Source organism: Mustela nivalis, assembly GCF_964662115.1.
Source record: "Mustela nivalis genome assembly, chromosome: 14".
NCBI classification, from domain to species: domain Eukaryota; kingdom Metazoa; phylum Chordata; class Mammalia; order Carnivora; family Mustelidae; genus Mustela; species Mustela nivalis.
This window is the reverse complement of record NC_139033.1, coordinates 78,654,153-78,717,091: the sequence shown is the minus strand read 5'-3', so window position 1 is coordinate 78,717,091 and position 62,939 is coordinate 78,654,153. Positions and strand designations below refer to the sequence as shown.

Genomic DNA, 62,939 nt, shown 5'->3' with positions numbered 1-62,939 from the left:
AGCCCCACGTCGGGCTCTCTGCTCAGCAGGGAGCCCGCTTCTCTCTCTCTCTCTGCCTGCCTCTCTGCCTACTTGTGATCTCTGTCTGTCAAATAAATAAATAAAATCTTTTTTAAAAAGGGGGGGGGCACTAGCAGGAAAGTGAAAAGACAACCCACAGAACAGGAGAATATATTTGTAAGTCATATATCTGACAAGGTTCTAATATCTAGAATACATAAAGAATTTTAACAACTCAACCATAAAAATAACTCAATTAAAAAAATAATCAGGGGGCGCCTGGGTGGCTCAGTGGTTTGGGCTGCTGCCTTCGGCTCGGGTCATGATCTCAGGGTCCTGGGATCGAGCCCCGCATTGGGCTCTCTGCTCCGCAGGAAGCCTGCTTCCTCCTCTCTCTCTGCCTGCCTCTCTGCCTACTTGTGATCTCTGTCTGTCAAATAAATAAATAAAATCTTTAAAAAAAAAAAATAATCAGGGGCGCCTGGGTGGCTCAGAGGGTTAAGCCACTGCCTTTGGCTCAGGTCATGATCTCAGGGTCCTGGGATCAAGCCCCACGTGGGGCTCTCTGCTCAACGGGGAGCCTGCTTCCTGCTCTCTCTGCCTGCCTCTCTGCCTGCTTGTCATCTCTCTCTGTCAAATAAATAAAATCTTTTTTTTTTTTTTAAAGATTTTTATTTATTTATTTATTTGACAGAGAGAGATCACAAGTAGACAGAGAGGCAGGCAGAGAGAGAAGGAGGGAAGCAGGCTCCCTGCTGAGCAGAGAGCCCGATGCGGGCCTCAATCCCAGGACCCTGAGATCATGACCCGAGCCGAAGGCAGGGGCTTAACCCACTGAGCCACCCAGGCGCCCTCAAATAAATAAAATCTTAAAAAAAAAAATAATCAATGGGGCGCCTGGGTGGCTCAGTGGGTTAAGCCACTGCCTTCGGCTCGGGTCATGATCTCAGGGTCCTGGGATCGAGTCCCACATTGGGCTATCTGCTCAGCGGGGAGCCTGCTTCCTCCTCTCTCTCTCTCTGCCTGCCTCTCTGCCTACTTGTGATCTCTCTCTGTCAAATAAATAAATAAATAAATAAAAATCTTTAAAAAAAAAAAATCAAAGAACAGAAACAGACATTTTCCCAAAGAAGATATACAAATGACCAATAAGCCCATGCAAAGATGTTCAACATAATTAGACATTAGGGAAATGCACATCGAAACCAAAATGAGATATCACTTTATACCCAAAAGGATAGCAATTTTCAAAGAAAAAAAAAACACCAAAAAAAAAAAAAAAGGAAAACAAGTGTTGGTGAGTATGTGGAGAAACTGGAAGAGTTTTGCATTGAGAATGGGAATGCAAAATGGTACAGATGCTATGGAAAGCCATATGGTGGTTCCTCAAAAAATTAAAAATAGAATTACCATAGGATCCAGCAACTTTACTTCTGGGTATAAACACAAAAGAATTCAAAGCAGGGACTCAAACAGATATTTGTACATTTATATTTATATCAGCCTTATTCACAATAGTCAAGAGGTAGAAGCCACCCAAGTATCTGTAAAGGGATGATTGGATAAGCAAAATGTGGTATACCCATCCAAGGGAATGTTATTCTGCCTTCAAAACGAAAGAATTCTGACACATTCTACAATATGAATGAGCCTGGAGAACATTACACTGAATGGAATAAGCCAGTCACAGAGGGACAAATACTATGTGATTCAACTGCTATGAAATAGTAGTCAAATTCATAGTGACAGAAAGTAGAACAGAGGTAACCCGGGGCTAGGGAAAGGGAAAGAATGAGAAGTTATTTTGTTTGTTTGTTTGTTGTTGTTGTTGTTTTAAAGACTTATTTATTTGGGAGAGACATGGAGAGAGAGAGAGAGAGGGTGTGCCCTCAAGCAGGGGGAGGGGCAGAGGGAGAGAGAATCAAGCAGACTCCCTGCTGAGTGTGGAGCCCGACCTGGGCTTGATCTCACCACCCATGAGATCATGACCTGAACCAAAACCAAGAATCTGGCGTTTAACTGACTGGGGGGCTTTTTATTTTTTATTTTTAAATTAATTTTTAAATTTCAATTCCAATATAGTTAATATAGAGTATTATATTGGTTTCACGTGTACAAGATAGTGATTCAACAATTCTATACAACACTCCGTGCTCGTCATGGTTAAGTGTGAGAAGTTAACATTTAATGGATACAGCGTTTCAGCTTGGGATGATGAAGAAATTCTGAAAATGGTTAGTGGTGATAAATGCACCACAATAAAAAAAATAACAAAAATGACAAAATACTTGAGTAGAAATCTAACAAAATATGTCGAAGACCTATGGTCTATGGAAAACCTATGGTTTTCCGAAAACCATAAAACACGGATGAAGAAATCAAGGAAGATATAAATAAATGGGGACCAGACTTCTTGTTTGTGGATTCAATATTGTTCAGTACTGATAAGATGCCAGTTCTGTCCAAACTGATCTACAGATTCAATGCAACCCCAATCAACATGCTAGCAGGAATTCTTTCTTTTAGAAAATCAACAAGGTGATTCCAAACTTTAGGTGGAAAGTCAAAGGAGCCAAAAGAATTTTGAAAAAGAAGAATAAAATTAAAAGACTCACTCTACCTGACTTGAAGACTTACTATAAAGCTGCAGTCATGGACCCAGTGTGGTATTGGTGAAAGGAGAAACACACGGACCAAAATGCACCAGAAGAGAGTTCAAAAATAGATCCCTACATATATGATCAACTGATCAACAAAATGCAAAGTCCATGAAAAAACATAGTCTTTCAACAAATAATTCTGGAATGTTGGCTGTCCATATGAAAGAATGAACTTTGATCCATACCTCGGACCATATACAAATATAACTCAACCTGGATCACAGACCTAAATGTACAACCTAAAACTATAACCTTTCTGGAATATAAAATAGGAGAAAAATATGCTGAGCTTGGGTTAGGCAGAGATTTCTTAGCTACAATGTCAAAGTCATGAACCATAAGAGAAAAAAATGATAAACTGAACTTTATAAAAATTAGGAATGTTTGCTCTGGGATTGTTAGGAAAATGAAAAGTCAAGCCATGGATGTGGAGAAAGTATTTGCAAATTACATATCTGATAAAGGTTTTCTTTCTTTTCAAGATTTTATTTATTTATTTGTCAGAGAGAGAGAGCATGGGCAGGTGGGGAGGAGCAACAGGCAGAGGGAGAAGCAGGCTCCCTGCTGAGCAAGGAACCCAACGTGGGGCTTGATCTCAGGACTCTGAGATCATGACCTGAGCCAAAGGCAGCCGCTCAACCATCTGAGCCACCCAGGCCTCCCTCTGATTAAGGTTTTCTAAATAACTCAATGACAAGAAAAGAAACAACTCAATAGAAAATGGGCAAGATATTTGGAGAGATACTTCACTAAAGAAGATAATTCATGTACAAATAAGCACACTAATAGAAAGTCAGCATTATTAGTCATTAGAGAAATGCAGATTAGAATTATGATGAGGTACCATCTATTAGGATGGTGTCCCATCCAAGTACTAACCAGGCCCGACCCTGCTTAGCTTCCGAGATCAGACGAGATCGGGCGCGTTCAGGGTGGTATGGACGTAGACTACGATGGTGAAACTTATTTGTGTATTTATGTATTTATTTTTGAAGGAGAGAGAGTGCGAGTGGGGGTGGGGTGGGGTGGGGAGGCGCAGAGGGAGCGGGATAAAGAGAATCCCAAGCAGACTCCACGCTGGGCACAACGACCCTGAGATCATGACCTGAGCAGAAATCAAGAGACCCGCCTCCCACCTGACTGGGCCACCGAGGCACCCCAGGATGGGGCAAGTTTAAAATTTAAAAACAAATCTGACACGGGGTTGTGAGTTCAAGCCCCACGTGTGATGTGGAGTTCACTTAAAAATAAAACCACAATGAATACGACAATACCCAGTGCTGATAGAGCTCTTGGAGCCAGAGCCACAGGAACTCTCGTGCATGGCTCCTGGGAACGCAAACTGGGCAATAGCTCCGCAGCTTCTTTTAAGTTAAACCGTCAACCAGACAACTCAGCAATCCCATCTCAAGGTACTTACCCAGGGGACTAGGAACTCATGTTCACATAGAAAGGTGGATATAGATGGCGGCTTTATTCATGATGATCCCAAACTGGAAACGACCACCCAAATGTGCCTCAACTGGGCATGCGTAAACAGACTGGTATACCCGTACAAGAGACGACTGCCAGGCAGGAAAAAAGGCATGAATTCCTGCTGCATATGCAACGACACGCTTGAGCCCGAAATGCTTTTTGCTAAGGGAAAGAAGCAAGACTCCAAAGACTACGGACTGTGTAATCCCATTGATATGACATTTTGGAAAAGGCAAAAATACAGCCACCCCAGGAGCTGGGGTTGGGGGGAGAGTGACTACAAAGGGTGTACTGGGGAATTTTCTGGGGGTGGGGGGTGTGATGGTCTGGTTGAAACTCTTGGCTGTGGTGGTAGTAACACAACTACATGCATTGTCAAGTTTGGCAGAGATGCACATTACAAAGGGTGAGCTCTACCATTGGTAAATCATACTTCAATTAAAAAAAAAAACTAGTAGGGGCGCCTGGGTGGCTCAGTGGGTTAAGCCGCTGCCTTCGGCTCGGGTCATGATCTCAGGGTCCTGGGATCGAGTCCCGCATTGGGCTCTCTGCTCAGCAGGGAGCCTGCTTCCTCCTCTCTCTCTCTGCCTGCCTCTCTGCCTACTTGTGATCTCTCTCTCTGTCAAATAAATAAATAAAATCTTAAAAAAAAAAAACTAGTAATAGAGCAAAATAGTATCACACTGGAAATCTCTTTAGTGGTTTGTTTGTTTGTTTGTTCTAAGATTTTATGTGATAGAGAGCACATTGCTGAGCAAGGAGCCCAATGTGGGGTTTGATCCCAGGGCTCTGGGATCATGACCTGAGACAAAGGCAGACAGTTAACCCACTGAGCCACCCAGGCTATCTTCCTGTCACCTTTTACTACCTTTTCTTCATCGATCTTGCTGCTAATCACAAATTCATCAGAGGCCAGTGCAGTTACAGGGTAGGACACCCATACCAAGCACTAAATCCCTACAGTGATCCTGGGTGAGCAAAAGCTCATGCTTTTCTCAAAGCCTAAAATGTGTCTTTGGAGGCAATGTAGATACACAGTTGGAAGTTATTCCAAGCCAAAAGACAGCAAAGGTCATCTTTTGTATGTGCCAGGGACAAGATCCTTCTTACACAACTCCTGGCCCCATTTGGCTCCTGGTTTGTGCCTCCACCCCCACCTGCGGTGCTCCAGAAAGCCGGCAGGGAAGTATGAGGTGTGTCTCTATTGCCAGCCACTAGATGGCAGTAGACACCCCACTCTCCCAGGCACTGCGGGACCTAGGGAGTGCGTGGCCAACAGGACCGGTTTTTCGCCTATCTGCTGTCATCTCTCTTGCCCCACACCAGTCCTCCTTCTCACATTCTAGGCTTTGCATAAAGTTTCTCTAGCCATAGCTGTCAATAGGCACATTGGTGATAGCCCTGGGGAAGCCCGGAGGTTTATACACACATCTGGTGGTTTGCAAGCTTGGAAAATGCTCTGGACAAGACAAGATTATGGCCAATGTATCCAATCGCTTAGGGCTTTTCAGAATTTGGAGTAGCAATTATGTCATATTTGCATGCCTTGCACGTAGATCCAACATAGGTACAGCTTCCTGTGTCCCCTAACAAGACCTTACAAATCTGCTGGACAGTGCAAAACCAGCTGCAGGTGCACTTACTGGAAAGCGAGGGATTTGGCTTCCACTGGAAACACCATTTCCCCATATCCTTACCACCAGAAGGGGGACTGCAATTCCCCTCCAGCCAGGGGCCAAGGATGACTGCATTCTGTCGCAGAGCAGGGTTTAATCTCCTCACTGCTGCCTCAGGAATAAGATACTATATTTAGATAAATCTATACTTGTTATGTTCACGCTTTGTAGAACAGTGACCTTTGGTAGAACCTGCTTCCCTGCGTGGCTTCGTAGTTTTCATTGATTCTAAAAAAAGCTGTGTGTCTTGAATGGACCTACTCATTCCTTCTAGGTAGCAAGTACATTTGAACTACACCATTACTAAGAGTTTGTTTTGTAACTTTCATACTTGTATGGGTCTTGCCACCATTTAAACTCTACTGCCATCTTGTGGAATTTAATCTGACAGATGTTTACCGAGAGCCTGCTGTGTGCTCCAGTCCTTTGGCAAACAGGGAATCTGCTCAGGTAGCTTTGATGGTGTCTCATTGCAAGACAAATCATGGTCTTCAGCATGGCTCCTAGGGCTCCATGACTTTCTTACAGTTCACGGTGCCTGGCATTGGGTAAGTAAGCCTTCACTGATGCTCGCTACTGATTATGATGATTTCTTTTTAAACTTTTAAAAAAATTATTTATTTATTTATTTGACAGACAGAGATCACAAGTAGGCAGAGAGGCAGGCAGAGAGAGGTAAGCAGGCTCCCCACTGAGCAGAGAGCCCAATGTGGGGCTCCATCCCAGGACCCTGAGATCATGACCTGAGCTGAAGGCAGAGGCAGAGGTGCCCCTGATTATGATGATTTCTCTGGCCTCCCTGCTTGCTGCCCTCACCCCTCTCTCCCACCCTCTGGTCACACCGGCCACGGGCTGGTGCTGAATTTACTACACACTGGCATGCTGACTCAGCATCTTTGTTCATGTGATTTCTTCTGCTCAGACTGCTTCCCTTCATCCACTCCAAATCCTAACTCATCCTTCAAGACTTAGCTCAGATGTTACCCCTCCCATCAGGCCTTCTGGTGTCCTTCCCCTCTGACACATTTTTCCTGTCCATTGTCCCCCAGCACCTTGTTCTTGTGTTTTTACAGCATTGATCCTTGATAATCTTACCTTCCTGTTTCTATACATCTTTACTTCAAGTACTTCTTGAGGATGGGGATCATGTCTTATTATGAGTAACTCCAGCACTTAGCTCAGAACTTAATTGGGTAGATGTAAAAATAAGAACAAGCATTTCCTATGAGTCCTTTTGTCTGGCCAACAAATGATGCTGAGAGCACTACGGATCATTTACTCCTCGCCCTATGAGTACATGATGTTATTACCTATTTTACAGATGATGAAACCGAGGCACAGAGAATACTAAAAGCCTAAGGTCTTTCACAGCAAGTAAGTAGCATTGCTGGGATATGTTCAATAAATGATTATCAGCATGCTGTTGAATTAAGATTTTTCCTATTCTAGGAAGATGTTTAAAAAAAAAAAAAAGCCATGGTCCCTGTCCTTGAAATACTTAATTGGCAACAACTTTTTTTTCCCCAAGCATTTTTTTTTTTTTAATTAATGAAAGGGATTGAAACACTCAAATGCAAAGGCACTGTGGGACTCAAAACGCTCCAGTTTCTAAGTTGCAGAATCAGCACATACTGGAAAAATTCAATGATATTTGAAAATGTAAGATGAACTCTTTTCCTTGAGTTCCTTTCCTTGCATTTATAAACGGAGAGAGGGGCCCAACTGTTTGAGGGATTCTGTAGCCTTGGCAGGATCTTCTAACTTGTACTGCACTATCTTCAATGCCAGTGCTTTGATTTCTTATGCAGGAAGTGAAGAAACCGCGGACCCTTAACAGCTGATACCTATGATCCTGTTGAGTGATGACAAAGTCTGCAGAAAAGACCATGGAGTTTGCAAATGTGCTGAGGTTTGACAATGGTGCCATCACATCCCAGGAGCACACCCAGTGGGGGGAGCCAGACCACTGCATGTCGCCGTCCCCCCCCCCCCACCACCACCACGGTGGCTGGTTTTGGCTTCTTAGTGAGCTTTGATTCCTGCTTTTATCTGTTGGAGAGGCTGGGGCTGTCCCACCAGGTGGTGGGTTTTCTCTAGTGAATGGAGCTCTCTCTTTTTCTGAAAGTCTTCTAAATGCAAAGCTGGAAACAGACTGTGAACCAAAGATTTCACATTTTCCATCTCAGTAGCCTGCTCCATATTCAGTTTTTTCCTTCTTGGGGCACCGTACCTCTTGAGGCATTTTTGTTAATGACAAGTTTAAAACCATACATTAGCAAATTTTCCATCAAGGAAGAAGCTGGAATTTCACTGCCATGGGCTGTGAAGATGGCTGCAGTTTGACGCCGTTATCTTCATTTGGTAGGTCCCGGAAGAAGGACCCGACTGTTGATAACACGGGTTTGACCACAAATTAACAGTGCGCTTTTCTGGATGGCAAAGTAAGTGTTAACAAAGGAAGGCCGTGTCTATCAGGGGGCACCACTCTACTCTGAAGACCTGACTGATAGTGTTGTAGATTTCCACACAGTTTCACTGGCCGCAGTGCCATGCTCGGCCCTAGGGTCCCGGGGTCAGCGGCATCCGTGGGCGGTTTGGCCAAGGACCCCTCCGGAGCATCCCCAGTGCTGGGACACAGCCTCCAGCCTGGGTCAGCAAGCCCTGGTCAGTGGGGATGGCGGGGAGACTCTTCAGCTTGCAAAACTCTGCATGTCAGTGTCCAGAAGCAGGGCTCCCATTCCATCTTTTTTTTATTATTATTTTTTAAAGAGTTTATTTATTTGTTTGACAGAGAGAGATACAGTGAGAGAGGGAACACAAGCAGGGGGGAGTGGGAGAGGGAGAAGCAGGCTTCCCTTGAGCAGGGAGCCTGATGCGGGGCTTGATCCCAGGAGCCTGGGATCATGACCCCAGCCGAAGGCAGACCCTTAACGACTGAGCCAGCCAGGCGGCCCTCCCATTCCATCTTAAATTTCACTTAAAGTCATTAAATGCCTCTTCCCAAGTTACTACTGTAGCCAGAAAAACAAAAACCACCTCCTGTCGAACACTTGAATAAACTCTGGATGAACTTGTTCAGTTCCATCTTGTTCTCTTATTGGACTCAGATTTTACATCGTATCTTTACTTTGGCCATGACCTATGCTGACAATTTTTGGTTACCCACACACTGTGGCATACATATTACATAGAATAATGGCATTTACTCCGTCATGATTCCTACATCCCGTGTTCACACAGTCATGGGTACGGAAGAGCACAGCAGGTAAGTTCCGCCTGCCGTCCAGGGACAGACAGCTCAAATCACCCCCTAAGTCTCAGGGTCAGCTCAGAGCCTAAATGGTTTTTGCAGGGCGCCTACGCCTGCGAGCACCTGTAGCCTCGGGCGCCACGCAGTTCGCCACCTCCGACAGCAGGGGGCGGCCTCGGCCCAGCGCCGCGCGGCCGAGCTCCCCGGCCCCAGGTCTAGGGACACAGAGAATCACTCCCGGGGAGGGGCAGGGGGGTGCCGGGCCAGTTTCCCCAGAAGCTAAGCTCCTCTCTGGGGAATTTGGTGCAGAAGGTTCTGTCCTCAGAAGTCACTGCCCAGTGGCTTGTTCTGGCGAGACTGCGCCTCCTATGACCCGCGCGGCCTGGGCTCCGTGAAGAAGAGGAGGGGAGCTCCGGTGGGAGGCGGGGCTCCCGGGGAATAAGTGTAGGCAGCGGCCTCGAAGCTTTGGTGCGCCAGAATTCGTCATGAGACCATAAGATGGGACACCCTTTGGCCGCAGGAAGCTGCTTGCGACATTCTTCTCAGGCTCGGAGGCCTACCTGCCGCTGGTTCTTAAGAAGGACACACCCTGGGGCGCCTGGGGGGCTCAGTGGGGTAAGGCTCTGCCTTCGGCTCAGGTCATGATCTCAGGGTCCTGGGATCGAGTCCCGCATCAGGCTCTGTGCTCAGCGGGGAGCCTCCTTCCTCCTCTCTCTCTCTCTCTCTCTCTGCCTACTTGTGATCTCTCTCTATGTAAAAAAAAAAAAAAAAAAAAAAAAAATCTTAAAAAAAGAAAAAGGACACACCCTGTCCAGATACCTCTTTCTCTAGCCCCAGACCTTTCTGCTCTGGGGTGTAACCTGGGTGCCTTAGTGCTGGCATGATTTCAGTAAAATGAAGAATCAGAATCCCCAAAGATCTAAAGGACATGCTGAGAAGAAGGGGCATGCTACAAGGGGCAAAAGAAAAAGCCCTCTGTGTAATTCTAAAAAGCTCCCTCATGACCAGGGAGGCGTATCTTCATAGCAACACATGTGATTAAGGGCTTTGACTTCGTTTTAGTTGTTGAAAATCGAAAAAGAAAAACCGCATACCTACTGTGTGTGTGACTTAAGTCATTAATATTTTTTTCAAAAAATATTTATTTAGAGAGAGAGCGGGGGAGAGGGGCAGAGGGAGAGAGAAGGAGAGAATCCTAAGCAGACTTCCTGCTACGGTCAGAGTCTTGTTGGGGGGTGGATTGAGTGTTGGGGTGGGGGGGAGTGGGCTCGATTTTAGGACCCTGAGATCATGGCCCAAGCTGAAATCAAGAGTCGGATGCTCAACAGAATGGGCCCCCCAGTTGTCCCTTAAGTCATTAATATCTTAGTGAGACTCACTCTTTTCCAGGCCAGGGAGGCTGGAGCTCTGGCTCTCTGTGCCATGTGGGTCCCGCAGCATGAGAAGGGTGTGGAGCTGCCTCCCTGTCCAGGGCAGAGGCCTTGGGGGCACCCTGCTGACATTCCACCTGAGACGTGGAGAACTGAAGAAGTCACAACATGAAAACACTCCTGCTAAATGGCCGTTGGAGGCTGAAACCCAAAACAAGGAGGAAAGGGCTTTTCATTAACCTAACCCTTTACTGAAATGGTTTCGGTGAATCTGGTCCAGGTGCCAGATGTGCACAGAGCTTGGGGTGAGAAGCAAGGCCATCCTGGGGGATGGGGAGGGGACAGAGGTCATGCCCATGCTGAGTCAGGCCATCTGGACCTGGGCAGGAGATATGGGATTGCATAGCAGTTGGGCATATCAGAATGACCCTGGGCCCTTCCTGCCCCTGCACAGCTTCCTCCTCCTCCAGGGCTGATGGGGGAGCTAAATGACTGATACTGTTGCTTTTCTGGCGGTGACTCCGTCAGGTAAATCCCCAGTCTACTGTAAGGACAGTGACTGGTGGGATCTGTAGCACAGAGACCAGGTCATTCACCTGAGTGGGAGGCTGGACCAGGGGATTCCTATGCCTCCCGTATCCCCCCTGGGAGACTCCCTCATTAGGCTGAAGAGGCCTCCAGGAGACATTGTCAAAGCCCCAAATAGGTTATGCCTGAATGTATTCAATCATCTTACAGAACAGAGGACAACCCTGTGGCATGCCTCATGAACCATGAACGTTGCCTCGTGGAATGGCAGCTCACCTACCGACCGCTGGAGAGGTCTAGTGACAAAAGCACTCTCTTGAGTGTTTTCAGCATGAAGGGCTGCTTTGCTTAGTGCTAAAGGCCTTGTGAGTTGGCCCTGGTGTTTTTAGCATCACCTTCCTGTCCCCGTCCTGGATGACACTATGCCCCTCCCCCACTGTGCAGCACTTGGTCCGAACTCCCACTCCACCTGGAATGTTCTGCTCCTGATCCCTGACCAAGCCCACACTCCACTCCCCTCGCCCCCCTGCAACTCAGCAACTCACCTCCTCAAACTCAGAGCCATCACCGCCTCCAGGAAGCCTGAGCCATACTCACGGGTTCTCCCGGAGCCCTGTGCAAGCCCCTCCTGCCAGCCCTCTCCAGTGGGACTATGCAGTGGGACTATGCAGTGCTGGTCACTGGAGGGCAGGCCAAGGTTACCCTGACCTACATTTCTTTTTTTTCCCAACTTAATACACAACTTTTATTGCATCTTTGAAATAACACAAGTAAGTCTGAGGACTCACTGGACATCTTGCTGTTTCTGTATCTGGACCATTTAAATCTTATTCATCAGCCATCTCTTGAAGTGTGTCTTTTCAGAAACATAGATACCATCCCCAAGCTTTCTGGTACCCTTGTCTTTCACTGTTGGGACTTGCTGAATCAAACAATCAAAGCAGTTGACTTTGATACAAGTTCAAGTTTGTTTCAAGAATTAACTCATCTTTCTGGGCCAGAGAGACTGAGCAGGCAAGGCTGGGCCTCAGGCACACCCTGAAGCTGTATATTTTTTGCCCAAGAAATGGCCGATTTCAACAAGAGAACCATTCTTCTGAATAATGATGCTGATGGGAAAGCGAGCAGACCAGACCGTACGTTTTACTGGAAGCCTGGTGTGACACTCTCGATCATCTTCTGGACGTGAGCACAGATGTGCAAACGGCAGCCAGGTCCTTTCCGGTTCCCCACCATTGGTAACCTGGAGCCTCTCCTTTTCCTTCTCAAGGGGGCAGAGTTCTGCACCGCTGTGATCCAGGTCTCTTTCCGCAGCTTCCTCTGGGCCCTTCGAGATAACAGCACGTCCCTGCGGAGTCATGCCGACATTTTCTAGAAAGTTGACAGTTTGATTGCAGAGATGGTCTTCATTCTTGGAATGGGTGTACTGTCGTCGCAGACAGGAACCTCTGATCTCCAAGGGCCTAAAGGAAGGGAAGCCTGACCAGTGCTGGGGCAGAGGGAGAGGTCGAAGCCGTGGAGTGGGAAGGCTTCGGCTCCTGCAAATCTGTCTGTTCTTGGGGTGCATCTGTTGGATGTAGTCATGTGCATACAGGTTCATATACTCTGCCTGAGCCTGGGAGCAGCCCAGTTGAGCCCAGAGAGGCTCCACGGGGTGGCTCAGAGCCACCCACTTGGTGAGTGGCGCCCATGGGCACAGCTCGGCACTTCCCACCATCACAGGGAACACAAAGGGTTGGTTCAGAAGGCCTGCTGCTTCTGGCAATCATCCAGGCTTTTAGGCCACTGATATGGTTCTTTGCTTATGCTTTTAAAAGCCTGTTCTAAGGGTGCCTGAGTGGCTCAGTAGGTTAAGCCTCTGACTCTTGATTTTGGCTCAGGTCATGATCTCCGGCTCGTGGGGTCCAGCCCACCACTGGACTCAGGGCTGCTGGAACATGGAGCCTACTTGGGATTCTCTGTCTCCCTCTGGCCCTCCCCTGAGCTCGCTCTCTTTCTCTCTCTCTCAATAAGAAAAAAGTAGTCTGTTCTATTTATAGCTTACCTCCATGGAAAAAAGCATGATGATTAAAGTGTGTTGCATACTTTAATGTGGTTACTGCTGAGGAAAGCCAGGGAGGTATTTTCTGAGATTGCCTAAAGTCCTGAGTGAAGAATAATTATGGAACTGATTGTGAATGGCTTAATGAGTCAGGCAAAGCCTGTGTAAACCTTGGTGTAATCTGCCTAAATATTTCTAGCTTTCTCCAATACCTGAACAATTCCATTTGGCTGTGAAAGATGCTATGATTCCCCCACCCCGAATATTTAATTGTCAAAGAAATATCACCTGGCATTTCACAGCTCTGGAAACCTTCACATATTGTCCTGTGACATCTTCTCAGTGGCCCTGGGAGAGGGATTGGACAGATTCCACATTCCACAGGCCACCAAAGACCGAAGAGGGCAAGGCACTTCAAAGTTACACAGCTACTGTAGTGTGACCTTGGGACCAGAGTCTGTTTTCTGACTCCTGGTTTGGATAGTGACATTTAGTGAAGTGCTAAGACAAAGTGTTTTCCCTTTTATTTCGGGCTAGGTCATCAAAGAGTAGGTGAATGGTATTTTGCAAGGAAGTCAATGATACGGTGAACAGTCTGGTTGACTGTGAAGATCACAAAAGTGGGCTGCTTGTTTGAGCTCATTTGGATTCTGGGAGGCTGGTCCAGGCTTCCGGTTCCCCGGTGGTCTGTGCTCTGTGCTCCAGCCTGGACTTTGGCTTCAGGGTCTCAGGCACCTCCCTGTTCTCCAGGGGGTCTCTCTGCTTCCCTGGAAGAGGCGTGACAATGCTCATACCAAAGGCTTTGCAAAGCCAGCTCCAGACTCTGAGCAAGTGCCAACCGCAGACGCAAACCATGGGTCAGGACACCCAAGTAGGTTGCTTGGAGGGTGCTCGCTCAAAGGCTTTTCCTGCGGGGAGTTATTTCTCTGAAGAAATCTTTCCTTAGACATTTAAGAACTAAAAGGCTTCACATAATTAATAATTGCTACACCCTAAAATGCATGTTGAAGAAAGCAAGGAATTTCTCGTGTGTCTACATTTATACTCAGAACTGAGAATATCCTGAGCAAATAAAATCTCGCAGATCTAAGCTTAGGAAGATCACCAACAGTTCGGTGAATCGTGAGCATATCTTTTAAACGTTCATTCAGGGGCACCTGGGTGGCTCAGTGGGTTAAGCCTCTGCCTTTGGCTCAGGTCATGATCTCAGGGTCTTGGGATCAAGCCCCGCTTTGGGCTCTCTGCTCAGTAGGGAGCCTGTCCCCCCCCCACCCCCCACCTGCCTCTCTGCCTATTTATGATCTCTCTCTCTCTGTCAAATAAATAAATAAATAAAATCTTTAAAAAAAAGTTCATTCAAAGAAGTCATACCGTTTTTTAGAAAGTCCCATTCAACGAAGTCGTAAAATGGTAAATTGGGGTGTTTCCAGAGAGGAAAGAGAACCCAGCCTCCTCAAAGATTATTATCACTGTGCTTCTGGGTGAGACCAGGGCACCTGGGCCGACGAGCACAAGGTACTCAGCAGTTCTGGGTTTTTCTGGAAGGTGGTCAGACATGGAGTAGGCTTTATACCCTCAAAGACACAACTATACACTAACACACTAAAGTGTAATTAAGATACAGTGTTCAGGGCCGCCTGGGTGGCTCAGTGGTTTAAGCCGCTGCCTTCGGCTCAGGTCATGATCTCAGGGTTCTGGGATCGAGTCCCGCATCGGGCTCTCTGCTTGGCAGAGAGCCTGTTCCCTCTCACTCTCTCTGCCTGCCTCTCTGCCTACTTGTGATCTCTGTCAAATAAATAAAAATTTTAAAAAAAATCTAAAAAAAAAAAAAAAGATACAGTGTTCACAAGAAGGTAAACCTGTGGAAATAGACAAAGAACCCAGAGCTACTTAAAAACACAATGTATTTGCTGTCCCAGCTGGATAATACACACCTCTTCTCCATTCCTGCTGGGAACTTTGGTGAGGTGTGGTATTTATTAGGTCACAGGCTGAGGGGGCAGAATCTGGAAGAGCCTTGGAGAACTGTAATGCACAAATGTGAGGTTTCAAGTGGGGCCTCAGTTTCCATCAGTGGTTTGCCCAAGGTCACATGGCTAGTTGGTATAGAGCCAGGAGTTGAACATAGAACCAGTTCTGATCCTTGTTCGATGTGCTACTCACACTTCTGTACATTTCCCCTTGAATCGTAAGCATCTAAAATTTATGCTCAGGAGTACCTGGGTAGCTCAGTCAGTTAAGCATCTGCCTTCAGCTCAGGTCATGATCCCAGGGTTCTGGAATGGAGCCCTGCAGGGGGCTACTTGTTCAGAGGGGAATCTGTTTCTCCCTCTACCACTCCCCCTGCTTGAGTTCCCGCTCTCAGTCAAATAAATAAAATCTTAAAAACAAAAAATAAAATATATGCTCAATAACCCACATCAATGTTTTCAAAGTCACAAATGTATGCCTAAAAGACACTAATTTATGTTCAGAATGACCTTATCATAATATTAAATTACCATAATATTCTGGTATTGCTTTTAAGTTTCTCTTTTTTTCTTTCCAATATGTGCGGGCTTGGAGGAAGGTTCCCTTCCAGTTCATTCTACTAGCAGCTTTATGTCATAAGTAGGTTCCCTTGAAGCAGTATAAAAACGGCTAAAGGGGGGCGCCTGGGTGGCTCAGTGGATTAAAGCCTCTGTCTTTGGCTCAGGTCATGATCCCAGAGTCCTAGGATCGAGCCCCACATCGGGCTCTCTGCTCAGCAGGGAGCCTGCTTTCTCCTCTCTCTGCCTGCCTCTCTGCCTACTTATAATCTCCATCTGTCAAATAAATAAATAAAATCTTAAAAAAAAAAAACCGGCTAAAGGTCGTCTGTGTGTACGTGTAAATAATCTACAGACTAGGAGACGGATACATACAGAAAGATTTTTTGAAATGATCGCTGTCAGGGAACCAGACAGCCTTTCCCAACACCACATATACTGAGTCCAGGTGATAAAAACAGCGGTCTGAGAACCAGCATTTGTTCTCAAAGCACAGTGGTTTCCAGGAAGCCTGGAGAACCAAGAGCCAGGTGATTGGTGCCTGCTTTTATTAACCCCTACCTTCACGTGTATTTAGTATGGACACGGTCACTGCACGGCTGATCACCCCATGCAGATCATGAAGGAAACTCTTTTTCGATAGCAAATTTACCACTAATAACCCAAGGGGAAGTGGTGGTAAGGCATCTGGGTAACTGACTCCCAAAGGGACTAATCCGCTGGGGAAGTTGGAGGGGGTGCAGTGGGGCACTACTCTTTGCACTCAGTGGGGGGCCTACAGCTTGCCTCTGAGAGGCGGGTGGTGGGGGGATTTAGCCGTGCAGAGAGGAGACCCTGGGGGTCAGCCCGGCTTGCGGAGGGGTGCCCACGGGTGTGGTCTGGTGAAAGTGACCTGGGTTATTATACAGGCCGACCTCTGAATTTTAGGGGCCAGAGACAACAAAAGCCATGGAAGCTCCCCAAATATTTTCTGGCATTGATGGTGAATCAGGAACATAAGGGAAAAAGTTAAGGGCAGGTTGCAATTTTCACTCAACCCTCCTGCCCCGGCCTGAGGATGGTACCGATCTGGTAAATGTGCAGATGTGCGGTCACGGTTCCTGACCCTTCACACGACTTACAGGACCAGTCATTAGAAAACCCAGATTTGATACTCTTCGTCAATAGTTCCGATGCTAAGGATGTAGAAGGGAAGCTACACACAGGAATGCTGCAGTAACTCACTATGAGTTACTGAAAAAAGGGGAATCTTCCCTGTTTTAAGTCTGTAACAAGCAGAGTGACATGCCCTCACTCATTAGCTACCCAAAGGTACCACCAGCACATATGCCTTTGGGGTGGTCTCTCACTGCTCCATGATGGAAACCGAGAGTGTAAACTGGACTCGGGAGTAGATGAACTGCTCGCTGCCATTCTATTGTCTGACCGAATTGGATGATTAAAAACGAAGTTCATATTGGAAAACAGAACCCAAGTAATCAGGGAAATGCTCTAGTGGATATCCATGCTAAATCAGTCAGTATACAACTTGAGTGAACTCCTAAGATTGATCTAGCCAAATTATTTATGATAATCTATATAAAAGACAAAATCGGGCATCCGAGCTGGAGCGACAAATGTTGAGACCAAGTGTGCAAATTTATTATTAGACGAGGATACACTGAGGGCCCGGATGGCCTCCTGGTTCTTCCCGAGTCCTTAAAAATACCATTACGAGATGTGCTACATTCTGCAACTCATCATGGCACAGAAAAAAATGACCTAAATTATGAAAAAGCTTTAGTGGGTGACTGTACCAAGGCCACAAAATTGGTTTGTGACCAATGTCTGATTGATCGAACCCCTAACCCAGGAAGACCATTAAGATGGCCCACTAGATGGAACCCTATGGGGCCATTTGAACACTTACAAATGGGATTCATCCGATTGCTCCCACAATGGGTTATCAATATGTCCTTGTCATTGTTTGTATTTTCTCAGGACGGACTGACATCTTACACAAGGGCTGACGTCACAACCATGGCCAAGAAACTCTTAGAAAAGATAATTTTCTTCATGGGGTATCCCCAGAGAGACCTCCAGTGATGGGGAGCTCATTTTGCTGGGCAAATAATTAAACAAATAGGGTGCTGCTGACGCAATGGCATTACTACTGTCCTTACCATCTTCAGTCATCCAGTAAAGTCGAATGGACAGATGGTAGCTTAAAACTAAAGCTAGCTGAATTACCAGAATCGACTGGATCGCCCTGGGCAAACGTTCCACCTTCAGTTTTGATGGCAATGAGATCAATACTTACGGGAAAGCATAAATTAACATCTCATGAAATAGTAATAGGAAGACCTGTGCCTTTGATGATAGGACCATGTGTGTCTCTGTACTCATAAATTGGTATGACTCAGTACTGTAAAGTTTTAATGGATTATGCCACAGTGTCTTTCTACCAGGTGAAGGAAGCTTTTCATGACCCTCCTGCAGATGGTTGAAACTCCCACAGCTTAGACCCTGGAGAGTGGGTCTTTTGACCTAAGAAAGAACCCGCCCTTGAACCTCATTAGAAAGAATCCTACTATGTTCTCCACACTATCCAGATGGCAGCCAAACTTCAGAAACTTGAACCTTGGGTCCACAGCTTGTAGTTGAAAGGGCTCCTCCAGACTCTCGGAACTATACACCAGCCAGAGGTGTGAGGTTACAACTGAGCACAGAGGTCCTCCCGCAGAAGCATACAGCTCTCCCAGGATCATAGATCCAAATATTCGTCTCCAGTATGAAACCTTTATCTGTTTTGCCCATTTGCTATCGCCTTTTCTGTTATTGCATGGGAAGATACTACTATAATTAGGACTTCACAAACAATAGCTATTGTAGGAAACTACACTAATTGCTGGATTCATCACGCTAAGCCAAAATCAGGACCTGAAGGGAATCCTGAAGGCCATGGCGTGCCTAAATTGTTCTGCAGGTGCATTTTTATAAAGTTAACACCCTAAGTCTACATAGGCTTGTTTCTTGCCTCAATGTAACCCGATCCTGGGTCTCTGATGATAACACCCAAATGTACCTCTTGGCTACACCTTCACAGGCAGGGGTTGGGCAGTGACCTCTACGCTTGGGCAACTTGTCCTGACAGCTGGAGGGTGAAGGACAACGTGCCCTTGCTGTAGTTACTGTCCCACTGTCCCTTCACAACACCTTGGGAACGTGACAGCGTTCCAGTCCCCTGAATTTACCAGAAAGAAGTTGACCCCTCTGCATGCATGTCATGTGGAAGGTCCCTTCTTCCCTGGCTTGGGGTTGTTACAAACGAACATATGTTTAGACACTGGCCCTTAACCCTGACAACCCCTGCTGAGTCTAAAGGCCACAGCTCTGTCGCGGCAATGGTCTGAGATAACAGAACTGCTTCAGTTACTTGTTGGATGAACGAGGGAGAGTCTGTGCCAGGGCAAATACCTCTGGCTGTTCCTAGATCAAGACCTCTGGTTCTGTAGAAATGCCAACACAAGAAATTAACAAACAAGCTCCTTGGACGCAGGTTGATCCCTCATCTGCTCTGTCCTCTGATTTATTTGATACTGGCTGGTTTGGGTCATGGCAGGGGTGGGGGATGGGGCAGGGCAGGGCAGGAGGACACTGCAGTGTCCCGGTATTTTCCACCTAATAGGATCACGATCCATCTGGTGGGCCATGTTCTCTCAACGCTCTCGCAGGCTTGTAGCCACCAGCACGTGATGGTCGCACGGTGCTCGGAGAAACAGAAACGAGCTGAACGATGGGAAAAACAGCGACAGCCACTCTTCCACGGATCCGACACCACAACCCAGGAGTTTCACAACGGGACAAGAGCAGTTGAACTCTGACGGTGACTGAGACTGGCACAGTACAAAAGTCTTGGGCAATCTCTCACGTACGGGAGGATGACCAAAGGGGGAGATTGTTAAATTAATTAAAAAGGAGGCCATCAGTTTGAGGTGGCTTCTAACGTCACAGCACCCACATAAGCAAACCACAATGGAAGCCCACATGTAAATTCTCACGGTCACAAGAGTGAACCTACAGACAAGCCATCCAAACAGCCAGCCAGGCGCTAAGTTCCTCACTTTGCCTTTGCCTTTTCTCTATAAAAGTTCTTCCCCAGCTCCCGTGGCCGGAGGCCTTCCAGCCACTTTTGCTTTGGTACTGCTCGACTGGAGCCGATTTTCGCTCAAGTAAATACCTAAAACTTTTCATATGCCTCAATTTTATCTATTAACACATGCATGGTAATTCCTGGAGCAGTTTTCGCAGTGCTTATCGAAGGCAGCAGACAGTAAACCCTGCCAACTTGGGGCTTTTGTATGCCGACTTTCCCAAAGAGCCTGGATCTCCAGCCGTGGGGGCTGTGGGTCGTTGGGGGAAACAGGCGACACAGACACAGAGAAGCAGAGTGCCATTGTTTCGATTTATTGCATTCTGAAGTACCGTGGGGGAGGGCCTGAGAACAAGTCCGCTTTATCAGCAGTTCTAAAGCCTTATTACCTGAGATTGACATTCTGGAGGAAAAAAATCGAGACTGAATTTTTAATACATACACCATATCCGAGACTGGGGTTTTGGCTCTGATAGAAGTACTTGCACTAGCCTGAAAAAGGCTACGTGAGATTAGAGAGAGACACCAGCTACACACCGAATCCGGGTAAAAGGCGTGGATTTAACCAGAAAGCCACGTACATTAGCCAAACACCTCCCTCCGGGGCTTGTCAGGGACACTTGACGCGTGCAGGCCACTCGTGGCAGCGTCTTCCCTGGGGCTCGCCGCCAGCCCCAGCATTCCCGGGAAGGCCCAGGCCGGGGGTCGCGTTTCTCTGCCCCTCTCTGCTCCCCTTCACTTCTCATCATCCCGCCCGTAGTTAATGGTCTGTAAGGCCTGAGCTATGAGCGTCGCCATCTCCCGGGTGCCCGCAGCAACCACTCTGCAAGACATGAGGTCGAGAGGTCCCCCTGAGGACAGAGAGAGGAGAGGGCACCTGAGTTACTGCAGAAGGAGGACTCGGCACACGAACATTCCCAGGAAAACAAAGGTCCCAGGCCAGGCAGAGGCAGGACCAGACAACGAGATCTGGACCGGAGCCCGGCTCTCAGCACCTCAGCACCCCTCTGCTGCCCCAGCAAGAGAGCAGTGGAGGCTGTGCTGGCCGAATGTAGGCTCGGGTCCAGCAACAGGGACTAAGGGTCACAGGATCAATTAGACCCGGTAGGAGAAGGTAGTTCTCAAATGTCTGCTACCTGGGTGGCACCGGGGACCCCACGTGATGGAAGCCCCCATTTGGCAGGTCTAAAGTCTGAGCAGAGACCTGATGCAGGCTGGCTAACAGGTCGTGCTGAAAAAGCTAGAGAATGGGATCTAAGAAGATGCACTCAGTCTCAGACCCCCTGTTCCTAAATGTTAGAAAAGGGTCGGCCTGGAGTTCAGCAAGTTATGTGGGGAGTTAATAAGTTATGTGGGCAGGGATGCTATAGGACCTGCCCCCAGGGGGTTAGTCCCTGAGACACGAGGACCTTGATGTTGAAGAACAGGTCACCTTTTGGGATCCATGCCCCTAATACCTCACAGGGTGCTCACACTGTACACCCCGCTGACCCCATGCTGAATTACAGGGTGTGGAGGGTGCTAGCCTCCTCTTCGTGGAATGCAGAGCATGGCACTTCTTCTGCCCATCTCATCGAATCTGGTGGTGTCAGAACGGCTGGCTAGGAAACTGTCAAATGTACCCGAGTGTACAGTGTGGGTGCTGCTACTATGTGGCCGTATTGTGATCCTGGGGTCTCCTTCCCTGCCTCGAGGCGTAGAAAAGGAAGGCAGGAAAGCCGAGAAGGCACTGACCCATGCATGGCTTTTCCAACGTCCTCATAGGGTCTCTCACCAACTCACTCTGAGGAACTGGTGGTGAGGGTGGGTATCTGGTCTGGTAGTTACTGGGGCTAATATCAGGGATGCTGGGTTTTGGTAGTATCATTTGCTTTAGCCTGGGAGACACTGGGTCTGGTGGCATTACTGGGTCTAGTCTCCACTGTCATTTCCCTGGGGACAGACAGCGGGCTGAGGGTCAGAGGGGCTCACCCGAAGTGTCCATCACAATGCCACCCGCTTCTCTGATGATGACTGTGGCTGCGGCCAGGTCCCAGCAGTGCAGGCCAAACTGGTAGTAGGCGTCTGCGGCCCCTGAGGCCAGGAGGCAGAGCGCCAAGGTGGAGCTCCCGATCACTCGGACCCTGGAGGAAAGGGAAGAGGGCAAAGGCTCTTGTGAGTGGTGCTGTGTCCAGCTGACGACATCCAAAGTCACCCCCCCCACCGGGCATTCCCAGTCATTAAAAATGAGCCATGGGGATTCTCTAATAAGCTCTAGATTCAAGATCTGGGTGCAGACCAGTGACATCCAAGAGAGCTTTCGGCGAGGACAGAAACGCTCCGCACTCTGGAAGTCACTAGCCACTGGTAGCTGATGAGCCCTTGTCGGGTACTGCGACTGAAGAACTCAAATCTTAATTCCACTGAAATTTCATTTAAACTTAAATCGCCTCGTGGGAGAGTGGGAGATCGGAGCAGAATCACTTGGACTTGGATTTATTTTTCCTAAATATTTGCTAGAGTAATGTCATTTATGAAGGGTTCTAAGCCCAGAAGGACTCACAGCCTGGGGGCCTTAAGATCGGTCGCCTGACTTCTGGAAGAGCCGCTTGGGAAGGAACAAAGGTCCCCGGTGTGTTCCCTAACAGCTGGCCACATGAGGTAGCGTCACACGGCTCTCCCGGGTCTGTGTGGGGCACGGGTGGGCCTGCTCCCCTCATGGGGGATCTTTTCCTCTCTCCCTGAGGAACTGTGAGCATGACTGTGTGTTTGGCACTTTCGTCTTTGGCCTTGGGTTGTTCCAGGAACTGAAAAGTGATACCCGTGAGCTTTGGCGTGAAGTAACCTCTCCATGTTGCTCAGGAACAATTTCAGGGTGGCAGGGTCACGTCTGGGGCCGATTTCTGTGAGAACCAAGGCCTTGGAGATGTCTGCAGTAGAAAGAATGCCCCGCGGTCAGGAAAATCGAGTCTCGGTTCTGACTGACGGGTCCGGGTTCCCTCAGAAGCAAACCTCCTTCCCACTCAGAACAAGGACCATCTGCTGAGAGGTTCAGTTATGAGGTTTCTCCGACAGCTGGGTGAAACGTGAGGACACGGAGACGAGAGGCCAACAGAACCCCGCACCTGACTATGTCATCCTCATTTCTGTAAGGCTTTTGGTTTCAGATTTACGAGGGAGCAGATTCTCAGTTCTCCCTCTTTGCAGGGAGAGTTAGCACTAAAGAGCCAGGGAGAGGCGGGAGGCTAATGAGAATCACCACCATCCAGTCATGAATAAAAACAAAATGACTCCAAACTGGGACCACCCGATGTCTGGAAGACAGAAAAGAAAAAAGCCTCGCCCAATACATCCGTCTTTAATAACCCTTCTCTAGGGGTGCTGCCTGAGTGGCGCAGTGGGTTAAGTTTCCTACTCTTGTTTTCGACTCAGGTCTGATCTCGGGGTTGTGAGATTGAGCCCCGTGTCCGGCTCCATACTCAGTGCGGAGTCTGCTTGGGTTTCTCTCTCCCTCTCCCTTTGACCCTCTCTGCTCTCTCTCTCTCTCAAATAAATAAATAAAAAACTTAAGAACAGAAAAACCTTTCTCTAACCGCTACGATCATGAAGACAGAAACACCATCCCTGCAGAGAAAGCAACTTTTAAATAACGACTTTGGAAAGGGTGTTCTCAGGCGTAACCCCACTGGGCGTAAAGAAGGCCAACACCGTGGCCGTGTGGCCTCCTCAGTGCAGGGTGGTGGGGCACTCAGGCCAAGCACTCGGTTCCGAGACGGGAGCGGGAAGCTGGCCTGAGGGCACAGAGGGACGTGCCTCGGCTCCCTTCCTGGGCCTGACTCACGGGCAGCACGCAATCTCGAGCAGTTTGTCTGTGCTTTGCCGTACTCCCAAACACAACCACATTTAGTCTGTCGTGTCTGGTCAGGCCTTCTGGCTCACAGTCAGCCACACCGACGTATCCAGATAACAGAACAAGGTCACTCCACGAACTGGAGGGAAAACACACTCCACGAGTTACGGCCCTCAGTGGGTCTAGTCCTATGTCGGCACCTGCAAAGTCCCTCACTGCAGGACCAGATGACGGTGAGGGGGCCCCCTCCTCTCAGACAGAACCTATAACCATTTCCCCTTTTCTTAAATTGTAGGCTCTCATTGTCTGCTTTCTTAAAATCACTTGGCTCCACACCGGATACCTGCCTAGGAGACAAGGTCTGAATCACTCCCTGCCAGGCACGCCAGCACCAAGGCTGAGCTAATGACGTACCTCCCATGTGTCCAGTGTGTGAGTGAGGGGCTCTGCCCACGGGGGGCCATAGGGCCGGGTGGCTCCAGGATCCCCAGGGACAGGTCACTGCCCTAGCTTAACTCCTAACTCTCTCTCTCTGGGCTGCAAACTGAAAAGGTTATTTTCCCCGGGGAAGGGAAAGAAGACCTCTTTTGAAGAAAACCTCATCAGGGGCACCTGGGTGGCTCAGTCATTAAGCGTCTGCCTTCGGCTCAGGTCATGATCCCAGGATCCTGGGATTGAGCCCTGCATCTGGCTCCCTGCTCGGCGGGAAGCCTGCTTCTCCCTCTCCCACTCCCCCTGCTTGTGTTCTTTGTGTCTCTGTCTCTGTCTCTCTCTCAGGCGTGCTATCAAATAAATAAATAAACAAACAAATCTTAAAAAAAAAAAAAGGCACAAAAAACGACATCAACAGGGGTGCCTGGGTGGCTCAGTGGGTTAAGCCTCTACCTTCGGCTCAGGTCATGATCCCAGGGGCCTGGGATCGAGTCCCACATGGGGCTCTCTGCTCAGCGGGGAGCCTGCTTCTCCTCATCTCTCTCTCTGTCTGTCTCTCTGCCTATTTGTGATCTCTCTCTCTGTCAAATAAATAAATAAAATCTTAAAAAAAAAAACAAAAACAAAAAACGACATCAACAGAACCAGGGGCAGTAAGCGCTTAATAAGTAGTCACTGAAGCAACGAGCACTTTCCTTCAAGCACCAGCATTAAAGATACCCTGGTCAGAGTCTTCTTGTATGGGTTGATTTGTTAAATTAGTAGAGAGGAACGTTGGAGTTAAGTAGAATTTGGCTGGCTAGCGTAAGAATCTAATTAATCACTAGAGATAACACTATTTTGGTGGGGTGGGGGTTGGTGAATTCTGAATGATAAATGTTTTCATTAAAAACATTTTTGAAAGAGAACCTGGGGCACCTGGGTGGCTCAGTGGGTTAAACCTCTGCCTTCAGCTCAGGTCATGATCTCAGGGTCCTGGGATCGAGCCCCACATCGGGCTCTCTGCTCAGCAAGGAGCCTGCTTCCCCCACCCCCACCCCACCTGCCTCTCTGCCTACTTGTGATCTGTCTCTCTCTGTTAAATAAATCAATAAAATATAAACAAAAAAGAAAGAGAACCTAATGAAATTTGGGGAGTGACTGTTAAATGAGAAAGGATGAACCCTCCTGGAGGAGGCCAAGGAGGGAAACAGAAGTGGAATTTGAGAGTATACATATTTTAGATTTTGATTATTCTTTTCTCCCAAATGGTTCCCCTCCCCCAAGCTGTATCAGTAGGACTACTGTCCCCTCCCCAGTAAGGCACGGTTCTGTACTATTTTCAAGACCCTAACCATATCCCTTACTCTGTGATATATGCTTCAGGAGTGATTTTTCTCAGAAAGCTAAGATCAGGAGAATAATCCCTACATATAAGGCATTTCCTGGCTCCGGGATCTCGGTCACCCTGGCGGAGGATATTAAGGAACACATTGACAATTTCCTTCCAGGAACTAGAAAGCCTAACAATTTCGATATAGGGAGATAAACACGTACTTTTAATCAGGTTCGGAAGACATGACTACTGGGATATTATCTACACTTACTATGATGATTATTTTGCAATATATACACATGCTGAATCATGATGCTATACACCCGAAACTACATAATGCTATTCAGCAATTATATCTCATTAAAAAAATTGTGACTACTGGTTTGGGCCAAGGCCTAGCCCAATCTGTCCTTATCAGAGGGCTGGGCTGGCTGCAGGGTGAGTGAAGAGGAAAGTCCCGGAGGGCCAGCCCAGACAAGCAGATCCCCCCCCCCCCCGCCCCCGCCACAGGGGCCCGTGCAGGAAGAGCAGAGGGTTTCAGACTAAGTGACACAAGGCTATTTCACAAAAGGAAACTCAGCAAAGTGTGGAAACAGTAGCTCACATTTACCAAGCTCTTGTCTCTCCAGACAGGCCAGCGCTAAGCACTGAACTACTTACGCCTCCATTCCTCTACCTCTTTTCTCATCAATTTTACATTGATGACTCCATTCTTCTGTTACATTTATGATTCCATTTCTCTTTTGTCTTCACTATTGCATTGCCCTTGTTTCACAGATGGAGGAACCAAGCCTACAGAAGTGACCCGCAGGGGGTCATGTGCCACTTAGGTGCTGAGACCCAGACTTAACCTCCAGCTCGTCCCGTGATTATGTGAAAGAAAGTGCTTCTTCCCATAGCTTGTAGATTTGTGAAGAAATATCTCTGTATCCAGTTCTTTCCTCTCCTTCTAGCGGCAATGCATCCATTCTTTATCTCTCTGGTTAGTATCTTTTTCCCAAATGCAATCAAGAACAAGGCAAAAGGAAGCCTGAGTGCTGCCACCTACAGACCAAATGCTTTCTTTGGTTTTATTTTGCCATAGATAAAATAATATTTAACATCATCTTATGATTATTTCTAGCTGCCCATAATCACTGATTTTTGCATTTTGTTATCCTTTATACTATATTTACCATAATAATTTAGCTCAATCAAATGCTAACATATATATGTATTTCTTAAAGATTTATTTTAAACAGAGAGAGAGAGAGAGCAAGTGAGCAGAGGGAGGGTCAGAGGGAGAGGGAAAGAATCCCAAGCAGACCCCTCGCTGAGCACAGAGCTGATGCGGGGCAATCCCAGAACCCGAGACCGTGACCTGAGCTGAAATCAAGAGTCAGATGCTCAACCCCCTGAGCCACCCAAGCGCTCCCCTACAATGTATACATTTTTTAATTTAAAATATTCTCTGACTTCAAGGGTGGGTGTGTGTGTGTGTGTGTGTGTAGGGGATGGGGAGTTATTGCTTAATGGGTACACAGTTTCATTTGGAGAGATAAAAATTTTGGAAACAGATGGTGGTGATGGTTGGAAAACACTGTAAATGTAACGAATGCCACTAAATTACACATTTTAAATGACAAATTTTATGTTATATATATTTTGCCACACACACATACAAAATCCCAAAATTTTGAAGTAGGGCATCTCTGCATACTTTTTCAATAAACAGATTCTAGAATGAAAAAAAAAAATCATCCATTAATAGACTTCCAACAGTTTGAAAACCCTTGTTCTGGTTGAGCAAGGTTAAAACACCCCAAGTATCAAGGAGTAATGTTCTCTCAAGAGAAATTTTACAACTTAAAGGTAAGAGAAGGAGTCATCTGTAGACACTGAAACATGTACTCATGGAAAAGGAGTCAATGATGCTTTCACAACCAGGAAACATCCCCTATGGACACATATGGACTCTGTGGGACACACAGCCCCCAGCCCCCTGACACTTACACTAGTGTATTTTTTCACACACGTGTCCTAACTCTTTCAGTCTTCTTATAGACCATGAGCAGCTACTCATATGAAAACAAAATTTAATTCTCTTTAACTTAAAAGCATAAGTTACAGGAAAAAAAACATAAGTACTAGAGAGATGGAAGGTTGGTGGTTTGGCAGGGGGCTGGGGAGAGAGAGTGCGGGGTAAAGGGGCTCAGTGGGCACAGGGTTAGAACATGAAGCCAAGTGAGTGTGCAGCATCGTGAAGGCACTAATCACCACCGAATGGCTCACTTTAAAATGGTTAACTTTAGGGACGCCTGTGTAGCTCAGTTGGGTTAAGCATCCGAGTCTTGATTTTGGCTCAGGTTGTGATCACCGGGTCATGGGAGGGGGCCCTGCGCTGGGCTCCGTGCTGGGCGTGGAGCCTGCTTTGGAGATTCTCTCTTTCCCTCTGCCTTCCCCTCTTCCCACACGCTCTGTCTAAAAATAAAATAAAATAAATGGTTAATTTTATGATATTTGACTTTCAATTCAATATATTAGTTTAAAATATTTAAAAACTTGTTCTTAATAAACAAGTAATTTGAGGGGGAAAAAAAAGTATTGTTTAGAATTCTGGGAAAGAACTGGAAACCTCTGTAAAGGCCACACATAGTTTTTAACTTGTCCAAATCCCCTCTGATAAAAACAGAATAACTAAGACAGCAAAAAAGCAAAACTGCAGACACCATCTACAAAAGAAACTATATCCACAAGGTATATCCAAACCCCAAAACACAGGCGGGTGGGGGAGCCTCCAATAGCCACAAGACCGCATGGCATCAGGACTAACAGAGATGCACTGAGCATCCCCAGAACAGGAGAACCTCTAAATCACCAACAGCCACCCCCTGCAAACCAGTGTGGGCCAATATGAGAAGCTCACACAGAGAGGGGCCACGCACACACTGGTTCATGAGTCCGTGGCACTGCGGTGCATGGTCAGGGCTGAAGGGAGGGAGGCACCAGTCCTACAGTCTCTCAAAACTGACTTACAAGGACCTCTTAGGGGAAGGATCCAGCATGGGAGTAAATTCCAAATTCACTAAACAAGAATAAAAGGGGCTAAAGGAAAGAGATGATCCAGCTAATAGTTATGGAGGGGAACAGAGCCAAAAAAAAAAAAAAAAAAAAAAAGTATACATAAGACTGAGTCCAAGTTTCTGAACATTTCACCAAAACAGAAGAGGCAACTCTAGAGCTAGAAAAAACTACCAAAAACCTGAACTCAGGGGTGCCTGGGTGGCTCAGTGGGTTAAAGCCTCTGCCTTCGGCTCAGGTCATGATCCCAGGGTCCTGGGATGGAGCCCCACATAGGTCTCTCTGCTCAGCAGGGAGCCTGCTTCCTCCTCTCTCTCTGCCTGCCTCTCTGCCTACTTGTAAGCTCTGTCTGTCAAATAAATAAATAAAATCTTTAAAAAAAAACCCAAAAACCTGAACTCACCCCAACCCCCACTCTCTATAAGTCCCTCCCAATTTCAGGAATACAGGTTTTAAGTAGAAATAAGTAATTAAAAAGAATGATGGGTGAGTCCCACACACAACGTACATGAAAAAGGAAAAAAAAAAGAATAAGAAGAACAATACCTTTCTAGTCAACCAAGGATTGAAAGATTTGTCCACAAAACAGAAGCAGTTTCATATAAAAAAAAAAATAAATAAGGAATGCATCAAAAAACCAACTTAACTAGAAAGTGGAGGGAATAGAACTTAGAACTTAGGAAGAACTGAAAAAGAAAATATTTCAGAAAAGAAGATTAAACTGAAAGAACAAAGAATAAATAAACAGAATAGATGGTGCTTTACAAGAAATGGAGGGCAAAAAAAAAAAAAAAAAAAAAGGATTAAAGCACAAGAGACAAATAGAAAAGATAAGCAGGGAAGACCCAACATACTTATAACACAAGACCCAGAAGACAAAAACAAAGCAAAAGAATTTGGAAATGAACAAATACTAAGAACTGTAATTCAAGAAACCTCTTCTGAAAGAAAAAAAAAAGTCTTGAAATTGAATATTGAAATGGTATAGCATGACATCTTTAAAAAAAGAAATGGTGAGCCATGATGTGCCTAGGAAACTGAAAACAAGTAACACTGAGATATAGTCTATTAAAATTATTTAATAGAGATATACTCTATTAAATAAAAAAAAAAAAGTCCTTTGGGCATTCAAGCAAAAAACAGAGGTTCCTTATAAGGGAAAGAAAATGAAATTGTCTTCAGACTTTTCAACGACAAGCTGATGCCAGAAGATGACAGAGACAACGTAAGACAGTCAACACACGAAAGCATGAGCCATGGGTTTTACTAGCAGAGGGACCTCCAAGTATACAGGCCACCAAAAAACTGCTGTGGACATGTAAGACACAGGCAAGGACTGCTATTATTACTCCCAGGAGGTCTTCCTTGAGGGACCCACTGGAGCAGAAGTTCTCGGAGTGGGGTCCCTGAATCTGTGAAGTTAAACTAAGGTATTATATGCCTTTTTCCCGGTATTAACACTTGCACAGAGTAGATAAAGCAAGGCAGAGCACCACCTGTTCCCGTGGCCAATGCAGACTTTTCTGCTATACTCACATTCAGTGGGAAAATATATCAGTTTTATTCCAGAATGAAGAAGGTGCGAACATTAGGAATGGCACTAGGTCTTGAAACCTAAGAACGTGTCTTTTCAATAATCTGTGTGAGGAGATGGGACGCACACATGGAGGGCTTAGACAAGCTATAGGTAGCCAGAACTAGCTATCTGGAAGACATTTTCTGGAAAATGAAAGAAGAGAGTCCATCACTTCAATTGCTAAGGTTGCCAATGATAAAATTCAAGCCTTCAAGTGCAAATTAGAATTTAGGAAGACTTGAACCTACTACCAAAAGCTTGACACCTTCCCCAAACTTAGAGATTTCTCATAATAGTGGTGATACTAGGAGTGCCTGGGTGGCTCAGTCATGAAGCATTTGTGTTTGGCTCAGGTCATGGTCCCAGGGTCCTGGGATCGAGCTGCGCATCCGGCTCCCTGCTTGGCGGGAAGCCTGCTTCTCCTTCTCCCACTCCCTCTGCTTTTGTTCCCTATCTCGCTGTGTCTCTCTTTGTCAAATAAATAAATAAAATCTTAAAAAAAAAATAGTGGTGATACTAATGAATATGACTTTCTTAGTATTTTACAATGTAATAGGTCACCATTTAAAAGAGCCTGAAAATCTCAGTAAACCCTTATTTTCCCAATGACCAATGCATGATGTTACAAAGTCATCATGAGTAAAAGATCCATTCAAAGTAGGAGACTGCCCAATGGATTTCACGGTCACAGAATACAAAAAATTCACTGATATGTCATTAGATTTCACACTGCAACTAAGCTTTAAGAAGCCACCACTTCGGGCGCCTGGGTGGCTCAGTGGGTTAAGCCGTTGCCTTCGGCTCAGGTCATGATCTCAGGGTCCTGAGATCGAGTCCCACATCGGGCTCTCTGCTCAGCAGGGAGCCTGCTTCCCTCTCTCTCTCTCTCTGCCTGCCTCTCCATCTACTTGTGATTTCTCTCTGTCAAATAAATAAATAAAATCTTTAAAAAAAAAAAAAAAAAAAGAAGCCACCACTTCTCAAGTTTGGGTGTGGCATCAAAGAAGAATATCCTCATTGATCTGAAAAGCCTATTAAAATAGTCCTCACTGGACCCTTTTCCAACTACTTATCTGTGTGAGACCTGATCTTCTTCATACATTAAGATAATACATTACAACAGACTAAAGATAGAAGTAGATAGGAGAATTCAGTTGTCTTCTACTAAGCCAGACATTATAAAGGGATTTGGAGAAAATGTAAAACAAGGCCACTCATGAAAACTATTTTGGAAAACAGGGTTTTCTCATTAAAAATATGTGTGTGTGTGTGTGTGTTATTCATGTTAACATGTAATGAGTTGTGGTTTTTTTTAGAAGTTTCTGTTTAAGTTTCAAATGCATAAACACCAGTAGATAACTTACATAAACGAAAGCTCTTTTGGAGTCTTCAATAACTTTTCACTAGTGTAAATGTGTTGGTCCCAAATCAAAAAGTTTGAGAAATGCTGTACTAGCGAATGAGATGAGCTCCACACAACCAAAATGACGGGCCATACATCCACATAAAGGGCTGGTGGGGGTATTAAGTCTAATTTATTTGTGGAACCAAGACCACACCCTAACTGACAGTTCTAGAGTGAGAGCATCACCCACATGGCTGGCTGCCCTGGCAACCCACACCTGGGCAGCACAACCACCCAGAGGTGGAAAGGTAACAAGGAGAGGGTGTGATTAGTAGAACGAGCTAGCCAATTGCCTTGTAACTGACAGCAAGAGGTTACTGGGCTTTAATCATATACTGGAGTATAAGAGGAGGGGGAAGAAGAGGTTACAAACTAACTTAAATGTTACTGAGAATAGGGAACCAAGAGACAATAACCCGAAAAAGAGAGGACTAGGGATCGTATAGAAAAATTCTGTATAAAGGAAATCATTGGAACAAAAACATAAACCTTTCTAAATACCCAAAGCATACCAACACAGAGAATAAAAGCAAAGAACAGCACAACAACAAACTCAGCTGCTTATTAAACACACACACACACACACCCCTAAAATAAACAATGGAACCATAACCACTTCTTAGACAGTATTCCCTAGGGTAAAGGACAAGGACAGAAGTTAAACCTCTTCAAATATATTGTTTTAGAGATCTGACTTTGGAACAAGGTACCTTTTTATATAATTACAAAATACAATCAGTTTTTAAAAACTAGTCTTCCTGATTCAAAAACAAAGTGAAACAAATGCATCTAAGTGATTATCCTCTGTTGGAGGCCCAGGCAAAGGGAACAAAGAACCAAGTCCGACTCCAGAACCTGGAGGGCATCCGCTAAGGACAGAAAGGAGACACGACCAAACAACATACAACATCCTTCCAGTTGCTTTAGGTAATGGTCTGTGGTTAGTAGGTTAGTATTATTATTCTGAATCTTCAACTCATAATGATTTTAATATTTAAAGACAACTTCTTAGCTCTGTCCAGTGAGAAGACCTAACATGAAAGACTGACCCAGAAGCCACAAGGAGCCCTGAGAACTCAGGGTGGGGCCCTAAAGGGCTGTTTCCCACAGGATGAGACAACTGGAAATCTGAACCCTGGTTATTTAATAACTTTAGGAATAACTGATAATTTTTAGAGGGGTGTGTCATTGGTATTGTGATTATGCATTTCAAAGAATTGTATATGTTATAGAGAAGCATGCATACTGCAATGCTGACTAGAAAATGATTCTACATCTGGGATTGGTGTCAGGGACTTGCTGGGGGCAATGGGAACTGGGTGGCGCTGTGGATAAAGCAGGGTTGGCCCCGAGAATCGGCAATATTGGACCCATGGTGAGTCACATGGGTTTACGGTACTTTGTCTACTCACCCAGGTTTGAAATTCTGCATGGTGGGATGTGAAGAAAAAGGTTCTAATCAAATTCTGGCCTCCATCTCATCCTCTACCCCATCCTGTGTAGTTCTGTTTGCTTTTTACTTTGTGCATGGAAGCCTTCCAAGAAGGTGTAATAGGAGTAAGGAAAGGAGAGAGAAAGATCAGGGGTGGGTGTCCTGTTCTCTAGGGTGGATTTCCCTAATCCAGAAATGCGTCCTAAACTTAACATCGGGCACTAATCATCTTGTGCAAAGACTGAGGTTTCCTCTTTGATAACAACTCTCACCTCTGGGTACCCTGCACTGGGACCTGACTGAGCGCTTTCCCCTAACTGCATTTATTCCTCCATTCCCATATGTCACCCCACCCACCACACGAGGACAGCTCACAGCCCTGGAGGGTGGCACAATGGGGACTGAAACCAGGTCTGTGTGACCCCTAACCACTGTGCTGCAGGGTCCACTCCATCATCTCCATAGAAACCCAATCACCCCGTAAGTTCTAAATGACCAGTGCTGAAAACAGCACATCAGACTCTCTTTAGAGTTTTTTTTTAAGAAAATGAGCTCCAGAATGTGGGCGGTTTTGAGAGAAGTGGGAACCCCAGTGTTGCAGCAGGGGTTTAGGACAGGGTCTGCACAGGACCAGAGGGCCTACGACGGGCCGGAAGTAGAGGTGACCTGGAGGCCTTGCCCACACGGTTCTGAGAGCCGCACTGAGGATATGAAGTTGTCACGCGCGACCAGGAAGCCCAGCGAGTGTGAATGGAGCCAAGTGTTCTCATCAAATGGAATATGGAGCAAAGTTCACGTAAGTGTGTTTAATGACATGCTTCCTCACTACTGACTAACCCAACATGCCCTGAGCGGTTACCTCTTGGCATGCGTACGTACAATTAGCGCTACTTTTCGTACAGCCAAACAAAACATTTCTGGGAGGTGGAGACATGGGGCGAGCCTGGAGACTGTTCTGGAATCTCTCTGGGACTCGGAGGCAGTAACTGGTGAGTGTGCCCTGCTGGTCCCAAGTCGGGGTGAAGCCTCATGTGATCTTCCCCTTTCCCTGGGCAGGCTCGTGAGTCTCCGGAGCCCCAGGCCGAGCCTCCTTGGTTTCCCCACTGGGCCAGACACACAGGGCTCCTGCCCTCCCACCCACCCAGGGCTCCTAGATCGGCGGTGCTCTCACCCGACCGCAGACCACAGGTGGAGAACTTCTCGTCCTCGCTCGCTGAGGAGCCGCTGGAGGGCAGGGACACACCTTCCTCCTCTCACTGCCTCTGAGGCCATCTAGGCACACGGGTGTCACCCAGGGAGGAAGACAAGGCAGAAAAGAGAAAGGAAACATAAAGAAAGGGGGAGCGCTGACACCCCCAGACTGAAGCTATGATGGGGGAGGGTACCTCAGGACGTCCTGCTGCGGAAACGTGTAAGAAAAGTTAGCAGGAACTGTGGTTTCTACCTTTCCAGACCCGAATGTGGACATGAGGGAGCTTTCAAAGTCTCTCCTAACCTAGCTGCTTCAAGGCCGAAGCTCCTCATTTACTCCCGCCCCCGAAAGGACAGTCCCCGTCCCATGGGGCGAAAAAAATCCCTGACTTCATCCGTGTGAAAGCAAGGCCCAAACACCCTGCAAAACCTAAGCTGGTGTATTGTCGACAGTACGTAGTTATGTGCAGTTGAATGTAACTACAGTCGCATCATAGAAGCGACTGGATGTCCCTGAGGTCCTGCTTCAGGAACAACATGGCTAGCGCTACGGTTGTGGTGTGTGGCAACATCACTTATTCACACTACTCAGTCCCACGGCTGCTCGTCTTCTCATGGAGACCAAAGCCCACGGCAGCCTGTCCACACCCAGGAAGCCACAGGCTACGCCTGGGTGACGTCACCTGGGATGATGGATGTTAGCCTGGATGCTCTGAGAGCCAGACCATGCTTCCAACTTTGCTCTCGACCTCGGATTACTGGAGAGCCAGCCATACTGAAGTCTGGGTTTCTTTGAGCAAGAAAGCTGAAGGATATGAGTGTAAAACAGGGTGAGACTATGTAAACTCTTGGCCACATCCACGAAAACATGAAGACACAGAACTGGCTGGCCTTCCAGGTGCTCAGGGACGCCATGTTCCTGAAGAAACTGAACGCTCAGCGGGAGCTTTCCAGCACCGTCTCCCAGAATGGTGATGCTGGCATTTCCCATTCACACTCCTCCCGCTCTGCAGGGAGCCCGGCCCAGCCACGGGAAGCCCCACCTGTCTCCCCGGAGACCTGGAGCCGCTGGCCATTGCAGAAGGCGCCCCGGCCCCTCTGGCCCGTGTACAGCCGCTCCTCTGTGCAGTGGTAAATCACTCCAAATTCGAGCTGTGGGGTGCAGGGGCAGGAGGGAAAACAAATGCACTTCACTCATTTGACCCAGAAAATCACAAAGCAGTTCAGAGGAGGACAATTCGAGGTATTACATACGACCCAGGTGATGCAAACTACCTCTCAAAGGGGAATTGGGAAAGAAATTAGCATCTCGGTCCAAAACTGGATATGAGGGCAAATGGTCTCTTCCAAAATAGCCTACTTAGGGCGCCTGGGTGGCTCAGTGGGTTAAGCTGCTGCCTTTGGCTCAGGTTATGATCTCAGGGTCCTGGGATCGAGTCCCGCATTGGGCTCTCTGCTCAGCAGGGAGCCTGCTTCCCTCTCGCTCTCTCCACCTGCCTCTCCGTCTACTTGTGATCTCTCTCTGTCAAATAAATAAATAAAATCTTTAAAAAAAAACAACAAAAAAACAAAATAGCCTACTTAAAAATATACTAAAGCAGGGGCGCCTGGGTGGCTCAGTGGGTTAAGTCTCTGCCTTTGGCTCAGGTCATGGTCCCAGGGTCCTGGGATCAAGCCCCACATCGGGGTCTCTGCTCAGCAGGGAGCCTGCTTCCCTTCCTCTCTCTCTGCCTGCCTCTCTGCCTACTTGTGATATCTGACTGTCAAATAAATAAATAAATAAATAAAATCTTAAAAAAAAAACTAAAACAAATACAGCTTTATAATCAAGCATTAGGAGCTGAAAGTTACTGAAAAAGCTGAATTCTTCAGAAAGGCCTCTGTTTTGGGGGGTGGGAGACTGGAGGAGGCTACTTGTGACTAACGCCTCCCCATAAGAAACCCTCAAAGCTGCTGATGTGTCAAAAATTAGGAATACATCTGTAAAGCCGAGGGGATCAGACTCAAGGACGGCCAAGGAGGAGAGGTGAGTCACCAAGGAGAGGCGTGGTGCCAAACCGCAGCCACGCTGGTGGGTCATGCTGCATAGGGCAGGTGACAAATGCCTGTGACAGCAGCCTCCCAGCTGGAAACAGTAAAAAGAAGAGACGAGCAAGCTGGGGGGGGGGGGGGGACGCTGCCTTACACGCCTGTGCTTTGTTTCTTTCTTCCTCCTCCGACTCGTCACTATTCAGGGTTAACAGGGGCGAGTGTGTGTGTGATCGGGGGGGTTGGCTATGTTTTACCTCCCTGGAAAATAAAGAGAGCCCCAGACCCAGTCTCTCGGGAGAGTCTCAGCTGGCCTGGGGTGAGCTCGACTACAGTGGAATGGACCCCCCAACAGGGCAGGTAAAGGGTTTATTTCTGGGGAGGATCAGGTAGCCAGCTTTCCAGCAATCCTTAATTCTCTTCCCCTGCTTCCCACCACCCTGGCTTTAAGGGGGTTCCCAAATCAGGGTAGTCCTAGAACCATGTGGGCCTCCAGACCCTGTGCCCCTGGGGTGGGTCAGGTGGCCGGGAGACCTTTGCTAGCAAGAGGGAAGGGTGAAGAAGGTTTAAACTTCCCTCGGTCTCCGTGGCTAGGGAACCACTGCTAGTGTTGAGGATGAAGGTGAAAACACTGAAACAGTGCCTAGCAGAAGGCTGCTTTCGGAAAATACCAAACCCCCAGTCCTATTTAAATATAACTGCTGTGGGGTGCCTGGGTGGCTCAGTGAAGCCTCTGCCTTCAGCTCAAGGTCGGGGGATCGAATCCCGCATCGGGCTCTCTGCTCATCGGAGAGCCTGCTTCCCCCCCGCCTCTGCCTACCTCTCTGCCTACTTGTGATTTCTCTCTGTGTGTGTCAAATAAATAAATAAAACCTTAAAAAAATATTTATTAAATAAATAAATATAACTGCCGTGACCGCACAGAAGTGAAGGCTTTCCTAAGCATTACTGCTTAAATTGATTAATGCTTGACACAGATCTCATGATGCTGCTCAGCTCCAAGGGTGATGGGAACCCCGAAGCAGCGGGGTTCTCATGCTACAGCTAGGGAAAGATGGAGAAGAATGACTGAAAGATGGGGATGAAAAATGTCCTCCCAAAATAGGAGTTTCTTCTGTGTGGGACTAGATCACACGCCCCAGGGGTCAGAGGGAAACTAATGTGGGGCATTTGCTCAGAACTTTCCCTTCCACACTTCTCCAGCAGCATCCCAGAAAGACCACGGTAGAAACAAGGGCCCACCGCCATGGAGGTGGGCCGGCCATGGAGCCCCAAACCCACACACCCCAAAACCAGTTTTCCTTTGTTTACTGTCTCGGATCTCAAAAAGAAACATGCATGGGTTTACTAGTCATGACTAAGGCATGTGACAAAGACAGCAAAATGGAGTACAGGGATCAAGTCCAAAAAGGACAATGCTAAGCCAGGCCCAAGGGGGTCAGGACCACTGGCCTGGGGAAACCCCTCCCCCACATACCTCTTGGTCTACAGCAAATCCGATGCTTACTGCCACGGTGGGAAACCTGCAAAGAAAAACAGAACAGTTCACCCTCTGAAACATAAGTGGTCTCATGCAAACTCTCAGCGGCCTCTGTGCGGCTATGCTATGCAGCACTGTCACTGGAGGCATAGAAGGACCTTTCTACAGTGTGGGTGGGTTTGTTTTTTTTAAAAAATTACTTCCCACAACTTCACTAACTGCTTCCAAGACAAACAGGCTTAATGGACTCCGGTGTGTAAGATAGCTGACCTTGAAAGAAAGCAGTATTCTGAAAGTCACGTACAACTGCTGTAATTCAACAATGACCACCAAGTACCCAATGAAGAGGGATTTTAATGGTCAGTTTTCTGGTTTTCAGAGACATAAAGGGATAAGTAGAGACCTCCAAAAACGCCAGACCCATGTCCCTGGTGAGGTGAGGAGGGGTCCCCAGGAAGTGACATCATAGCCTCCTACCAGAGGCTAGGTCTGGGTGACAATAACACCCCCTACCCCCCCACCCCCCGCTGCCCATCTCCTGAGTGAGCTCAAAAGCGGCCAACTGCAGGCCTGGCCAGAGCCGTCAGAGGCGGGCTGTGACATCGCAGATTGCCTGTGGTTTTATTTTGTGATTTTGTTGTTCCTGTGGCACCTCTTCGAAATAATCTCTCTTTTATGTGAAGATCAGCAGAGCTTACCAGCAAGTAGGAAGGAGAAGCTGGAGGCTACTAACCTACAGGAAAACTATGAAACCAGTCCTCCACAGAGGTGAGCCCAGACTCAGGCCGTGGCAGCCGGCACGGTCACCTGGCGGTTGGCTCTATAGGCAAACACACCACATGCCAGGCTCCACTTTAGGTACCTGGGAAAGCTCTCCCCCACCTGCTTCAGCCCTGACGCTGCTGGACACAAGAAGGAACAGATGCTCTCTGAGCTGTGGTGGCCAAAGGCTTCTGATGTCTCTAGGCCACTAAGATCACTATGCTGCAGCCCCTGAAAGCCCCAGGGCCGCAAGAGGCCCTCTGAGGGCTGTGTGGGTGTCACCGCATGACAAGCAGAGAGAAGAACAGGAGGGGAGACCTGAGCCTCCACCCCCATTCCTGCGGGGTGGGGGTGGGGGGTTGTCAGGCTTTAGTTTGCATTAGTCTGTTGACGCTGTTGTGGTCACCAGATGGCACTGTTCCATTGGCCCGAAAAGGCAATGTGCTGGCACGAGTGACTACATTCTCAAGCTAACTAACCCATGTTAACAAAACCCACCTCAGAGGTCAGGATGACTTTACATACTGACACATAAATACGCCATCTGAGGCCAAGCACAGAGGGCAGCCCCAAGAAGCCCCCCTCTGTGCTGATACTTTTTCACTTTTCAGAAGGAAACAGAGTATCTCCTCTTCATCTGGGGAGAGGGCTCTCAGAATGGGGTTCTGCGCTGCTGGTGTCGATGCATGCTGGGGACAAACGCTGGCCTGGAAGGGGCCGGGGAGGGGCCTGGAACCCGTGCCAACCAGCTCTCCAGGAGGCCCCTCATGTGTTCATGCCAGAGAACCAACCACCTGTGGAAACCAGGCCCCATCCAGTGCTCTTGTGTCCTTGGACAGCTCCAACGCCCATCCCACTGGTCAGAGCTTTTGGAGTTGAGGCCATGTCCTGATCACCTCCCTGAGCTCGCCTCTCCTCTCCCTGACGGCCTCTCTGACCTCCCTAAACCCTCCTGCTTTGTGGCTGTTATTTGCTCTGTCAGATTAGGCCTGGCCCGCTGCCAGGGGGTTCCTCATCCCGCCTCATGGCTGCAGGAGGCTTGCTCTCGTCTCCACAGGCAGCTGTGGAAAGCCAGCCCTCTGGCGCTGCTGTCTACACCTGTGCTCCTGCAGCTGCTGGACCACACATGCCTGTTTGTCCAGGGGCATCCTTAAGGGGTCCTTCTTAATTCAACCCAGCATTTTAAAGATGACAAACATGACAGATTTAAAATATTAAGCACTTTCTACATGCTGAGAGTATCTCACAAATGGAACACCTCACTTTAAAAACATCAAAACATGACCACCTTTTTAATGAGCCTATCAACCTCCTAGAGGTTCGTCTATATACTCCTGCCTCAAAAAAATGCTGTTTGGGGAGAGACAAAGTCTGAGAGAAGAGGACAGGTTAAGGACCAGACGAGGGGTGGCCCGTGCCGACGCTCACCTATGCACGAAGTTGCAGGTGCCGTCAATGGGGTCGACGATCCAGGTCGGGCTGGGGGTGAGCACGCACTTGGCCCCGGCGGCTGCAGACTCTTCCGCAATGAACCTGTGGTGAGCAGGAGCTCGGCCTGAGAACACTCCCCAAGCACTCAGGACAAGGCACTTTGAACTGCTTCCGGACCCATCAGAGACCAAGCAGACACCGCGGAAATCTCATCACGGTTTTCCCGGGGCCAGCAGAGCAGTCTGTGAAAGACCAGCTGCTCTCGGAGCCGTCGGCCAGTCTGCTTACTCTGCGGGACTCGGAACACATGAAGTGACGCCTCCACGCAGGAGACTTGGGAAAGCATAAGTGGGGGGGGGGGTGGGCAGTGAATGGGCCGGGGGACAAACACGAGAATGAAGAACACTGGGAAACAGACCTTACAACGCAAAGCTAAACCCTGCTCTAACTTGGGTCTGGAGGAGAAAAGGCTGAAGACAGACGATGAAGAGTGTGAGCAACGCCGGCCGGGGAGCGATGCCGGCCGGGGAGCAGGGCCCAGGACTCGGGCTTCAGCTCTCCTCCCTCCCCCGGTAGTGCTGTGGCTGGGGGGACTGAAGCTGGACCCGAGGCACTGAGGGTCACCTACCGCTGACACCTCCCGGCTGTGTCCCCGGCCTGGCTGCCTCTGAACTGAAGACAGTGTGACAGCGGGAGCCGCCCACCATTCGGGCTCAGCCAGGAGCTGCCATCATCTCCTCAGAGGCCCCTTCCAACCCAGGGTCTGGTCGAGGAGCCCCTCGGTGGGCCACACCTTCCCCTTCACGCTCTGGTGGCCAGCTTGTAGGAACACGGCCAGCCCCGGCTGTGTACTGTCTGGCACCAGTGAGAGTGGCCTCTGCTCCCAGTGACCCCCCCACCGCCTTTATCATTAGTCCTTTGTACACAAGGCCTCTCAGAACCATCCTCACTCGAGCAGAGGCTATTTCCCGTGAGGAATCCCAACAAGGAAAACACATCCCAATAAAGCTCACACAACAGGGCTCGGCACTCTGAGTGTTTGGTCCATGTCTCTAACTGTCACGTAACAAACCCAGGTCCACTGAGAGTGGGGCCTTTGGCCCGTGTACCGCCTTCTGACCAGGGCCTGGTCCACGGCAGGTGCTGAGCAAACACGTGTTCTATGCGTGAATACCAGGCCTTATGGAGAGCTTTCTAGCAGCTTCTCACGCTATGTTCACGTCTATACTGGAGAAAAAGGAGACCTGAAGACAATAGGTGTTTACTAAGCAGGATAAATGAGTGAAAAACAAGAAGCGTTCACTGTCCTCCTTTTGCCATCCGGTGTGTTGTCAGCTACAGCCATCAGGCAGCTGCTTAGCCCCTGAAGAGACCAGAGCAGTCCCCTTACGCTTGGCCTTGAATCGGCCCTGGGAACCACCTTCTCCAGAGGAACCAGGGGTCCTAAGATGTGGCAGCAAGGAACTTGCAGAGGAGACAGACATCATACTGTTGATAAAAGCACTGAGCTGGCAACTTCTCCACCCGGTATGGTACCAATGAGCTACGTGTGGCTGTTTAAGTTTAAATAATTTAAATTAAATGCAATCTCAAAAAACTAAGAAGTTCTTTACCTTCACTAGTCGCATCTCAAGTGCCGTCCTCATTTGCAACACTGAGAAAGAAGAACCAGGGCTGTGCGTTCTGATGTCACTGCTTCTCACCCCAGCACTGGCCCCAGAACCACAAGCCCTGGAACTCATCTGGGACCACCCCTTTCCATTTCAGGGACTACAGAAGTCATGCCCTCCATGGCACACACCAAGTCGTCTACCTGCCCCTCTGAAAAAGGATCGGAAATCGGTCCGTGTGTGTGAGGAGTGCACATGTGATCATTCTCAGGTTATCGCGTGCTTCCACCTCCCCCCAGCAGCTGCCTGTTGCAGAAGCCCCCGTAGCAGAGGCAGAACACGACCTGACAAATGGCTGTGGTGCAGAGAAAGCCAGGGTGAGCAGCCTGCACCCGGGAGCTTACAATCTAGAGATGCACGGGCCACCACTTCCTCGCTTTTGTTTGCTCCTGGTCCCCTCCTCCTGCTGGGAACTGTGTCCCTGTCCTCACTCCCCTCCTCAGGGTTTTGGGTCCTTTGGATCATGTGATCCAGACAGGCAGGTCTAGATGGCAGATACAGCGTGGTGAAGAGACAGGAAGTCGGAAGAGCCAACCTAGGCAGGGCACGGCCAGGCTGGGACTCCCGACCACTGCATGGAGGCAGGAGACGGGCGTGCAGAGTCACTGGTGATTATGCGTGGCGTGAGCTCTGCCAAGTTTTCTTAGCCAAAAACTTAAGGAATTACATCTCCTGTCAATGTCTTCTATAGCTACGTGATTTTCCTCCCATGCAGTGGCTTGTGATCATGTTTCCCAAAAAAAGGGTACACACCCTAAAAACATACATATATAGGGATCGAGTGCCAAAGCTCAAGTTGGGTACAAGGTGGATAAAGCAGAGAGATGACTTACCTTCTTTCAAGATAGAACTGGAAGCGACTTACTTCCAAAGATAAATTCCTGAGAAAGGAGGAGGAATGTGGAAACTTCTTCCTTTTTAAACCTGATTCAGGTGGGAAGCTGGTACCTACTAGTGCTGTGGGGTCTCCTGGGAAGGAAGGAGGAGAGCACCTCTGCAGGGCTGGAAGCAAACACTTGTGTTGGGGTGCACAGACCACAATGCGCCGAGGGGGCTTCTTGGGACATGCAGGGCCAGGAGGGCTGGCTGCTGGCTCACCAGCACAGCAGATGGGACGGACAGGGGCTACAGGGTCACCAAGCAGCATGTTTAAAGAAGCACCCACATGCTCCTGTCCACGCGGCTTTTGTTCTGCACAGCATTTCTGGAAGCACTCAGAGGAGCCACACCAAGCCCTGGACTTTCCCAACAGTGGATCATACCCAGGAGTTCTCATCTCTACTCAGCTGCCTGAGTCAACCCAGGGAGAGAGAGTGTCTGTCAACTCACTGTTTGCTCCGCATCTGTGGTGGCACTTAGGGATGGGGCCTTGGACCGTGTCCACTCCTCTGAGGTACCAAAAATACCTCCCTGCTATGTGAGGAGGGATGTAGTCTATCCACCGAAACCTGACTGTCTTCATGTGGGAAGTGGAGAAAACATTCTTCCGCTCTCTGCTGAAGGAGTGGGGACATCAACTTGGACAGATGGAGGTGTGAAATAACAGACCTTAATAAAAGCACTGGGACACCTACATAAAATCCATAACATCAATAGAAAAGAACAGTCTGTGTGCCTAAATTTAGGGAGCTTAAGGGCCTTTTCATAAGCCCATCTACCGTACAAGAGGAAAGCAGCAACCTGGGGTCAGGTTCAAAGCTTGGTAACAAGTTAGAATGATATCCTGTTGCATAATTTAACTACTTTTTTTTTTCTTATAGTCCTAACAAACCCTTATAATTTTGACAGCCAAGTGCATCTAGGCCTTTGTTCCCTGGCTAGTTTGTTTACTCTGTGACAAGGTCAGGGTCACCCTTGAGTTCTCTAGGGAGCCAATTAATGCTCCCAGGCCTGGCCAGCGTCGCAGCAGGCTCTGCTGCCCGATGACCTGAGTACCCAGCTCAAAACATGGTGGGAAAGTGGTAGAAAGCAAGCATTTAGCCAGTGGTGGCCAGCAATATAGTTTTTCCCAAGCCTGGGGCACACAGGGCCTGCTGCAGAGCCTGGGAGTCCCCACGATGGACGAGGATGTGTCCTGCCGGGGGGAGCCCAGACCAGGACAGAGGAGGCGGCTGGGTGTCCCTTGCAGCCCCAGCTGCTCTCCTCCCTTTGCCCACACCAACCCAGACAAAAGGGACACAGACAGGGTGTATATAAGTATGGTTCAGTGATGCTACTGAATATTTCCAAAGTTGCAGAACTTGGATCTGACTCAAAATCATCAATTCAAAACAGGTTACCGCATAAAGGCAGGCCTGGATGGGGACTGAGCTAATGTGGTCAATGCCAGTCCTGTGCTTTACTGTCAACCTTGACCTGCTGGTTTACTTTCTGTCATTACCACCATACGATGACCTTGGCTGGGTGCCTCGGTCCTGGATGAGGAGGCTGAGACCCTGAGAATGGGTGACTTTCCAGAGCTGCAGACAGTAGAAGGTTTAAATTTTACAGTTCTTTGGTTCAGTGGACTCCTGTCTTCCTGTTCGGGGACCCAGACTTTGGATTTCACAAATGAGCCCAGTAAAATAATAAAACAGGGAGCCTATACCAGGTTGTTTCTTTATTAAAAACAAAATAGTTGTGATCTTTAATAGTTTTGTAAGTGACTAAAAATGGGGACCAGCATACACTCAGAATAACAGGAAATCCTTCCTAAAAAAAGGATGATAGGCCAGTTTATGCTAACTTATTGTTTAAGGGATATATTTACATACTCTGAATGCGGAAAAATTACAATACACTAATTTACTATGTGTATTCCATGTTTTCTTGTTGCAAATTTATCAATTTGCCCATGATCTAAAATACAATTAAGTATTCCCAAATTTGTTTAAATCTCATCATTGGCAAAACGAACAAACAAAAAACCAACCAAACAAAAAACCCCACTCCACACTTGGCATAGCTATGTTGAGAAATGATTTCATCTACCTGAGTTTTCTAGGCAAACCAAGCAGAGTAGAAGCAGGACATCCAGGCTTCCCTGAGTTCTGGTGTTGGCCTCGGAGCTGAGAAGCAGAGAGCCAGGGGTGGCCACGGGGCAGTCCCATCTCATCCCTCCCGGCCTGGCTGGCACGAGCTGGAGGTGGTTTGGGAACCGCTGCTCTAAATCACGGCTTCCTGGTCAGGTGTGTGTATATCTGTCTCTCCCAGGGCTTTTTCAGACACGGAGGCCTGGCATTAGCAGTTTGGAGAAGCACAGGTAGGCCTGGCTCACACCTTAGGCAGGGTCCACTGTTCTTGGTCAATGGTCTTCCAAAGGGCCTTTGGAGTTTGGTGATCCCCCGGGGACCCCGGGCAGCAGGGTAGAGCGGGGGTGGGGGCGGTGGGTTCGATCACTCATACAACACACTGACTTTTATCCTGGGATGTGCGGCAGTGAATATTTAAATACACCTTGTATGAATGGAATCCATGCCCCATACTGACCCAAGAGTGGACCCAAACCACTTAGCAACTGCTGCCAACACACGCAACACGGGTGTAATTTTGGAATTCGGGTTCTCAGGAGGAATCTAACTAAAACCTGTCAGAAGCCTGATTAAGTATGCCTGGTCTACGGTGACCTCTAGGCCTTTACTGGGACCCCACAGAGCCGAGCCAGTTGTAACCTCCGCCACAGCCACCTGGGCCAAGACCATAGAAACCTCAAGTACCAAAACAGTTCCTCAACCAGAAACACTGTGTTGGCTACTGTGGCCTTTTTCCTCTCAAAGGGTTAAAGCAATCTACAGAATTCTTTGGACATTACCATTTAACTTGCATTTCAAAAAGTTAAAAAAATCACAAACATTTTAGAGCTCATAAATATTATAACAGATGTCAGGAATCCTGACTTCACACTAAATAAGGAAGTAGGAAATAACAGACGTTCACACACAAAGGTTGTCCACAAAACAAAACAAAACAAACATGACCCATTGGCAGAGAGAATTTCGAAGGGAAAGTTGGTGACCCTGAGATGACCTAACCAGTTAGGAGGAAACACAGAGGAAAAAGGAGGTATGTTTGAATGCCGGCTTGTCCCTTCTTTCACTTAATCATTCACAGGGGGAAAACCCCATCACGCCCACCCTGTGCCAGACAGACGCTGAGGGAGGCCGCCCTCCATGTCTCTGCTGTAAGCCCATCAAACATGGAACCTTACTGCAACCAGTGACCCATACCCAGAAATCCAAGAGCTCCTACTCCAGTCTCCTCTGTGGGGAGAGGGAGCCCTCCCATCGGAGGCAGTGCATTCCAACTCTCTTCTGCAGAGCTCCAGGGGCGACAGAGGGCCTGAGGACCACCCCTGCCCCTTGCCCAGAGCTCAAGGGGAATTTTCCTCTGAGGCCTAGGGTTCCCTTGGAACTAGAAGCAAAATGCTGTGTACGTATTTGAATTTTCCTGAGAAAAAGATTAATGGTTTGCACTGGATTCTCCACACGGTGACCCCAAAAGGGTTAAGAACTTCTGCTCTAGAGAAGATGGAGTCCTCATAAGGGCCTTCTAGGATGGAGAGCAGCTTTCCCTGGCGCATAAGCTGGCCTGACAGGGGAGAGTGAGTCCCAGAGAACCAGCAGGAGGGCACCAATAAGCGTGGGCCCAGGTCTGCATCCCTCCTGGAAAGTCTGCATGGGGCCACCACGCAGACACAAGCACCAAACATGACTTGCTCCAAGTCCCTCCAGAAACATGTCAAGTGGTTTGGCAGAGGGGAGTAGAGAGCATGTTAGAGAAGTGGAGCCTTTTCAGTATTTGTAAGGTAACAGAGAGAAGTGAGCGTTGTCAAGATGACAGTAAGAGGAATGAGAACATGTCTACCATGCGATCTAAATAAGGGAGGCCGACTGCGAGGCTTCCCGTCCGCCCCCAGCGACCAGCAGTGTGGCACCGGGGTCCCTTCCAGAGAAACACACAGGAACACACCCACCTGTGTGAAGGAAACTTTTTCTGCAGCTCAGAAATAATTAAATCTTCCACGAGGTGATCTGTTTCTGTCACGAGGTCAGCAGCTGATGTTTTTGTGGAGACGCGTTTTTCCTCAGAAAGGGCTTTTTTGATGATCTGAAATAAAAGTACAGGAAAGTAAAGCAGGTAGTGAAATGGATGGTCTCCGCTTCCCCACCCTGGTCCCCGCTTACCCACCCGCCAGAGGAATGCGCCCTCGCCTCCTGTGTACCAACTGAACGAAGCAGGCGGCGGGCATGGGGCTGAGGGCCGCTGGCTGCTTCCATCACAGGCAGGCTGCAGGAGCTCAACACCACACCCAGGAGCTTCTGTTGGGGTGCCTAGTGAGCCTAACTACCCACTATCCTTCCACCAGACAGGTGGGCTCACTTGTTGAAGCTAGCCTGTACTACCTGTGGAGCGATTCTCTGAAGGAAAAGAAAAAAGACCATGAATTTTCATTGAATGTAGGAGGATGTAACTCACATGCCTTCGCCCCCAAGATTCTGATTCATTGTAAAACGTATTTTCCCTAATTCACTTTACACATCACATAGAGTAGATCACGCTCTTGTGAATCCAGATTACAAACATTCAAACAGGGAGACCTGGGAGAGGTTAAGAGGTCCTTCACCAACAGGCACACTCTTCCTCCCTGCCACTCTCGTCAGGGCAACACCAGCCGCCACGGCAGACGCACCCAGCGGCTGGCTTCGGTGCCGGGACCTCGCTGACCTCCAGGTCTGGGCTCACAGGCAGACTACCTGATCCAAACCTGCTGCGGCCAAATATAGAGGTGAGGCCTGGAAGGCACCAGATCCAGCTCCAGGAACCCCTGGAAGGCCCACGCAGGAAGCCACGTGGAGTGGTTCATCAGTCACAGGACACCTTGAGAAGGACCAGGTCCACTCTGTGAAATAAAAGGCACTCCAGGCACCCCGGGCTTTTTTTTTTTTTTTTTTTTTTTTAATATTTCTGTTTGTTGTAAAAGCTCAGTGTTTCCCGCAGCATGACGGCAAAGTCAGGACACCTAAACTCGAATTCAGACCTTTCCTCCAACACTGGCTACCACCTCAAGATGCTGCATTTGTTTCCAAAGCACCATCAGTCACTCAGCTATCCCAGACTCCATATCCCCCACTTTTTATGCTCCTCACATTACTGCCCCCCCCCCGAACAGGGCTGAGCCTGGACAGGTTTCCTTCCGTTTTTCATTTTGGTCGCCAACAGATACATATTCCAGAAAATCAGAAAATCTCAAGTATAGTTTTGTAAATACTGCAAAAGACAAAGCATACAGCACTCGTGCATAATCCATTAACATTTCTGCACCAGTCCCCAGACTGTCTGCCACGTGGGGTCTTCCTGGCCCCTCTTTTTGCAACACCCTGCCTAGCACTGTCAGGCTAATCTCCTTAAAATGTCAATTTGCACACAGTTAAGTTCCTACCAAACGAATCTCCACAGGTTCCGTGTTTATAAATTTGAAACTCCTCAAATCTAACTCCTATGGCACTGCCTTGTTCTCTAGGGATCCCTAAATTTTGGGCTAGTCCAGACCTCCTATCTAGGTTATTTGGCAGTGAGCTAGTATTTTGTATGGCAATTGAGTGTGGTGTGTGTGCCTATGTTTATATGTGCACAAATGTGATGTCTGTGTGGTTTATGCATACGTGATGTGTGTGGTTTGTATATTTGTGTGTGTAGCCGTGTGGTTTATGTGGGTGCATGTGATGTGTGTGGTTTGTGTATCTGTGTGTGAGATACCTGTGTGGTTTATGTGCGTGAATGGGATAAGTGTGTGCTCCCTGTGTGTGGGGGGGGAGGAGTGAAGGGAGTGTGTACGGTTGTGTGTGGGGTGTGTATACATATAGTTAGAGGGAAGGAGAGAGGAAGACCAGAGCACATGGCACCAGAGTTTCTCAAACTTCGCTGTGCATGAGTCACCTGAGGTCTTGCTGAAGTGAAAACTGGTCAAGTGGGTGTGGGGTTTAGGGCCTGACATTTGCATTTCTGACAAGTTCTGTGGGGGCCACACCAGAGTGGTTGGCCTGAGAGCAGGTTCTCAAACCCCAGAATGACACAGGGTCCTCTGGGATGTTCTGACCCGGTGCCACACACAAGTCCTGGGACTGCGACCCTGAGGGGACAAAGGCTTCCTGTTACCCTTGCCCCTCTCCGCACACGTCATGAGCATCCACACAGTTCAACGTTGGGATGCCAACTCTGAACCTTGCAGTCTCTGGGGTGAAGCTAGGGCAATTTTTAAAGCATACATCAGCTCCTATCATGTTAGTGCTTAGAACTGCCCAATGGCTGCCATGGCTTTTAGGAAAAAGCCCCAGACTTACACATCTCACCTCCCACAGGCCACCCCCATGCTCACCATGCCTCTGCCACTCTGGTTTTCTAGCTGATCCACACCAAATTTCTTTCTGTCCCAAGGACTTTGTATTTTCTGCTCTAACCAGAACTTCATGCCATCTGAAATTATCCTGTTTGTCCCTTTAGTTGATAGTATGTCTCCCCAGGAGAGCAGGAGATGCTCTATTTGGTTCTTTGCCACATCCCTTGCCTCTAGAACCATACCCGGCATTAGAGTAGGTGCTCAGAATTCTTTGACTTGTGAAGAAAATACACATCAGACTGCTTGAATAGATTCTGCACATTTTTTCCAACTGGACCGTTACTGTTTGTATCAACACTGACCACCTTGGTCTCTTTGTTTAGTTTCACTGTGGGTTTTGGCGACCTGGTGAGAAAGTTAAGATGTGCTCGGAGTCCCCTCCTCTAACCTCCATCCACCAGCCCCACCCCCTGGAGCCAGCCCGAATCTGCTTTATGACACTCCTGTCCACTTACCACAAGACAGTCAGCAGGGATTCCTAATGCCCTGATCTTAATCACACATCTCCCCAGCATAAAGCACTTCATGGCTCCCTGGCACTGAGAACACAAAACCCCTGAAGGTGGCATAACCACAGCTTCTTGGGAGTTGATCTCTCGCAGAGACTATCTGATCCCCAATAGCCAGTATTCTCTTCTTTTTTCTTGAACAGGAGCCCCAGGTTTAGCAAGGCTCAACAGCTCACATCTCTCTGCCTCTTGCGCAGGGAGGCGTGGCCCTCTGCTCTGTCCAAGAGGAGGTGAACGTAAGGGATGTGTGCAACTTCTGAGTCACACCCTTAAAAGGCCACCGTTTGCACACTACTCCCTCCCTGTTCTTTTCCCCTTTGCCACCAGTTGGCGATGTGGCTGTGGCGAGAGGTCAGCTTTGGTCACGTGGGAAGAGAGCAACAAGCGACAAGGAGCCTGGGTCCCTGAGCAACTTCGAGAAGCAGAGCCCCCATTCCCCAGACTTAACTGGGCTGCCGTGGGAAAGAGAAAGAAACCTGCCTTGCTTCTGTCGCTGGTCTGTGAAGGAAGCCGAACCAGCAACCTAATAAGCAGGCCTCATCTGACCTCTGCATGCTTGTTTCCCCCGCCCCCCGCCTCGCTCCATGACTGCTGTGCTCCAGCCAAAGTAATCATTCACCCTCAAGCCTCCCCCCACAGAACCGCCAGCCTTCTTCTGGCCCATGGGTTCTCTTTGGGAATCTGCTCACACATCACCTCCTCTCTGACGAGTCTCCAGCCTCTGCAGGCAGAGGGAAATCGGCCCTCCAAGTGTGCTGCTAGGGCACCCGTGCAAGCCGCACTGCTGGCCCCTTGCGATTCCACGTTGGTCCATGCCGGGAAAGGAGCCCCGTCAGTCCTGTCTCTGTATCCACCTCCCATGGGTAGACTTTGTGCCCTATGCAGGGCCTGCTCCACGGTCAAGTCTTGAGGGACATCGGAATGAAGATTTCCCAGCTGCCACACACTGAGCTCCTAGGTAACTCAAGTGGAAAGCCTTTTCAGCAAATGTTCTTGGGAAGCCCTGCTATTTATGCATTTGGTCTTCCAGATCCAAAATACACCCAACTCTGGTGTGTTGGGGAACGGCAGGCTCGGGACCCATGTGGGGAGTAAGGGGAAGGTCTGACGGCACCTGGGCACGCTTTCCAGAGGACCCAGACCCTCACTACAAACCACACAGAGGGGAGAGTTATGGATGCAGGAGGAGAGGGGCGAATCATGTGCTTTCTCAAAATATTTCTTGTCTGTGTCTATTAATGTTTATTACTCCTGTGCTACGATCATTTCAATGTGGCATGTGTCACAAGGAAAGCCGTGGAGCTGGCACACCCCGCGTCCCATCAGCAGGGCAGGCCCAACCGCCATCCTTGTTCCTCAGCAACTTGCAGTGCGGTGCTACGGCCAGCCTCCCTCTCACCCGCTGTTGCTGCTTCAGGCCCTGGGTCCCATCCACTGGGATACCTTAACTGCTCCCTCTCATCCTCTGACACGCCCAGATATGCAGATCCCATTTCTGAATGATTTCCAAAACCCAACGCTGCTAACATTCTCCCATGGCCTGCCATCACCTGCTTGTGTCGCTCAGCCTCCCAACTGCCTTTGGCCTTGCTCCTTTGAAGCGCTGTCCGCTCCGAGCACAGCAGCCTCTCCAGAGAGCCAATCTCGCTCCTGGCACCCCCTGCGGCTTTGTCGGGCCCCCCACGAGGATGGCAGGCCCCCGTCCTGTGGGTGAGGACCTCTGTGGCCAGCCTGTGCAGCACTCATGCCCCCTGCGACACTCAGTCACTCTCTGCTGTTCTCCCTTCCACAGCTTTGTCTTGGGACACGATGTTCCTTCCTCCTGCAATGGCCGACCCCGTTTGTCCTGGAGGACCCTGCTCCCATCTGGCTCCTCCAGGAAGCTGCCTATGGATCCCTCCGCCCACTCACCCTGGGTGAGGCTCTTCCTCCTGACTCAGTGGTTCCCACAGTACCAGGCACATCTTGGTTAGGGCAGACACACATCACTGGAAGGCACCGCCTTCTAGATGCTTCTGGAGGGCAAGGAGCTCTGCCTTCCATAGTAGCAGCTCTAGGACCCAGCCCTCCCTCACCAGGCAGGCCCCACCAGGCCCTACCCCACTTCCCACAACAACCCTCATCCCCCTCTCCAGCAAGGCAATAGGCATTGTGCTGGGACTTTACAAATGGGGGCCGGTGGGATTTCCCAGTGTGGGGAAGCTCTATAAACTAGCCTCCCCCCAGTTGCCCATGACTCGGAAACGCTAGCTCTTCTAGTACTTCAGGGAGGAAATGCAATTCTTACTTGGACCCATTTCATAGCATCACTAGGGAGCCCCGACGATACCCCCACAATGTGGAATCACACAGACCTGAATTCCAGCTGGGAGACCGGGGGTTGGGGGTGGGGGATCACTGAGCTTCTTGGAGCCCTAGTTCCCTCACCTGTAGTAACAGTCACACCTCAGACACCAGGTGCTTGTAAGAATTACAGGAGGAATCCTATGTAAAGGTCTTGGGACACAAAATGATGTCCATATACGCAAAGACTTGCGCCACCCTGTTGTTTTTGAGGGCAAATACCTGAGGGACTTTATGACTTACGACAAAAAACCAAAACCTGTACATAATGTACAGATCTCAGACGGGATGACAAAATAATAGGTTAGGAAAAGTTTAACTCATAAATGTTCCTACCCTGTAAGAAATAGCCGTTGAGAGAAACAGCCCAGCCTCTCCCCACAGACCCATTCCCTGGGGCTGCCAGGACAGGTCCCTGCCACAGCCCTTTACCCCAGTGATTTTCGCTCCTAGAATGTAAATATTCTCATTCTGCCAGCAGTAAGTCAGTGCACACTGTTTTTTTTAATTAATGTTTTTCAGCTGCTTGCCAATGAAGCACACACTCCACGGACCTCCTGGCCTGGGTCTCTCCCTCCAGATAACATTCTGTTAATGTGTAACACAGAAGGCATGGGCTTTCAGTCCTGAAGTCTGACTTCCAAATGGAAAAGAAGAGAGACGCCATCCGCTTCGGTGTCAGCGGAGTCATGCGGGGTCCTGTCCCAATGCCTCCTTGTCTGTATGCCATCTTGATTCTGTGTTCCTGTCCCAAGTCTGCTGCACTGTCCGTCAGTCTCCCAGACCCCAGAGTGACACCTGTGTGTGCCCCCAAGCCCAGGGAACAGCTCGCCTCAAGAACTCTGCCGGAAGTGCAGCTTCTGAGAGACTGCAGGTCTTTCCTCTGTTGGATCGGGAAAACGTGGCTACTGGGGGTATCATCCTGATGGCCCTGACTGCACATCTCAGGTTTACACAGGTTCGAGCACAAGTGAGTGTGAACTGATGGTTCAGCTTACTGTTGACTTGACCGGTCCATGGTAGTCTGGGTTCTTGTGCAAGTGTTGTTTTTGGATGAGAGTAACACTTTAACCAGGAAAGCAGACTGCCCTTCCTGATAGAGGTGGGCCTTGTCCCACTAGTGGAAGGCCTGAACAGAGGGAAAATCCTGACCCTTCTGAATGAGAACTCTCCAGAGACTATGGTTGACTTCATCTGCAATATCGGCTCTTCCTGCCTGCGGCTTCTGAGCAGGTCCCTGGCTCTCCCTGGGTGTCCGGGCTGCCGGCCCACCAGAACTTGCTGGCCTCCAGTTGGTTCTGCTTCTCTGGAAAACCCTAAGATGCAGGACACTCTGTAAAACCTAGAAAGTGAATTCCATGTGGCTCTCATGTAGCACAGAGGTCAGCAGGTAACATCAGCTAATACCTCACAAATGAACTTTAATCACGGGAAAGAGGAGGAGCTGGTTAAAGCAGAGGTGGGCCAGGGACACCAGATTCCCTTGGGCTCCTAGGCCAGCAAGTCTCACAGCTCTCCAGTGTAACTGCCTCCCTCTTCAGATTCACAGCTAACTTTCCTCCAACTTGCCATCGCTACTTACTAAACTCCAGTCACCCCCTGCCTCCTGTCTCCCTTGCACCCCAGTGCTTCTGCACTGGGCCCACCGGGCGCCTGGCCACCTCATGTGCCACATCCTGGGGACACCTTCACTCATACTGCAGCAACCTTTTCTGTGTCACCAGACCCTCTCCACCTCAGGCCACTCCTTACAAGGGTCCAAGGTCTTAGGCTGGGCCTTGCCAGCAGGGCAACCCCCAGCACCCCAGCTACCGCATCCCCATGGCCAGGTCATCCCCCTGCCAGCACTCACACTGCCTGGGGGCTCACTCTGTCCTGGCACCATTCCAAGTAGTTCACGCATATCAACCAGTGAACCCTCACAGTAACTCCCACACAGTAATAATTCTCTTCTCACGTTCCAGTGAGGAAACTGAGGCACCAAGAAATGAGGAAAAGTTGCCCATGGTCACAGCTGTAAATGCAGGAAAAGGATCACACAGCAGGTACTCCCAGTCTTCCATGGCTGACTGGGGCTGGTCCCCCAGGGATCCCTCGTCCCTGTCCTGTGTGGAGCTCTCAAGCAATGGAATCCACCCTGTGTCCTGAGCCAGAAACCCACAGGCTCTTCACAAGGTCTCCATCACCTTACAATTCATGGCCAAGGCTGCCCATCGCACTACCATGGGGACTCACCTTGGTCAGTCTGAGCAGGACAGCCCCCTGCAACCCCTCATCCACTAAGGGCCTCCTCGTGCCCCACCTAAACCTCACCCACCCACTGGTTTGACTCTCCTCTTCCATCTCAAGCTTTACCCAAGGTGACCTCCTTGCCATTCCCAAGTGCCACCCTTGGCTTTCTCCCCTCAGGGTATCCATCTGCTCTCTCTGCCCTTACCCCCTCACCACCCCCTACCCTCCCCAAGCCTGTCACCCATCTTCTCTAGTGAGTCCCGCTTTTCCTTTCACAGTCACAGGGCAGGTATGACTCCTTTCAGGAAGCTGTTCCATCTTCCAGGGCCTGGGAGAATGGCCATCACAGCCATCCTGCGGGCTACCGTGATCATCAGCTGAGGCCTCTGTCCCAGGAGGCCTGGGGGTGGGGGATGGGGGGGCTGCAAGGCCCGCTTCATGCCCAGTGTACCACGCAGGCAGCCCAGCACTCCCCTGGCCCCCTGGGTTTGGGAGCTGGGACAGAGGGCACAGAGACCGTGAAACTGGCTTAATACATGGATGGGACACACCCCACTGCTGAATTCTCCCCTCATTGCCCACGGGAGACAAACGTGAGCCCTCCAGCTTTGGTTCCAGCCTCATGAGGCCAAGAGACGGGGAGAAGCCTGCATGCAGGAGTCCCCTTCCCCTGATGGGTCTATTTTAGGTAACTAGGGTCTATTATCAAATTTTAAAAACTAACATTGGTAAAATGGGTGTTGCAGCGGACAGCCTTTTACCACATGTGTTAATTCATGGGACCACTGCCCAATCAAGACACAGAACCACTCCATCAACACCAAGATCTCCCTCCTGTTGCCCCTTATAGTCACACTCCTCACCCTGCCCCTTCCTCATGTGATCCCCAATCACTGACAACCACTAACTTTTCCATCTTTATAATTTTCATGTTTGGGGACTGTTACATGAATGGAATAGTGCGTTACTCGGCCTTTTGAAACTTGGGTTTTTTTCCCTCGGAGATTCATGCAAGTTGTTGGGTGTATCAATAGTTCATCCTTTTTTATTTCTATGTAATATTCTATGATGTGGAAATATAACCATCAGGAGAAACTGGATAAAATCTGAAACTAGACCTCTCTGTGCTATTTCTGCAATTACCTGTGAGTGTATAATCATTTTACTATTAAAAGTTTTCTTTAAAAGTTCCTTGGGGGAGAAAAGAATCCCCTTCTCTCCACACTTCAGGGTCTCTGGGCTGAGCTCCGCCAGCCAGCCCCCCAGGCCTAGGGCTGGGGCTGGAGGGTGGGCAGCGCTAGAACTCACCAGCATCCCTTCCACGTCTAAGTGGTGAGATTTCAGCCTACTCCCCCCTCGGCCCCGGACTACTGTCTTCCCCACTAACGAGTGCCCCATTTGGGTTAGCGAGTAAGCATCTCGGGCCATGAGGCTGATTTACCTCCATGTGGGAGTGACACCAGCCTTTGCTTCCACTCCTTTAGTAAGATGGGGGATTTCATGGGGCTCTTCCCGCCAGCGCAGATGCAAATCCCTCTGAAACAAAGGGCTCCTTCTCATCCTCCACCCCAGCTCCCAAGTTAGCAGAGTGGGCAGAAGAAACAAGCCTCTTCCCCTACCGCAGCATACAAGGAAAACAGTCAGTTGGCCTCGAACACAGGGTCAGAGAGGGATGGGTCCTGGACACTTGGGCCACATGTGCCCCCAAAAGGGCAGCTGCTACTCTGCGCCTGCCAGTTGTCTCTCTCGAGCTCTGTCTTGGCTGAGGTTTCAAATGTTGGAGAAAGTTTTACAACTGTAAGTGCAAACTGACTCCCACCTGTGGAGCTAGGCAGAAAATGGAGGCCAGGACCTGGGGCACAAAATGCCTCCTGGGGTCAGGGGAGGTGAGGAACAGGAGGTGGGCAGTGGAGAACTCTCCACCCACTACTCCCCTTCCTTCAGTGGCGGACACATTGAGCCCCAACGGGAGAGGAGCAGGGGAGTCTCTTTTGAAAGAAATGGGTGACCCATGACCTCCACACACTGACATCTGGGAATCTCCCAGAGAAAATCTCGGAGCTTGACTTGGGATCATCCCAAGGTGGAGTCCGTGGGTGGATGAACCTGCTCTCTCCCCATCCAAAGACCTGGCCTGAAAGCCCATCCCAGGCCAAGGGCTCCCAAATGGGTGTCTCCACCCTCAGCCTCTCCTCTGAACTCTGGATGCAAAGGCAACACCTCCATTTAGAAATCCACCAGCAATTCAAGCCTGACGTGCTCGAAACACACTTGACTTCTACCTCCAAACCTGTTTCTCCTGCCGTTTCCCCACTTTGGGAGATGGCAGATCCATTCAACCAGTTTTGCAGGCATCCCTGCCCCTCCCTCCCTCCCCCCTGCCTCCACTCCAACAGCCAGCCCGGCAGCTCAGCCTCGGAAATGCAGCCGCTCTACTGCCTTCTTCGCTGCATCCCAGTCAATGCACCCTCATCTCTCACATGCACCATGTGAACAGCTCCTATCAGACACCCATCCTGATCCCCCAAGGAGTTGTAGGGCCCCACACAGCAGGGCCCCACACAGCCGCCAGGGCGGGCTCCCTGCTGCCCTGTAGGGCCCCGGATGGGGACTGCCCAGAACTTCCTTATCACACTCAGAGTAAAGGTACAGCCCTTTCCAGAGTCACTCAGTGAGTGTTTGTTCAGTGGGGGAATACATTTTGAGGCAGCATTTTAGTGCCACCATTGTAGAAACAGGAGCTAGCCAAGCCAAGCAACACATGAAAAGGCACTTAGGCTCATTAGTCATTTCGGACGTGCAAATTAAAACAATGAAATACCACCTCAAACTCATCAGAATGGCTACAGTGGAAAAGACAGACAACCCAAGTGTTTGTTAACCCAAGATGTGGAGCAAGAGGGGTCCTAACCCGTGCCAGGAGGCGTGGAAATTGGTACATCCACTAGAAAACCACCTGATGGGATTTCACACCTGGTGACGCAGCAATAATTTCACTCCTTTTGTTAAAATACTGCCAGCAGAAATGGATACAGACATAAACCACAAGACACATGCGGGAATGTTCACAACAACACTATCCGTAAATAACTCCAAGCTGGACATTATCCTAAGTTTCCTCAAGAGCTGAGTAAACAGTCACTTATTCACATAACAAAATACAGCAGTGGTTCTCAACGTGCTGTCTCCAGACCAGAAACATCTTCGGAGAAATGCTAATTCTCGGTCCGGCTCCTCACCCAGTGGGTCAGAAACTCTGGGGATGGGACTCAGTCTACCTTAACAAGCCTTCTAGGTGCTTCTGATGTATGTGAATGTTTGAATATCCCTTCTCCACAGCAATGAGCCTGATGGGTTTGACCACACTGAGGAGATTACTAAAAATTCTGTTGGGAAGTCTGGAAGGTGACTGCTGGCAGGTACACGGAAGGCTAAGCAAATGAAAACAAAACGGAACGAAACCAAACAAAACTTGTTGTTGTTGTTGTTGTTTTAAGGGAAATACGAGTTGCCTCAGAAAGAAAATACATAATACAACTGTACATCTGGCTCAACCGGCCATTACAGTCGTGTGGTCATCAGAATGTGAGCCTGGACAACGATGGACCCGATCAGGTAATGCAGCCACACAACATAATAAACACAGTGTCCAAAACAGATGACTCAAGAACGAGCAGCGTTAGCCTGTGATTTAGGAGACAGGTGTAACTATCAGGAAATGAAAAACAGCCATGTCTGGGGAGCAGCACGAGGATGGTGAGGGACTGGGCACTGCTGTTCTCCACACAGTCCTCTCAGGAGGAGTCCACTGACCGAGTTCTCTGTGTGACTAACTGATAAAAAGTAAAATCCCAAATCAGAAAGGACAATGGGTCGGCAAAGCCAGCCAGACAAGGGGGTGACACTGGTCAGAGCCCACCAATGGGCGCTCTCTGCCCTGGGGAGTCAGAGGTGGACAGGGAGCATCAACATTCAGAGCACACCGCAGGGAAAGCACACCAACCAGACCAAGCACAGGCATGATGAGGAAGGTCACACGGGAAGGGCCGTGAAGGAAAGGGCTGGGGAACTGAACCCTGGAGGGAGGGTACAGTTTTCAAGGAGCTTAAGAAGAAAAGCAGGAAAATACAGTGTGTGTTTTGAAAGCACCAAGTAGTTCAGTCTGGCCAGCCAAAGGGCTGGTCCACACAGGGGCTGCAGGGACGGCACCCTGCCTTCTCAAGATCGGGCTTTGGGAAGCAGTACCCGCAGGGTATGTAAAGCCAACTGGAGAGCCTAGAGGTCTAGAGCGCTGCGTGAGGACGGATACTGGGCTTCTACTTTCTTGTCCTGTCCTGAGATTTTGTTCCCACCAGTCAACAGAGATGAATTTACTGTGAAGCCAATGAAGCTGGGGCTCCAAGGCTGCAGCGGCCCTCCCTGAGGCTCTGCGAGCTCCTTAGCACAGTGAACGCCTTTTTCAAGTGTGTAGAAGTCAGCTCATCGAACTGCAGATGTAAGCACTGTCTCTTTCCACCATGACCTCCATTATATTTTGAGTCGGGTGGCACTGGAGTGGGTCCTGGCACTTGGCTATAGGCAAGTGGAGATGAAATTTACCTTGAGCTTGATGGAAGATATATGCTGGACTTGCCGTTACACCTGTCTGTAAGTTATTATTAGCCATCCTGTGTGGGAATGGCTTCCAGAAATGCTTCTACTGTCCACCATGCGGACTGACTTGGCCTGGGGACATGAAGGGCAGGGCCAGAGGAACGAGTGTGCATGAGCTGTGGCAACTGGCACAGGGGATCATGAAAGAAATAATCAACCACATGGAGCTAGAAGCCAGAAAAGTCTTCCATCTCTTCCAATTAACATAGAAGAGAAAACTGACAAGATTCTCAACTTTGACGGCAATCCTAAGAATCTATATAACCCTACCCAATAATCAATGTGAAGCCTAAACAAACTTTCCTAAACTATCAATACTCAATTTCAATTAGTCGTGCTACAGGACAACTTGAACTTATCATTCTATTGGCTCTATGGAAAAATACCACAAAATCCTTGTCATTCGAAGCCACAAAGAGCATGAAGCCAAAAATGGGAAAAAAGCATTAGAGAAGATTGAGAAGCAGCTAAAGAATTATTTTTATGCATCTTGTTTTATTGGTTAGCATCTTAAAATTTATACTGTCATGATCTTTCTTATTCCAAATAACGTTTATACTTAATTTTGAATTTGTAATTGTGTGTGTGTGTGTGTGTGTGTGTATCCCCTCCCCCCCCTTCAAGAGGGCTCCTAAACTATCTAAGCTTCAGGCCCAACAAAACCGGGATCTACTCCTATGGGACAATGAGAAAAAGCATTACTTCTGCTTTTTATCTAAAAAAAAAAAAAAAGATATTTTTTTAAATCTAAAAAAGATAGTTCCGTTCACACATCAAAGATGATAAACACCCATTTCAATGAATATTACTATTTGTACTTGTGGTGGTGATACCAGTGGGACTAAAGTCACTGTCTTCCCCAAAGCCCCACAGCCGGGGGTGGGGGTGGGGAGACACACGACCTGCTCCAGTGGCCCCAGCATGGCTGCAGGAATGAGTGGTGGAGAGGCAAGGAAGAAGGGAGAAGGAGCCAGGGAGGCCACTGTGGAAAGAGCAGCACTTTGGGGCAGGTGGCTTTTGTGAAGACCTTAGGATGGGGTAAAGGGGCAGTGGCAGAAAAGTGTGTACGGTTGCCCTGACCCAAATCTATGTCTGAAAGATGAAGGGCCCCAACATTTATCTCTTGGGAGGTTCCTCCCCACCCTCCATGCCCCCAACACTACTTTCAGCATATAGAACCCTCAGAACTCAGGAATTCAGCACACAGAACTGTCTCAGGAGCAGCTGAGAGGAACAAACTTAATAAAATGGCCAAACTTTGGGTACTGGTGAGGGGGTGGGCATGCTGGGCCACAAGGCCACTGTAACTGGGCCAAATACTCCTTTAGTTAAGGAGGATTCAGAAAAGGATCACCACTAACTACCTTTTCATGCCCCTTTGGTCTATCCTCTGGGCTAAAGACCAGATTTAAGGTCTCCAATCAGCACCCCATTCCTGTGAGAACATTATTAAGACAATCTGTCCCACTTTACACAGGTTGCAATGACCTTGTGTGGCTTCTGTTTGTTCCAGCCATAGACCATTCCAGCCACTCTCCCCTCCAGTGCCCGGCAGGCAGGAAGCATCACATAATGCCCAAGAGGGAGCCCAGGACTCCAGGCTCCCTGACCGGACTCCTAATGGCAGAATCTTTATTTTACCCCTCCCCCACTCTCAAAAAAAAGTTCTTTTGTTGTTGGCTAGCTGTGAAAACTTAAGATATCTCTTAATAAGACCCTCAGAATTGTGCCTGTCATATTGCCACTTCTATATAAGCATCTGTTCAAGAAAATAAATGTTTTAAAGACACTTCTGTTTCTTCAAGGATTTAAATTTGAAAAACTGCAGAAGCCCATAACAACTCACCAGGGTTTACCGTGTAGGGTCAGAATCCTAAGCTGGCTTCTCCTAAAAGCCTCAAGGAAGAAGAGTTTTATGGTAGAACCTAAAAGTAACTAAATATCCTGATGATGCTCACTCTGGAAAGGAAGTCAGGGGCCTGAGAGGGAAGGAGGGAAAAAGCAAGTGCTCTCTGCCCATAGTGGATCTGCTTTCCAGGAAGAATGTTTGTCCTGCAGCTACAAACTTCCGCATTCTAGGACTTAAGGTCTGGGGAGCTCCTTTTCCTATAGGAAGGAAAGGAGACAGAGCCACCGGATGAAATTTCACAACCCACCTTTTAAATCTTGCCTTCCTTACAGGCTGAATCTGGCATCCTTCAAACCACAGAAGGAGGTCCCTCCCACAAGATGTGTCTACTCATGTGTTGACCTAAGTTTTAAAGGGGATTAGAGGGGGCGCCTGGGTGGCTCAGTGGGTTAAAGCCTCTGCCTTCGGCTCGGGTCGTGATCCCAGGGTCCTGGGATCGAGCCCCACATCGGGCTCTCTGCCCAGCGGGGAGCCTGCTTCCTCCTCTCTCTGACTGCCTCTCTGTCTACTTGTAATCTCTGTCTGTCAAATAAATAAATAAAATCTTTAAAAAAAAAAATAAAGGGGATTAGAGGATTCACACCAAGGTAAAGCACTGTCCACCAAGCACGTGACAAATTCAGGCTTGGTAACAGCCTGACTTTCACACCAAGGAAAAACCAGCAGAGCATTTTCATAGTGCTAGACCTGAGAAAGAAAATGCTGTTTGGATATAAAAAGTCAATCTGCTCACACTACTACTTCTTCAGATCACCAGAACACAATCACGAACCTTAACAAGGCAGGAGTAACCATCTCCCGACTCTAGCCTGGCCCTGACCAGTCCTGGGACAACCACCATCGCACATTCACTGTACAAGGACCTGGATCCTACAATGTGTCTGGCACTGCTTGGGGTACTGAGGAAAAGGTGGAGAACAAAGTGCAAAAATGAAAGTGAGAAAAGAGGAGCTGCACTCCCTTTTCAAACTCAAGTCACAGGTTCTCTTTGGCTATGCTGCTTGATTTTCACCCTCCTTCTGGACAGCGTTAACAAGTTCCTCCAAACATTGAGTTGGAACCACTTTGCAGCTATGGGCCTGAGTAAGTACAGATTCGGGATGCTTGAGGAAAGACAAACAGCAAGCTCGCCAGATCTCCTGCCGCAGGGATTTAAACCTGGGGGTAACCACACCCACGTCCTGGCAACAGGATCTATTCAAAGGTCCTTAAAAACAAACAGCTTGGGCATTCAAGCCTAGGAGGGCATCTTAAATCCCAGGACTTAACTAGTCTATATATTCTAACCTACTCTCTCCGACGCAAAGGTCAGGTCACCTACAGTTAGACATTCATTTAACTGCTAAAGGACAGCGGCCGTGTCGGGCATGCTTCATGGGGGGTTGCCACCGAACAAAGAGGTGCTCACCTCTCCGGGCTCCTGGGATGGAGAAGGTAAAGGGACGGTCCGTGCAGTAAACCAACACAAAGACTTCTTTCACCATATCACGGCCCAGCACCTTCGGCCCGCGGATACCAGACGCCCACCGCACGCGGTCAGGCCTCGCCGGACTCACTCTGCACCCGCGGGCCGCTCCCCCCGGGGCGTTAAGCCCGCGGCCGCACGCTGCGCCGGCCCGGCTGCCCAGAGCCCGGGAGGGTCTCCTTCCCGTCCCACAGGACTTCTGCTCGGACTCTGCGAAGTTTTCAGTGGGCACCCAGCGGCCAGAGAGCCGTCCGGCCAGGTCCGCTGGGACTGTGCTCGCTGGGACCCTGCCGGGCGGGGGAGGAGGACCGTGCCGCTCACCTGTCCCGCCCGCAGCGCCAGCTGCACAGCCGCCTCGAAGCACTCCTCCCAGGGGCCCCCCGCGGGCGCCGCCTCGTCCTCGCTGCTCGGCTTCATCGTGGCCTCGCCGGGCCCCGCCACCTCTAGCTCTCGTCGCCGGGCCACCACCGGCTCCCGCCGCCCCGAAGCCAAGCTCAGCACTGCTTCCTTCCAGTCCCGCCACTCCGCGCCTCTGCCTCCACCCGCTCCACAGCTGTATCCGCGGGAAGGGCGGGGAGAGAGCCGGGGCTGGGGGAGCCGCGCGGCGCGTCCCGCGTCCCGCCCCGGCCCTGCCCCGAGGCCCGCCCCTAACCCCGCCCCCCGCTCTTTACCCCGCCCCCCCGCCCTCCTCTCGGCCGCACCTCCCACCCATCGCCCCCAAGGCGTCGGTCCCCCGCCCCCTTCCGGCCCATAGCCCCGCCCCCAGCACTGAGCCCCGCCCCTCCCAGCGAGGACTCCGGCGTCACGGGGAGCCCTGCTCCTCCTCGCCTCGGGTCCCTCTACCTCTGGCCCGCCCCTAGCCCCACCCTCCTCCCAGAGCCGCGCCCCTCCCCGTCGCGCACCACCCCGTCTCTCCGTTAGGCCCCGCCCAGAGATTGGCCCCGCTCCGCCCGCTCCTCGCTGAACGCCCCCGCCCTCTCCGAGCTCTCCGTGCAGCGTTGGGTGCTGGGGACTGTGGGCCTCGGACAGGAGCATCCGAACAGGACTGGAGCAAGGTCTCGGGGTAGGGGCCGTGAGCGCCCGTGGCCACGACTCCAGCTGGGCACCGGTTATGCAAGGGGCCCCCATGTGTCTGCGCCAGTTGCGGGCGCCTCCGACCCTCCGGTCCGGTCCGCGCACGT

General features: G+C 49.1%; 1 protein-coding gene across 2 annotated transcripts; it reads right to left on the bottom strand.

Annotated features, from left to right (window-relative positions):
* Positions 1-19,959: 19,959 nt before the first annotated feature.
* Positions 19,960-62,408, bottom strand: IMPA2 (inositol monophosphatase 2). 2 transcript variants are annotated; one of them, XM_082697393.1, is made up of 8 exons: positions 62,080-62,408; positions 46,224-46,357; positions 39,600-39,704; positions 37,407-37,452; positions 34,945-35,053; positions 22,462-22,570; positions 21,633-21,784; positions 19,960-20,512 (listed from the first exon to the last, which is right to left on the bottom strand). In XM_082697393.1, exons 1-8 carry the CDS (start codon positions 62,173-62,175, stop codon positions 20,397-20,399), a joined length of 867 nt encoding a protein of 288 aa, XP_082553519.1. In that variant the 5' UTR covers positions 62,176-62,408; the 3' UTR covers positions 19,960-20,396. The 2 variants fall into 2 exon arrangements, with proteins under 2 accessions (XP_082553519.1, XP_082553520.1); XM_082697394.1 differs by lacking the exons at positions 19,960-20,512; positions 21,633-21,784; positions 22,462-22,570 and adding exons at positions 27,391-27,697; positions 33,882-33,982.
* Positions 62,409-62,939: the final 531 nt, after the last annotated feature.

What these genes read in the sequence shown, in the direction of transcription:
- IMPA2 (XM_082697393.1), bottom strand. Translation starts at nt 62,175, where the DNA reads ATGAAGCCGAGCAGCGAGGACGAGGCGGCGCCCGCGGGGGGCCCCTGG. An exon ending in AAAAAGTTTCCTTCACACAG is followed by an intron (nt 39,705 to 46,223) that starts GTGGGTGTGTTC and finishes TGCTCACCACAG; the next exon opens with GTTCATTGCGGAAGAGTCTG. An exon ending in CCAGGTCTCCGGGGAGACAG is followed by an intron (nt 22,571 to 34,944) that starts GTGGGGCTTCCC and finishes TTTCTACTGCAG; the next exon opens with ACATCTCCAAGGCCTTGGTT.